Genomic DNA, 72,089 nt, shown 5'->3' on the forward strand with positions numbered 1-72,089 from the left:
TTTCTTCATCATGTCTAGTAGAGAAGCAATTTCAGACTTGATCTCTGCATATTGTTGCTTCACTGTGTTCTCCAGATCCTCTGTCCTTTTAACTTTAGCTTCTTGAATAGTTCTCTGGTGCTTCGTGTTACACCCTAATTTTGGACCTAAAAATACTAGCTCAATTCTTCTTTTCTTGCATTTCAAGTCATTTGAATATGTCTCTGATCAATTGCGTCTTTCTCTGCATTTTATTTCAATATTACTTGCAAAATTCATGAAAAAGGGTATTTTAGTCATTTCCTGTATCCAAATTCATTTTAGTCCTTTAAAGAATTGCTTGAGTCCTTTCAATTGTTTGAATAAGTTTTTATTTCCATTCTATGTCAAAATCCATTTCAAAAAATTGCAATTGAAGTCATTTTGAGTCAGTTTAGCCCCTAGGGGCATTTTAGTCTTTTCAAGTGTTAAAACCCTGTTTAAATTCTAAAAATTGTCTCTGAGTCTTTTAATTTTGCTTGTATAAGCTCTTGCCTTAATTTCCTGTTAAAAATCCATTTTAAAATTGCGTCTGAGTCATCTTGAGTCGTTTTAGTCCCCCAGGGGCATTTTAGTCATTTCACACGAAATTTCGGCAGAGAGAGGTTACTTTAAAGTACCTCATTTAGGTGGTTGGTTCATTTTAGTCCGTTTTGTCAATTTTAATCGTTTCACTTTACGTTATTTTCCATTTTACCAATTTTAATTCAATTTTATTTTAATTTCATTTTAGACCTAAAAAATTCTAAAAATTGCATTTTGGCCCCTTTGTGTCATTTTATTTTAAGTCTTTTTTAATTTTAGGTCAATTTTCGTTTTAAGTCCTTTTTTGGGTCAATTGCAGTCCAGTCCTCTAATTTCCACAAATTGCAGATTAGTTCTTGGTAGTTTTTTTTTGCAGGGCAGTCCTTGAAACTTTCGAAATTGCAAAGAGACCCCTGAGTCTAAATTGGTCCGAGGCCGAATCAGTTAGGGTCCAGGACACATGTCACCATGCCATTTGATCTCAGGAACACATGTCAAGCTATAAAAGGGTCTAATCATTACAGAATCAACCACATTTTGCCAACTCAACAAACACGTTTCCACCAATTCTCTCTCCTCTAACAGAATCAAACACCATTTCTCATCAAGAATATGATGAAGCTCACGAAGAACTTCATCATCTAACAAACCCTAATCAACTCAAATCTTCACCAAATTCGTCACAAATTACACAAAATCAACACAAATTTCCAGAAGATCCAAACAAAAACCATCTCAATTCAACAAGTGTTCGTCAAAATTCAATTGAGTTCGTACCAAGTTCTCAGAGATTTTCCATGAAAATCTTCATCATCGAACCGTTATTTCATCTTCTTCTTGCAATTCAAGCATAGAGCGATCACAAGAAGAAGATTCAGAGAGAGAAGAAGAGGGAACGAAGTAGGGTTTTGAACCAGCAAGAAAGGAGAAGAAGATTTACCGATTTATTTTCGGTTTCAAAAGTTTCGAACAACTCACCAGAGGAATCGAAAGCCATAACGAAGCTCTCTGAAGAGTTATCTGTTCAAATCTCCAAATCAAAAGTCAGGTAAACACACGAACGTTTCTCATTTTGTTCCAACTCATCATCGAAAGCTCGTAACAAAAAATAAACGGTGAAACTGAATAGATCAGCAAGCGTTGAGGCTCATCCTTTCGAAAAAGTTTGAAAAGGATTGAAAAAGTTCAAAGTCGAAACCCTAAAATGTAGATCTAGGATGATTCACCGTTTATTTTGTAAAATCAAGTCCAAATTCATAATCAGCATGAAAAATAGAATAGATTAGGGTTTGGAGTCATGTGATTCGAGTATGAAGCTCGCCGGAATCTGGAATTCACGGCGGAGTTGATGAAGATTCCGATGAATCTTCATCTTCTCCAGCCGTTTCATTCCAGAAACCGGCAGGGAAGACGACGGAGAAGAAGAGAGAAGGAGGAGCCTCTCTCTCTAATTTTAAACCTAGAGAGAGTAAAAAGGAAGGAATGAGGTGAACCGGCCTCACTCTCCTTTTATAAACGTTTTTGAACCGGCCGGTTCACCCAAACCTTGCTGGTTCACTCTGGTTCAGTCCACTCTTGCAATCTCAGCCGTTAATTTTGTTTGATGATGAAGTGTATGGACGTGATTAGCCTTTCCTGTGTGTTCATTTCGTGTTATCATGCGCTGCATGTTCCTAGCCCTTGGATTTAGGGTTTTGATGAGATTGGATCAATCCAACGCCTCTGAGGCATTTGGATGATCCAGATCCATCAAGACCTTGGGCCTGGATCTCCTCTTTGCTGGATTTCGTTTGTTCCTTGGTTTTCTTGCTATATGCACCATGTGACATGCTTTTCATACCCCTATTCACTCAAAATTTCTTTTAAAAAAAATTCCTAAAAATTTCCTACGTATTTTTGATTGTTTTCTTGATATTTTTATGATGTTGTTATGTGTTAAATCTTGATTAAAAATATGTGTAGCATTTTTTTACTATTCTTGTTAAAATTAGTGATTTTCTTGCACATTTTAAGTCTAAAAGTCTTTTAAAAAATTCCTAAAAATTTCCTATGTGTTCTTGATCATTTTCTTGATATTTTCGTGATGTTGTTATGTGTTAAACCTTGATTAAAAGGTATGTGATATTTTCTAGTTAATTGTTTGCTATTTTTGTTAAGAAAATTGTGAAGTTTTATGTGTTCTTGTGTCTAAAAATTCTAAAAAAATTCATATAGGCTTCTTGATAGTTTTGTAGTATTTTGTGATAATTTTTACATATTAAAAATTGGTAAAAAATAATGTGGTAGTTTTCTTGCTATTTTGTGATGTTTTGTATTAAAAATTTGTAGAAATTTGCTTGAGTCTAGTTCCATTTTCTTGATGAATGTTTGTGACCTATACCACTTGATTTTGTGAATTTTTAGCTACTGTTTGTGTGTGTTTCTTGCTGCATATGAATATGTGTAATTAGTTTCTTGTGTTACAAGTCATGTAAATGTGTGTGAGTAAAAATAAAGTGCTAAAATGTACCTAAAATGTGTCATAATCCTTGACTTGAATATGCCCTATGATTCTCACACTCATAATACAATGAAGTCTTTGAACATTGCTCATGATAAGAGAATTATAGGTCATGTACTTATTGAGAGGTTATGATAAATTTCCACTACATTTTGACACTTTATTTTTGTCATTTTTACCATTCTTTGTTTTAGTATTGCCTTGCCTACCTTTTTATCATTTCATGCCTCATTGTCACTAACCACTCTACTTTATGTTTCATACATCATGAGCATTTCATCTTCCATCTCTTTCTCATCCTTTCATTTCTTTGCACTTTGATTCATAACAAGACTTAGTATGTAAAAAACCTAGGAATTCTTGTACTTTACTTTTATGCAATTTAATTTCTTGCAAGACCATAGAATGTAAACTAGGGCATGATGTAATAAGGACAATGGACTCTAATGATGTACACCGACACAAGCACCGACACATGCACACACCTCACTTTAGATGTATGGCTAGGATATGCATGTTTAGATGTATGTTTAGGATTGTATGTTTAGATGAATGCTTAGGCTTTACACTTTGAAAAATCATTTTCAAAAAAAACTTGAACAACATCACTTGAAAACCTTTTCCCGAAAAATATAGGAGTCAAAACTCCTTTGCATTTTCTCTTTATTTTCTTAATCAAATTTCAATGAAAATTAATCATACTTGATTTCTTTTTCCAAAATGACTAATCAAACCCCACTTTTTTCACAATCTCATGCCTTTAAGGCCTCTCAATCTCCATTCTTCAAAATTCCAAGTTTCAAACTTAAAATCAACCAACAAAAACAAAAACATTTTTGGAAGAGAACTACGGTGGATTTGATCCCTTAAAAGGGTACGTAGGCAAGGAACAAAATTCCTTCAATTCAAATAAAATAAAAACTCAAACACTTTCTTCTCCCTCCAATTCTTCACTTAGTAAATTCTTAGGTTTAAATAAACACCTTCGAAATAGCATTTAAAATAAAGCGCGCGCGTAGAAATTAAAGACGGTTCCTATAGGATACTATAGTCGTTATGGGTGCCTAACACCTTCCCGTAGCGAAAACAACTCCCGGACCTCGATTCTCAAAGGGTTTTGCTTACTTTTTCCCTTCCCAAGAAAAAAATAAGATATCACCGGTTAAAAAGGTTCAAACGTAATCAATGTTTGACACCCGAAAACCAAGATAAAACAGCTGGCGACTTCACTGGGGAGATTCGAGAGTTACGCCTAGTCTTTATTTCCACGCTTACGCTTCGTTTTTTACTTGTTTCTTTTACTTGCTTTCCTATGTGAATAAATGTTTAATTTCTTGCAAACGTGTGGGGTGAGAATATCAAAAGTCCTGCACCCGGGCTGAGTGAACTTAGGATTTAGGAGGGATATAATCGACAATTCATTCTGGGGGTTGCCTCGTGTTTTGGATTATGCGATCAATCCCACATAGCTAAGGCATTTTGGGGGTGATGTTGTCGGCGCGTGTTGTCGCGTTTAGGCACTTTACTTCTAATTGTTCTATGACGCTATGAACCGTAGATAACCAAACCCATCCATGGCCATTTTCTAGGACGTAGTGCGGAGGCTAAACCGAGTGTTGTCTCGAGTTTTAGTCGTCACGCGATACTACACTCAAGTTAGACCTTCCACGGATAATCATGGAGCGAGTGTTGTCTCGTGACACCGTGATATACGTCGGAGAGGTTGCAACTTGGGAACCCTTTTAGAACCCGGTTACTATTTCCTAAAGCCTTAGATTCACCGGACACCGTGTCCACCCATGACTCCTTGACTTTGAACTCTAAACCCACCATGTTTTCTCCGAACTTGAACATAATCATGCATTCATGCATTCATGCATACATGCACAAACTTTTTCCATGCATTGTTATCGAAGGTCTTAGACAAGTTGAATTTGTAAACATTGTAGGAATGAAGAAGACTAAGTCCTACAAGTTCAAGGAAGTGGATTTGGCTAGTTTGAGGGATTTGGCACTCAAGATTGAGGATCCCACTGGTTTCCGACATCGTTACGGGGCTTTACTTACTATTCTCCAGACTAATGTGGATGAGAAGCTTGTGCACACTCTAGTGCAATTCTATGATCGGGAGTATCGGTGCTTCACTTTTCCCGACTTTCAGTTGGTGCCTACTCTAGAGGCTTATTCTCACTTGATGGGTCTACCTATTGCTAAGGGGGTGCCTTTCGCGGGACTTGAGAATCCTCCTACTCCATTGGTTATTGCTAAAGATCTCTATCTCAAGACCACCGATGTCTCCAAGAATCTTGTCACTAAGGAACGCATCCGAGGGTTCACTTCAGAGTATCTTCTTGGGAAAGCCAACCTCAATACCACTTGTCAGGACACTCTTGAGGCTATTCTTGCACTTCTCATCTATGGGCTTATTCTCTTTCCGAATCTTGATGACTTCGTGGACATGAATGCTATTATGATCTTCCACTCCGAGAATCCGGTTCCTACTTTGCTAGCTGACACATACCACGCTATTCACGATCGTTCCAGCAAAGGTCGTGGATACATTCTTTGTTGTGTACCTCTCCTCTATAGGTGGTTTATTTCGCACCTTCCGAAGTCTTTCCACGACAATCCGGAGAATTGGTCTATTTCACAGAGGGTTATAGCTCTCACTCCTAATGAAGTGGTTTGGCTCACCCCAGCTTCTAGAGTCAAGGAATTATCTTTGGGGGTGGAAAGTTTCTTAATGTACCTCTTCTTGGTACCCAGGGTGGAATCAACTACAACCCGGAGCTCGCTTTGCGACAATTTGGTTTCCCGATGAAAGGAAAGCCCATCAATCTTGCTACAGCTCCTTACTTCTTTCACTACTCCAATGCTCCCATGGGAATTAGAGAGGATTTCATGGAAGCTTGGTCTAAACTTCGAAAGAAAGAGGTGAAGCATATGGGTGTAAGGTCCGGTGTTGCTCATGAAGCCTATACACAGTGGGTGATAAACCAAGCTGAGGAGATTGGTATGCCTTACCCCTCTATGAGATATGTGTCTGCATCTGTCCCTACCATGCCTTTGCCTCTACTCCCACCTACCCAGGAGATGTATCAGGAGCATCTAGCTATGGAGAGTCGGGAGAAGCATCAGTGGAGGGCTAGATACTATGAGGCTGAGAACTTGATCATGACTTTGGATGGAAAGGATGAGCAGCAGACTCATGAGGTTTTGACACTGAAAAAAGAGCTAGCTAAGGCTAAGAGAGAGATTGAAGAGAAAGATAGGTTGCTTATGAGAGACTCTAAGAGGGCTAGGGGTGCCCGTGACTTCTATGCACGATACTGCAGCTACGAGTCTGAGTCTAAGGATGATGCTTCCACTTCCTATGCTTGAGGATTTCTTTTTCCTGTTGTTATTTCCAGTTGTTTATGTTTTTTACATTTCAAAGTCTATCCCTTGGCTTAGCATTTCAAAGGGAATCGTCTTGTAAAACTGTATGTTGGTTGTTTGTTTCCCATTTATGTTAATTGTTGTTTAGTAATGTTTACAAACCTCTAATTTGTCTAAAACCCTTCGATAACACAAAAAGAGTCTTGTTTGCATATGCATTAACACATTTCATGCATCATATGCATTCATTGGTCACAAAAAAACTTCTCTCGTGCTCATTGCCTCCTGGTTTTGTCCGCCGCAGTCTGAAAAGTGGCTCGTGTTCGCAAAGTCTACCAACCAGATAGAGTTCATCAAACAATATTTCACAAGAGAAGAATCATGGCTAACTTTGAAGAAGAAAATGCTCAGCTCTGTGCCGAATTGGCTGCTATGAAAGAAGACTTGGCTAAGGCTCATGACGCTATGTCCACTATGATGGCTGCACAAGAACAACCAACCACATCTATTCCAGTTTCTACTGAAGCAATTCCATCTATCCCACTGTCTACTATGGCTACCGATGCTCGGTTTGTTATGCCCAATGGGCGTCCTTATGGGCTCTCAGCTTACTATTCTCCTAATACTGCTGCTGGTGTCTCTGGTTTTGTTGGTCAAGGACAGATTCCCGTATCCACTGCTATGCCTCAGGTGACTACTGTTGTTACCGATCCTATTGTCCACACTGTGCAACAGGTGATTGATGTCGATACGCCGCGTGGACAAGATCCTGCAATGGAAGCCATGAAAAGACAGTTAAGGGAGTTGGCTGGAGAACTCCGTGAAGTCAAGGCTAGCCGTGGGAACAATGTCTCTGCTAAGGCTCGTGATATGTGCTTGGTATCCCGATTTGAGATTCCTAAGAATTTTAAGGTGCCAGATTTTGACAAATACAATGGATCTTCCTGTCCACATAGCCACGTCATTCGGTACGTCCGAAAGATGGCCAATTATGCAGATAATGATGCACTGATGATACAGTGCTTCCAAGACAGCCTAGCAGAAGATGCGGCAGATTGGTACACTGGTTTGAGCAAAGACAACATCCATACTTTCGAGGATCTTGCTGCTGCCTTTGAAAGTCATTATGAGTTCAACACCCGTCTGAAGCCAAATAGGGACTCTCTTAAGTCTTTGTCTCAGAAATCAGATGAAACATTCCGTGAATATGCCCAGAGATGGAGAGGGGCAGCTGCCCGTGTTTCTCCTCGGCTTGATGAGGAAGAATTAACACAGACATTCCTGAAGACTCTGAAGAAGGAATATAAGGAAAGAATGATAGTCTCTGCTCCAAACAACTTCTCCGACATGGTCACTATGGGAACTCGTCTAGAGGAGGCTGTCAGAGAAGGTATCATTGTTCTTGAAAAGGGTGAATCTTCAGCCAGTGCACCAAAGAAGTATGGTAATGGCCATCACAAGAGTAAAGAATCTGAAGTAGGGATGGTATCTGGCAACCCATCTGCAGCTGCTACGCAATTACCTCTGCCCTATCAATATATGCAGTACTCTCAACATCCTTTTTTCCCGCCATTCTATCAGCAATATCCTCTGCCACTGGGTCAACCACCAGTGCACCAGCCTCTTGCTCAACAACAGCAGCAGCAACAACAGGGTCCCCGACCCAAACCTTCTTTTCCACCAATACCTATGCGGTATGCTGAACTGCTCCCAACTTTACTTGCTAAGGGACACTGTGTCACTAGGCCAGGCAAGCCTCCGCCTAATCCATTGCCTCCCAGGTTCCGACAGGATCTTACATGCGAATTCCATCAGGGTGCTCAAGGCCATGATGTTGAAGGTTGCTATGCTCTGAAATATATTGTGAAAGACCTGATAGAAAAGGGACGGTTGACTTTCGAAAATAGTGTTCCTCATGTTCTTGACAATCCACTTCCAAACCATGCCGCAGTTAACATGATCGAGGCTTTTGAAAGAGTTCCTGTTCCTCAAGAGGATCCCATGTTGGATGTCCGCAATGTTGTTACTCCCTTGGTGCCGCTACATGTCAAACTTTGCCAAGCTTCTTTGTTCAATCACGATCATGCTTCTTGTTCAGAATGTCTCCAAAATCCTATGGGTTGTTGTGTGGTGCAAGATGATATACAGAGCCTGATGGATGACAAGCACTTGATTGCCAGCGATGTTTGTGTGATTGTGCCAGTGTTTCATGATTCTCCCGCTGAAAGTGTATCTAAGAAAAGGAATGTTGAGCCCTTGGTGATCAGGTTACCTGGTCCAGTATCTTATGCCTCTACAAAAGCAATTCCTTACAAGTACAATGCAACCATGGTTGAGAATGGGGTGGAGGTGCCTCTGGTATCCCCAGCTACGATTGATAATGTTGCTAGTGAAATTACAGCTCTGAGAAGCGGGAAAGTCCGTCCACCCTTGTTCCAAAAGAAGGTGGTTACACCTATTGCCACAATAGCTCCACCAGTTGCTCCTCCTGTTGACAAGAACCCCGGCCCAACAGGCCAATCTATTGACGAGTCTAATCTGGATGCAATTCTGAGGCTTATTAAAAAGAGTGACTATAAGATTGTTGACCAGCTGCTGCAAACTCCGTCAAAGATATCCATCCTGTCTCTGCTCATGAGCTCAGAAGCTCACAGGAAAGTGTTGATGAAGGTACTGGAGCAAGCTTATGTTGATCATGAAGTCTCTGTGGATCAGTTTGATGGAATAGTGGGTAACATCACTGCTTGCAATAACTTGTGGTTTGGTGACGATGAACTCCCCGAAGCAGGGAAACACCACAACTTGGCTCTGCATATCTCAGTACACTGTAAGTCTGACATGATATCCAACGTGCTGGTGGACACTGGATCATCCTTGAATGTAATGCCTAAATCTACACTAAGACAGTTGAGCCATCATGGAATCTCTCTGAGGGGAAGCAGCTATTTGGTTAAGGCTTTCGACGGATCTCGCAAAGATGTTCTTGGGGAGGTAGACTTGCCAATTACCATTGGTCCGGAGACATTTCAGATTACTTTCCAGGTCATGGACATCAACGCTTCTTACAGTTGTCTCCTCGGAAGACCGTGGATTCATGACGCTGGAGCAGTCACTTCTACTTTGCATCAAAAGCTCAAGTTTGTGAAGAACGGTAAGATTGTCACTGTGCATGGTGAAGAAGCATATCTGGTTAGCCAAGTGTCATCTTTCTCTTGTGTTGAAGCAGGGTCCGCTGAAGGGACGTCATTTCAAGGCTTGACTGTTGAAGGTGCGGAGCCTCGAAGAGCTGGTACTGTTATGGCTTCATTGAAAGACGCCCAGAAAGCTGTTCAAGAAGGGCAAGCTGCTGGCTGGGGCAAAGTGATTCAGATTTTGGAAAACAAGCGTAAAGAGGGCCTTGGATTCTCCCCAACCTCTGGCGTTTCAACAGGAACTTTCTACAGTGCTGGGTTCATCAATGCTATTACTAAAGATGCTGCTGAAAATAGTTATGTGCCTACATTTGTTGTACCAGGAGGCACCGTGAGAAACTGGGAGCCCATTGATGTTCCTTTAGTCATGCATGCTTCCATGTAATGTGTCTTGTTGCTCATGCTTTTTTTCAAAATAACAATCCTTTCGCTCTGCCCAAGGCGAAAGTGATATCATTGTAAGGGCATGTCTGTTTCGGCATTGCCGTTATCAATAAAAGTTGTCGTCTTTTCCATGACTCTTTGTTTTTTACTTTTAGTGCCTTTTCCTTGGAAATAATGGTAATGCCAGAAAAAACCAAAACATCTGTATTTTCTTATTAATTTCAAAAATCTGCATAAAAAACATTTTTCTAAAAATCATCCCAATCATATTATGCAGATTGAACCATAATAAACCCGTTGAACACAGTGACCCTATGGTTCCTCCAAATTTTGAATTCCCTGTATATGAAGCTGAAGATGAGGAGGATGATGAAGAGATACCGTATGAGATCACTCGAATGCTTGAGCAAGAAAAAAGAGCCATTCAGCCTCACCAGGAAGAAATTGAGCTTATCAACCTGGGTACTGAAGAGAACAAACGAGAGATCAAGATCGGTGCTGCACTAGAGCCAGAGGTGAAAAAGAAGATTATTCAGCTTCTCCATGATTATCCAGACGTCTTTGCATGGTCCTATGAAGATATGTCGGGTCTAGATCCCAAGATTGTGGAACACCGGATACCGACAAGACCTGAATGTCCTCCTGTCAAGCAGAAATTGAGAAGGTCTCGTCCAGACATAGCTCTTAAGATCAAGGCTGAAGTACAAAAGCAAATTGATGCGGGTTTCCTCATGACAGCTGAATATCCTGAGTGGATTGCCAACATTGTACCAGTACCAAAGAAGGATGGGAAAGTTCGAATGTGTGTTGATTACAGAGACTTGAATAAAGCCAGTCCAAAAGATAACTTCCCATTACCTCATATTGATGTGCTTGTTGACAGTACCGCTCAGTCTAAAGTATTTTATTTTATGGATGGTTTCTCTGGCTACAACCAGATACGGACGTCTCCTGAGGATAGAGAAAAGACGTCCTTCATCACTCCGTGGGGAACGTTCTGTTATAAAGTGATGCCGTTTGGCTTGATAAATGCTGGTGCTACATATCAAAGGGGTATGACCACTCTGTTTCATGATATGATTCACAAAGAGATTGAAGTATATGTTGATGACATGATTGTGAAATCAAGTGATGAGGAGCAGCATGTTGTGTATTTGAAAAAAAATGTTTGAAAGATTAAGAAAGTACAAGCTGCGGTTGAATCCTAACAAGTGTACATTCGGTGTAAGATCTGGAAAGTTGCTAGGCTTCATTGTCAGTCAAAGAGGCATTGAAGTTGATCCTGACAAAGTCCGAGCCATCAGAGAGATGCCAGTCCCTCAAACTGAGAAGCAAGTCAGAGGTTTCCTCGGACGTCTGAATTATATTTCAAGATTCATATCTCACATGACTACTACCTGTGGACCAATTTTCAAATTACTCAGAAAGAATCAGCCTGTTGTATGGAATGATGAATGCCAGGAAGCTTTTGATAGGATTAAAGAATACCTGTTAGAACCACCTATCCTTGTCCCGCCAGTAGAAGGAAGGCCTTTGATTATGTATCTGTCAGTGTTAGATGATTCAGTGGGCTGTGTTCTCGGTCAGCAAGATGAGACCGGAAAGAAAGAGCATGTTATCTACTATCTGAGCAAGAAGTTCACCGACTGTGAGACTCGGTATACAATGCTTGAAAAGACAGGTTGTGCCTTAGCTTGGGCTGCCAAACGCCTGCGTCATTATATGGTGAATCATACAACTTGGTTGATATCCCGAATGGATCCAATCAAGTACATCTTTGAAAAGCCTGCAGTTACTGGAAAGATTGCACGTTGGCAAATGTTGTTATCTGAATATGATATTGTGTACAAAGCTCAGAAAGCAATCAAAGGAATTGTCCTTGCTGAACATCTTGCTTGTCAACCTCTTGATGATTACCAGCCAATTAAGTTTGATTTCCCTGATGAAGAGATTATGTATCTGAAAGCAAAAGACTGTGAGGAACCATTGATTAATGAGGGGCCAGATCCCAATAGCAAATGGGGATTGGTGTTCGATGGTGCTGTTAATGCTTATGGTAAAGGAATTGGAGCCATTATTGTAACTCCGCAGGGGCACCACATTCTTTCACTGCTCGAATAACTTTTGAGTGCACAAACAATATAGCTGAATATGAAGCATGCATCTTGGGCATTGAAGAAGCCCTTGATCTGAGAATTAAGCACCTTGACATCTATGGAGATTCTGCACTTGTTATTAATCAGATAAAGGGTGAATGGGAGACTCATCATGAGAAGCTGATCCCATACCGTGACTATGCAAGACGTCTGTTGACATACTTTACCAAGGTTGAGCTGCACCACATCCCCCGGGATGAAAACCAGATGGCTGACGCCCTTGCTACGTTGTCTTCTATGTTTCGTGTCAATTACTGGAATGATGTGCCTGTGATCAAGGTGCAGCGCCTTGATAGACCTGCTCATGTGTTTACTATTGAAAATATGCCAGATCAGGCTGATGAAGATGTGAATGATAAAAAGCCTTGGTATTACAACATCAAACAATTCTTGCAGAATCGTGAATATCCACCTGGTGCTTCCAACAGGGATAAAAAGACTTTGAGGAGGTGGGCTAGCAGATTCCTTCTGGACGGAGAAATCCTATACAAGAGGAACTATGACATGGTCTTGCTGAGATGTGTTGACAAACAAGAAGCTGAGAAGTTGATGCATGATGTACATGATGGTACTTTTGGGACCTATGCTTCGGGCCACACCATGTCAAGGAAACTGTTAAGAGCCGGCTATTACTGGATAACTATGGAACGTGATTGCCACAAACATGCTAAGAGATGTCACAAGTGTCAAATTTATGCTGATAAGATTCATGTGCCTCCACATGCTCTCAATGTTATCTCTTCCCCATGGCCTTTCTCTATGTGGGGCATTGACATGATCGGAAGAATTGAGCCAAAAGCTTCCAACGGACATCGTTTCATTCTAGTGGCAATTGACTACTTCACCAAGTGGGTTGAGGCTGCCTCCTATGCAAATGTGACCAAGCAAGTGGTAGTGAAGTTTATCAAGAATAACATCATCTGTCGATATGGTGTTCCCAACAAGATCATCACTGACAATGGTTCCAATCTGAACAATAGCATGATGTAAGCTTTATGTGAAGAATTCAAAATTGAACATCACAACTCCTCTCCTTATAGACCTCAGATGAATGGTGCAGTTGAGGCCGCTAACAAGAACATCAAGAAGATTGTTCAGAAGATGGTCACTACTTACAAAGACTGGCATGAGATGCTACCGTTTGCCTTGCATGGTTACCGTACTACGGTGCGCAGTTCAACCGGGGCAACTCCTTTCTCTTTGGTATATGGCATGGAAGCAGTTCTCCCTCTGGAAGTGGAGATTCCATCTCTTCGAGTGATCATGGAAGCAAAATTAATTGAGGCTGAATGGTGTCAAAGTCGGTACGATCAATTGAATCTGATTGAAGAGAAACGTATAGATGCTATGGCTCATGGACAGTTGTATCAAGTGCGAATGAAGAATGCTTTTGACAAGAAAGTCCGACCTCGAGAATTCAAGGAAGGCGAACTTGTATTGAAAAGAAGAATAAGTCAGCAACCCAACCCAAGGGGCAAGTGGACACCTAACTATGAAGGTCCTTATGTTGTCAAGAAGGCTTTCTCTGGTGGTGCCTTGATTCTTACACACATGGATGGTGTTGAGCTTCCAAATCCTGTTAATGCCGATATAGTCAAGAAATACTTTGTCTAAAAAGAAAAGAACAGCGTGGTAGGTCGAAAACCCGAAAGGGCGGCCTAGGCAAAAATGCGCTTCCCGGTGGGTCGAAAACCCAAAAGGGCGATCCAGGCAAAAGTTAGGGACAAAAAAAAATGAATATGAAAGAGCTCGCTGAGATTGTACGCAACTCAGGCAAGAATGAGCGCCTCGATGAGCCGAAAACCCGAAAGGGCGGTTCATGCAAAAATGAGGTTGACAATAAAAGACAAGTAACTATATCTGGCAAATCACCATCACCCTTGGGGCATCTGCAACTGTCAATGATTTTCTTCATCAGAGGCTTCTGTACTTGTGAATTCAAAATTTCTATGAAATGTAGCGGTCATCGTGTTCAATGTATCACCAACCAATGAAATTACCGTTTTCCAAGCTTTGTAAATCCGTGAAGTCATGCCTTTGGCTGACCCTCATTCTTCTACATCAATTTGAGCCTGTGCTATTTGTTTGAAACTCTATTTTTTCTTTCTGCTTTCAATGCTATGTACAAAATATTTTCTTTCTATATTGATAATGTCAATGTCTGAAACAAACATTTTTGAAAATTGAAGAATCTTTTTCTGTCTATTTTGAAAGCAAACCTGAGCAATAGGGTACATTTCAATGAAACATGCACGAATGAATGAGTGTCAATGTCTATTTCAATCCATGTTACAAGCAGGTTACTCCCCAGGATGATCTGTGGTCAATGGCAAGAATGAAAAAACAGAATGAAAATGAAAAAAATTTTGAAAAATGAAAATGAAAGACTCGCTAAGTCGAAAACCCGAAAGGGCGGCTTAGGCAAAAAATGAGCACCCCGCTGATTGACAACCTATGAAGGTAATTCAGGCAAAAATGGGGCAATGAAAAGAATTTATTCCCCGGTGAATCGAAAACCCGAAAGGGCGGTTCAGGCAAAAATGGGATTGAAAAATGGAAGATGAAAATAAAATAAAAGCATTGACCACAGGTACGAACATCCAATGTTTACCCAGCACTGACACGCCTAGCAACGGCGACCTGTATCCAAGAATCTCCCAAAGGTCCCTCCTTACAAGTTTTATTGCCCTCAGCCATGGTTTCAATACGTCTCAACGACGGTCTCTCCAAAGAGGATTTCTATGTGAATACGTTGCAGCACGAGCCACTACGGGCCCAATCTTCCAATGTTTCGTCCGCCTCTGTGAAATTTCTCTGTCAAAATACAAACCAATCATGCATTTCGAGCATTCATACATGCATAATCATGCATTTTATGTGCTCATACATTCAATGATCTTGTTATACCATACATACATGTTGCATTTCCAATTTCAACTTTCAATCCAATTCAGTTTCCACTTTCAATTCAGTTCAATCTCCGCTTTCAATTCAAATCAACATTCAATTTCCAATTCAACTCAATCTCAATTTTCAACTCAACTCAAATTCCAATTTCAATTCAATCTCAATTTCAATTCAATCCAAATTCCAACTGTCAAACTCAATTTCAATTTCCAATCTCAATCCAATCACAATTTCAATTTCAATTGTCAAATTCAATCCAATCTCAATGTCAATTTAACTCAATTTCAATCTCCAATTCAACTCAATTTCAATCTCCAATTCAACTGAATTTCAATCTCCAAATTTCAACTTTCCGACTCAATGTCTATGTCTATGTCTCTGATCAATCTCAACTTTCAATCTCTCTTTCAATCCCAAACTTTCAACTCAATGTCTCAATCAATGCTAATTCACCCTCAATCTGCTTTTGGGCCAACAATAATGGTCATGTCTATTTTCAAGTCGAATCAATATCAACCTACTCTCAATTTGTATCTTTCCAAATCAAACTTCCAATTCATATCTTGTTATCGGTCAAGTGACTAGTTCGATCCAAAGAACCACTTGTACCTACTTATATACCTATACTTCCGGACAAACGACAAGTTCGATCCAAAGAACAGTTTGTACCCAGCTTATGCTTTGTTATCAGACAAACGACAAGTTCGATCCAAAGAACAGTTTGCACCCACTTACATGATGTGGTGATGATCCAACGGCGAGTTCGATCCAAAGAACAATTTGTATCTACCCTCTTGTCTATATCTCCAGCCAAACAGCCAGTTCGATTCAAAGAACAGTTTGTACCTGTCTATCTGTTTATATCTTCAATCAAGTGTCAAGTTCGATCCAAAGAACAGCTTGTATCTGCCTATATGTCTATGTTTCCGGTCAAGTGCCAAGTTCAATCCCAAGAACAGCTTGTACCTATCTCTTGTTTTGTATTCCTTGGTCAAGTGGCTAGTTCGATCCAAAGAACAACTTGTACCCTATTTTCTATTCCCTGGTTTGTCTACCCTGTCAATGTCTACCTAAATCCCCAGTGTTGTGACATGCTCTGTAGACTCCAGTTGTTTGTCTTGCATTCATAATCAAAACATTGCATGACATTCATGATTCTGAAAATCTGAGAGCGTATTTTTATGTCCAAAAACAGTGCAAATGTTAATATTTAAGTATCTTCGTCCTGTCAACTCAAAGACTACGTCTCTTGACTCTCCGGACAAAGAAACTTAAATAGGGGCAGCTGTTACACCCTAATTTTGGACCTAAATATACTAGCTCAATTCTTCTTTTCTTGCATTTCAAGTCATTTGAATATGTCTATGATCAATTGCGTCTTTCTCTGCATTTTATTTCAATATTACTTGCAAAATTCATGAAAAAGGGTATTTTAGTCATTTCCTGTATCCAAATTCATTTTAGTCCTTTAAAGAATTGCTTGAGTCCTTTCAATTGTTTGAATAAGTTTTTATTTCCATTCTATGTCAAAATCCATTTCAAAAAATTGCATTTGAAGTCATTTTGAGTCAGTTTAGCCCCTACGGGCATTTTAGTCTTTTCATGTGTTAAAACCCTGTTTAAATTCTAAAAATTGTCTCTGAGTCTTTTAATTTTGCTTGTATAAGCTCTTGCCTTAATTTCCTGTTAAAAATCCATTTTAAAATTGCGTCTGAGTAATCTTGAGTCGTTTTAGTCCCCCAGGGGCATTTTAGTCATTTCACACGAAATTTCGGCAGAGAGAGGTTACTTTAAAGTACTTCATTTAGGTGGTTGGTTCATTTTAGTCCGTTTTGTCAATTTTAATCGTTTCACTTTACGTTATTTTCCATTTTACCAATTTTAATTCAATTTTATTTTAATTTCATTTTAGACCTAAAAAATTCTAAAAATTGCATTTTGGCCCCTTTGTGTCATTTTATTTTAAGTCTTTTTTAATTTTAGGTCAATTTTCGTTTTAAGTCCTTTTTTGGGTCAATTGCAGTCCAGTCCTCTAATTTCCACAAATTACAGATTAGTTCTTGGTAGTTTTTTTTGCAGGGCAGTCCTTGAAACTTTCGAAATTGCAAAGAGACCCCTGAGTCTAAATTGGTCCAAGGCCGAATCAGTTAGGGTCCAGGACACATGTCACCATGCCATTTGATCTCAGGAACACATGTCAAGCTATAAAAGGGTCTAATCATTACAGAATCAACCACATTTTGCCAACTCAACAAACACGTTTCCACCAATTCTCTCTCCTCTAACAGAATCAAACACCATTTCTCATCAAGAATATGATGAAGCTCACGAAGAACTTCATCATCTAACAAACCCTAACCAACTCAAATCTTCACCAAATTCGTCACAAATTACACAAAATCAACACAAATTTCCAGAAGATCCAAACAAAAACCATCTCAATTCAACAAGTGTTCGTCAAAATTCAATTGAGTTCGTACCAAGTTCTCAGAGATTTTCCATGAAAATCTTCATCATCGAACTGTTATTTCATCTTCTTCTTGCAATTCAAGCATAGAGCGATCACAAGAAGAAGATTCAGAGAGAGAAGAAGAGGGAACGAAGTAGGGTTTTGAACCAGCAAGAAAGGAGACGAAGATTTACCGATTTATTTTCGGTTTCAAAAGTTTCGAACAACTCACCAGAGGAATCGAAAGCCATAAAGAAGCTCTCTGAAGAGTTATCTGTTCAAATCTCCAAATCAAAAGTCAGGTAAACACACGAACGTTTCTCATTTTGTTCCAACTCATCATCGAAAGCTCGTAACAAAAAATAAACGGTGAAACTGAATAGATCAGCAAGCGTTGAGGCTCATCCTTTCGAAAAAGTTTGAAAAAGATTGAAAAAGTTCAAAGTCGAAACCCTAAAATGTAGATCTAGGATGATTCACCGTTTATTTTGTAAAATCAAGTCCAAATTCATAATCAGCATGAAAAATAGAATAGATTAGGGTTTGGAGTCATGTGATTCGAGTATGAAGCTCGCCAGAATCTGGAATTCACGGCGGAGTTGATGAAGATTCCGATGAATCTTCATCTTCTCCGGCCGTTTCATTCCAGAAACCGGCAGGGAAGACGACGGAGAAGAAGAGAGAAGGAGGAGCCTCTCTCTCTAAGTTTAAACCTAGAGAGAGAGTAAGAAGGAAGGAATGAGGTGAACCGGCCTCACTCTCCTTTTATAAACGTTTTTGAACCGACCGGTTCACCCAAACCTTGCTGGTTCACTCTGGTTCAGTCCACTCTTGCAATCTCAGCCATTAATTTTGTTTGATGATGAAGTGTATGGACGTGATTAGCCTTTCCTGTGTGTTCATTTCGTGTTATCATGCGTTGCATGTTCCTAGCCCTTGGATTTAGGGTTTTGATGAGATTGGATCAATCCAACGCCTCTGAGGCATTTGGATGATCCAGATCCATCAAGACCTTGGGCCTGGATCTCCTCTTTGCTGGATTTCGTTTGTTCCTTGGTTTTCTTGCTATATGCACCATGTGACATGCTTTTCATACCCCTGTTCACTCAAAATTTCTTTTAAAAAAAATTCCTAAAAATTTCCTACGTATTTTTTATTGTTTTCTTGATATTTTTATGATGTTGTTATGTGTTAAATCTTGATTAAAAATATGTGTAGCATTTTTGTACTATTCTTGTTAAAATTAGTGATTTTCTTGCACATTTTAAGTCTAAAAGTCTTTTAAAAAATTCCTAAAAATTTCCTATGTGTTCTTGATCATTTTCTTGATATTTTCGTGATGTTGTTATGTGTTAAACCTTGATTAAAAGGTATGTGATATTTTCTAGTTAATTGTTTGCTATTTTTGTTAAGAAAATTGTGAAGTTTTATGTGTTCTTGTGTCTAAAAATTCTTTAAAAAATTCTAAAAAAATTCATATAGGCTTCTTGATAGTTTTGTAGTATTTTGTGATAATTTTTACATATTAAAAATTGGTAAAAAATAATGTGGTAGTTTTCTTGCTATTTTGTGATGTTTTGTATTAAAAATTTGTAGAAATTTGCTTGAGTCTAGTTCCATTTTCTTGATGAATGTTTGTGACCTATACCACTTGATTTTGTGAATTTTTAGCTACTGTTTGTGTGTGTTTCTTGCTGCATATGAATATGTGTAATTAGTTTCTTGTGTTACAAGTCATGTAAATGTGTGTGAGTAAAAATAAAGTGCTAAAATGTACCTAAAATGTGTCATAATCCTTGACTTGAATATGCCCTATGATTCTCACACTCATAATACAATGAAGTCTTTGAACATTGCTCATGATAAGAGAATTATAGGTCATGTACTTATTGAGAGGTTATGATAAATTTCCACTACATTTTGACACTTTATTTTTGTCATTTTTACCATTCTTTGTTTTAGTATTGCCTTGCCTACCTTTTTATCATTTCATGCCTCATTGTCACTAACCACTCTACTTTATGTTTCATACATCATGAGCATTTCATCTTCCATCTCTTTCTCATCCTTTCATTTCTTTGCACTTTGATTCATAACAAGACTTAGTATGTAAAAAACCTAGGAATTCTTGTACTTTACTTTTATGCAATTTAATTTCTTGCAAGACCATAGAATGTAAACTAGGGCATGATGTAATAAGGACAATGGACTCTAATGATGTACACCGACACAAGCACCGACACATGCACACACCTCACTTTAGATGTATGGCTAGGATATGCATGTTTAGATGTATGTTTAGGATTGTATGTTTAGATGAATGCTTAGGCTTTACACTTTGAAAAATCATTTTCAAAAAAAACTTGAACAACATCACTTGAAAACCTTTTCCCGAAAAATATAGGAGTCAAAACTCCTTTGCATTTTCTCTTTATTTTCTTAATCAAATTTCAATGAAAATTAATCATACTTGATTTCTTTTTCCAAAATGACTAATCAAACCCCACTTTTTTCACAATCTCATGCCTTTAAGGCCTCTCAATCTCCATTCTTCAAAATTCCAAGTTTCAAACTTAAAATCAACCAACAAAAACAAAAACATTTTTGGAAGAGAACTACGGTGGATTTGATCCCTTAAAAGGGTACGTAGGCAAGGAACAAAATTCCTTCAATTCAAATAAAATAAAAACTCAAACACTTTCTTCTCCCTCCAATTCTTCACTTAGTAAATTCTTAGGTTTAAATAAACACCTTCGAAATAGCATTTAAAATAAAGCGCACGCGTAGAAATTAAAGACGGTTCCTATAGGATACTATAGTCGTTATGGGTGCCTAACACCTTCCCGTAGCGAAAACAACTCCCAGACCTCGATTCTCAAAGGGTTTTGCTTACTTTTTCCCTTCCCAAGAAAAAATAAGATATCACCGGTTAAAAAGGTTCAAACGTAATCAATGTTTGACACCCGAAAACCAAGATAAAACACTTCGTCTCTTCCTTCACTTCAATAAGTTGTCTCCTTAAGGTTTCAGACACCAATTTTTGCTCAAATAACTCTTCCTGAAGTTTCTCAACAAACTTTTAATCTTTAGGTTCTTTCATCTTCAAGACCTTTAACACTGGTTTCTCTGGCTTGACAAACATCTGAGTTATCCATGAGGTATCAAGACCTGGTCTGACAGCCTCAAGAATCTTCAAGTAACCCTTGAAATTATAGATTCTCTTAAGTCTTCGAAACTCAAATTCCTCCTTGGAATTCTTTCACCTTGAATTCTTCTTTGCTATGTTCGAAGCTTAGATTCCCTTGAACTTGAGAAGATTAGAAAGTCCCCCACACTTCACCTTGGAGGTGGAAAGAAAACACTTTTTTACCTTTGGACCCTTGATTCCTAATCAAGTTCCTTGAATGAAACCAGTATACAATATCTATAGCATTCTAGCAATCTATGACTCAAAATCCTCAAAGAATCTAAGAAAAAGTGTTTAATCTGAAGTGCAAGTAGAGAGAGGTTTGGATACTCTAAAATGTTACTTGCAATTAATTCAGTAGTTTGTGATTGGTATGGGTATAGCTATATATAAGAATGAATGGTAAGTGCAATATTTTAGGCAAAAACAACGTTGTGATTCGATTCAGGTGATGTGAGATTCGATTCAGACATGTGTAAATGGATTGTTAGTATTTTTCAAATGTTTTCGGATTTTAAAATCATGAATAGTATTTTAGCAGAACTTTTGCAATTTTAAGCTTTACAGTTCGTAAAATAAAATGCGAATAAAAATAATAAACAGAAATAAAAAGACATAAAAATAAAAAGAAGTCATTTTATTAATATAAGAACAATATATTACAATAATTTTCAATCTTTTTAATCTTATTACATAAGATCCTAAAACTATTTCTATATCAGTGGCTCCAGCCACTGGTGGAGAGGAAAGAGGGTGGGAGGAAAGAAGATGGTAGGGAAGAAGAAACCACTGCTTCCTGATGGGACATACCAGTAGCATTGGTGTTGGTGGGGAGACAAAGGGGGCACAGGGGCCTCTAGGGAACAAGAGATGATGATGGTCAACATGACACCCAGGCAAACCAACCTCAGATTCAGACTGACCCCTACCCTATTGACCGATCATATGACCCCTGATGGATTTCCAAAGAGGCATCTTTCTATGAAAGGCCAACGATGGAAATACATCGTTGTAGAAGAGGAGAAGAGAAGAAAGAAGAAGATGTGAAAATTTTTGAGAAAATGTAGCCTATTTATAGGGGAGGGGGATGAAAAGAAGGTGGTAAAAATCGGTCAAAAAACGTGTAAAAACACGTTTTTACACGTTGACCACCGCCCAAAATGTTTGAAAAACGTTTTCTTTATGGTACAGACCACCGGCCAAAAGCTTCTGGTGCAATCCGGAATGTATAATCAGGAATGCACATATATTCCAGACTATATATTCCGGAAAAAGACGATAATGGGGTGTACCAAAGGGAAACTTCGGCCTTTGTGTATGGTGAGGGTTGGTTCGGATTTTAGAATCCGGATTGATTCAGCATTGGATTCTTCTATGTGGCTCACATTGCACCAACAGTTTTTGTGGTCCACAGCGCCCAAATACCTCTATAAATAGGGGTCCCTGATTTCATTACAAGTAAACTACACCAAAAAAAAAATATTATGGAATTCCCTGGCTTTGATCCGAACACCAAGCTAGCGGCAGTCTACTACAACGGTGGAACACCACCCCATCTGTTTAGGATTCGCGACGATGTCACGCTCTCCGGGTTGAAGGATGAGCTGGATCAAATCAACCGTCAACTCAACCACAGAGACACGAGGAGGGTGGTCGGTGTTGAATATCGATGTCTATTGTCCGACTCAGCCGGATCTCTTCGCTTCAGCCGGATGAAACTCACAAACGACGGCGAAGTTAGAACCATGTTCTTTGTCTTTGGTCAGCACAACGCTAGAGGACAGATCGAGTTGGACGCTTCGTTGGTTAGATCTGCTGAACAAATTCTGAAAAGTTTGCACCGACCCAGGAACTACGAAGAGATCAGGGCTCTTCTGGAGGGACCAGAGGAGGAAGAAGTTAGTTTAGATGATCCGTGATAATGTGTTATGTTTTATTTAATCACGTGTTTTATGTTGTTCTAATTGCGTGTTAGTTGTGTATTGTTGAATTAAGTTGTTGCATTATATTTTTAATAATATATATATATATATATATATTATTTAAATTTTCATTATGTTTTAATTTACGTCGAAGATGTTTATTTAATAGATAAAATAACCAAAGATATGCATTCTGGATTATGAAATCCGGATTCACATAGGGCGTAAGTGTATTCCGGAAAACGAAATCCGGAATGCCTCAGCATAGGATTCTTTTGTATGGACCACATTGCACCAAGAGTTTGTGTGGTCCACAACATCCAAGGACCTCTATAAATACATCCTCACCGGTTTTCACCTTCAATACCATCAAAACACACAAACACACCAAAGAAAACCATGCAAATTTTTGGCATTAAGCTGAGGATCTTTCTCATGCTGTCGCGAATGGATGAGTTAGCTCTCTATTTGACGGCATGATGAAGATCCTCAGCATGCTGTCAAAAATATATAGATAGTCCTTGATGCCTCTTTGATAGATAGATAACTCAAAAATATCAAGAGGTTTCTATGAGTTAGATCTTGCTGTCTGCCAGATGAATATGTCATTTGGCAAAGGCAACATGATCTAACTCAAAGAAATCCTCTTGAAAACACCTTGCCTTTCTTCATTGTGTTGCAGATCTAACTCCAGAGAAGAGGTTCTTATGAACTCGATCATGTCGGCCTGCCGATTTTAACATGTCAGTTGACAGGCCGGCAGGATCGAGTTCAAAAGCTCCTCTTCGAACACCTTCCCAAAAGATTCATCATTTATGTTATTATGGTTTTTTTTAACTGTTTATTTGTCTTATGTTGCTTTTATTTATGTTATGTATCTTTGATCTATTTTTTTCCAAGGCATTCACAACGAAAACGATCCAAATAAAGGGTCAGGTGCAATTCGGACTATGTAATCCGGAACAACTGCATGCATTTCAGATTTTATTTTCCGGAAACCCTCAGTAACATTTTGGCCGGTGACGTTTCACCAAAGGTTAGGCCGGTTAGTGGAGTTTGAATGCATTTTTTTACGGTTTTGAATGTGGAACACGTTTTATTTGACTGTAATTAAGACCTATGACTTATATAAGGCTATAAAAAGGCTTGAATCTTCAACATTTTTCTTCATTCTTCTTCACCTCCTTTCTTACATTTTCTTCAATTTTTTTAAGTTTTCTAGGTAGCCTTTAGGAGTGTTTGTGGTGTCATGGTCATTGTTGACCGCTCATACGACCCCTGCAATTGCATTGCAGCTTATGCGGGGGTCGTATAACGGTCAACAGAGACCGTTGACATCAAAGAAAGGCACAAAATATTTATATCGTATTTGTCCGGATTATGGTTTCCATAAACGCTAACAATCTGGTCCGGATTACGTAATCCGGACCAGGGGTATTTTTGGAATTTTTGCAGAGCGAGCGAGAAGGCAGTAGGGTAGAAAAAGTAAATCTTTAAACCAAGATCAAGTGCCCAAACTGCTTGACGATCCTCCATTTGTTACACCTTTGTAAGACCCACCATCTTCACTTCAGCCGAATCCGTTGCAACAATTTCTTATGAAAACCCCCCAAATTTCACTCCAAATTTGTGAGGAAAATTCTAGAGTTTTTTTTTTTTTTTTTTTTTTTTGAGAATTCCCCAAGTATCTTCAACCCAACTGAGAATTCCCCAAGTATCTTTAACCCAATCAACAAAATAAAAAAAATCCTAGAATGAACCTTATCTCCTAATCTAAATCTAACATCCAGTTATCAAATGAATATGTTTTTGAGAATTGAGAGGTTTGACAAGAATGGAGAAGTTGAAGAAGATTATGCTCGTATGTTATGAGTTCTCTTGGATGTGAAAAAGATACATGAATGAATTATATAAGGATTTGGAATATGATAGGAGGAAGAAAATTCACAACAATTTTTTTCCTAGTACTCAAAAATTTTAGTAGAAAAATCACAGCATGGGTCGATCCAAATGAGGCATATATCTTCCATGTATTGATCTGGTACTCACAAATTTTTGAGCCGTCAATTTATGGTTCGATCCTAACAGGGTACGTATCGATCCATAGAAAATCAGATTTTTCCATTTTCATCAGTATGTATCAATCTAAAGGAAGTACAGATTGATCCAAGTATCCTACTATAAAATTATTTTTAAATCATGAATGTATGTATCGATCTATAGGCAATTTTTTATTTTTTTACAAAAACTTAAAATTAATTAGCTTTCAACTTCAGTTGCATTTTTCCTCAAAAAAAAAAAACTTCAGTTGCATTTCAATCATTCCTAAGGGTGTTTTCACTTAAAAACAAGGAGATGGGTCCAATACACATCAAATTTAATTTAAATTATGTCTTAGTTTTGACATCATGCAAAACCTTGTAAACCGAAAATGCACTCACACCAAACTCAATAATGATGGGGTGAGGGGTGTATTGAAAAAAACTCAAGTCTAACATAGAAAAGATAAGACTCGAGTTTATAAAGGGTGTGTTTGATCTGTTAAAAAGTGAATAATATTACAAGATAACTTCAGTTGTACACTGTTTGATTTGTAAAACTGTTTGAGGGACAAGACAAACTAGAGGTAAGGGACAAGACAAAATATAAAATTCTTTGTCGCTCACTAACCACAACACAACTTTTTGTTCCGCGTACAAGTTTTCTAAAATACCAATATAGTCTTTTGTCCACCATAAATGTATAAGACTAAAAATTACTCAATACCATAAAATTTTGTCACGTGTTGTTCTACTTTATGTTGTGTTCTTGCGTTGTTTTATTTGATACTTCTTATTTAGCATATCAAATGCACCCGAAGAGTACAAGCTGGTTTTATGGAGTTGTGTTAGACCCAACGATAATTTCTAAGAATATATCATAGCCCCTCCTAGATCTGTTGGGCAACCTGTTGTATAGTTTTTGCTATCGGGTCATCCACGTTCATTTATATCCACACATCAAACCCAATAGTGATGAGCGTGAAAAAGTATGTTAAAGACTCTCACATTGAATAAAAGATGGTTTGAACAAGTGTTTAATAAACCTCAAGATATAGCAACCCTGTTACTTTCTTATTTCAATGAATTTATTTATTTATGTACCGTAAATATTTGGCCAGATCTTTTAAAAAATAATATTACAATCTCACATTGCAGTTAAATATGATTGATTTTTTTTTTTTGAAGGGATTGAATATTTGTAATTTTGTATAAATAAAATTGCACTGTCACATATACTCATATTTATTTTTTCAATATCATTAGTGTCGATATACACTCAATTATTTGAATTTGCTTAAGCTCTAAAATAAAGGAAGGATATGCCCTTTATTTTATTCCAAACAAGCTAGCGACCCTCCTATATTTTGGGTCAAAGCAAGAAATACTTTTTATTCAGTTAAGAAGCAAAGACCAGAAGCAGATCTGCATACCACCAATTTTGTTGGTAACTTAAGTCCGATTCAACACAAAAAATATATTAATAAATCTTATGATTTGAATTATTCAAGGGAAAGTGGTCCATGAACTATTTGTTAAACAAGTTGATTTAGCTTCAATCCGAAGTATCTTGACTAAAGCACATAAAAAAGTATCTGAAATCTGAAAAACAATACATCCACGGAAATCAAATAATTGAATAGTAGACATCCACATGGAGAAAACTTGAAACCGTCACTTTGATGCATGGAACTCTACAATGCCAACCCATGACTGCATGTATATTAATATTAATGCAAGTAAATAATTTAGTACTCCTCCCATCATTTTTTATATTAAAAATTATGAAGAAAGAAAATACTCGTACTAAGGTCTCTTAAGTGCACCTTTGATGATAAAGATGTTGTATGAACAATTGATATGTTGAGATCCGAGTTTGATCTTACCATGATCATCTTTTTTCACATTTAGTGTTTTAGTTTGAAAAAACATAACTACTTAAAAGTAACTGATGTTAATCTATCTTTCGAAAATAGATTTAACATTCATTAATATGAAAAAATAAAACTATAGGTAAAACATAAACGATATGTTTTAAAAAGTTCAAATATCTCTTATAAAAAAGACCAGCGGTAACTTTTTTTCTCCCTCTTTATCTAAAAATACCTTTAATATGTGATAATTGATTTATTTACACCAACATGTGTTACAATCAACACATAATCAAGTCTATTAAGCATGTGGTGGTCTTAGCTTCTCAACATGTTGTTTTAAGCTTATCAATATCGAGTCTATGCAATTTAGGTAAGCTTAAAACAAAAATTTGATCTCTCACTAAGACGCAGAAGAGAAACAGTTTGAAAGATGTCAATCTCTTAAATGGATGTCTGTATCCAAAAAATTAATCGGGCACCATATCTACTTATCTACTTTGCACCGTCACGTTTTGTATTAATTTCTGGATATTGTTCAACTTTATTGCTAACCTATAGATGGGGATCATAATGAGTACTATAAAATAAATATAATAATGTGAATGCATATCACTTGATGGTTATGATGATAACATTGTATTGAGCAGTTTCTTATAGACCTTAGATCTATAAAAATATAGATAGGACCATGTTACATTAAGAACTAAATTATTCTTCCCTACATCTAAACTTAACCTTAATGATACACATTCAATGGTAATTTCCAACTGTACAATAAAAGTTACTATACTGATGAATACCAAAAAGAAAATACGTAGAAGTGAAATCAATAAAAAGACGAAGTATAAAGTAAAATCCTTAACTCTAGTAGCATAATGAAGTGAAAGAATGTGCAAAATTCATCATCCTACTCTCTCTAGTAGAAAACAAGAAAATGAGCAGGTAAAAAAATTCATATTTGTTAATGAAAATCTCTGAAGAGAAATTGCAGCATACTTTCATGTGCTATCTTTAGAAGGAGGATTGTCGTGGTTTGTTCGAGTGAGTGTTAGGTTTCCTTCTCGTTCATTTGACTCAATGAGCATCAACACGACATCGCGCATTGATGGCCTCTTAGTAGGAGACATACTTGTGCACATTAGAGCAAGTTTCAAAACAGTCAGCATGTGATTTATAGTGATTTGGTCTTCAAGATCAAGACGAGTGTCGAGTATCTCTGAGCTCAGTGTATTGTTATTGTTCCGGATATGGTTTCTCGTCCATGTGACAAGATCTCCTCCTTGCTCCATTGGTTGAACCGGACTTTTTCCGGTTAGCAATTCCAAGAGTACAACGCCGTAACTGTATATGTCGCACTTCTCGGTAACCTTCATGGTATATGCATATTCTGCAAACAGTTTAATAGGATTTAAAGTCTATGGTCAGAAAAAGAAATTTCAAAACTGTTTATTGTATATAACTCAAATTCTTGAATAAAAAAAATTGTTTATAAGCATGAAGTGAAACTGCAGATTATAATGAGCTATACAACAGGACTCTCGATAATATGATATGCTAAGGTCATGTTTGGATAAACAGCATAATTAAGCGCTTATCTTATAAGCTGTAAGTTGTTTTCATTATCATGGAGAACTAATGGGAATAAACGAAAACAGCTTACGGAAATGTCATTTCCATAAGCTTTCCCAAACAATATCACAAGTGCTTATGACAAAATATATCAAGTAAAAATGAAATTCTATGGTTCATTAACTAATTATGTAAAATAGGAGCTTACCAGGAGCAATATATCCATAAGATCCAGCAACTGCGGACATCGATTTTGACTGCGGCATGTCAATCACTTTAGCCAATCCAAAATCACCAACATGGGCCTCGAAATTTTCATCAAGAAGAATGTTGTTAGATTTTATGTCTCGGTGAATGATCTTTGGTTTACAGTCATGATGCAAGTAAGAAAGTCCTTCAGCAGCTCCAAGAGCAATCATGAATCGAGTCGGCCACTCCAAATTACTTGCAGAACCATGCAATAATTCACCTAAGCTACCTCTTTCCATGTACTCATAAAGTAGGAGATTTGAACCTTGGTGATAGCAAAAGCCGTACAGCTTCACTATATTCCGATGCCTTATCCTTCCTAGAGTCGATATTTCAGCCCTGAAACTGTTATCGACATTGTTCCCTTCCCGGTTCGAGGCTAACTTCTTAACAGCAATCGTCTTACCAGATTTCATCACTGCCTTATAAACTGTGCCGCACGCTCCACTACCTATAACATAACTTTCATGAAATCTTTTTGTAGCTTCAACTAGGTCTTGAAATGTGAAACCTTCCTTTGGAGGCAAATAGATATCTGAATCTATTGATGGAGTTTCAGTTTCTGCAAAGGAATCAACAGCCTCACGAGGTGGTCTCATTAAATATAGAATCACTAAAATCAAAATGAGAGAAACACCACCAACAGTAGCTGCAATGATTATGACAATTTTAGCACGGGGAAGATTAGCATCTTTCACCGGATGAGTAGAGCGAGGAGCTGAAATTCTATTGCAGTCACCGAGAGGTGTACCGCAAAGACCTATGTTACCTCCAACAAAGCTGCTAACAGCCATACTTTCGAAAATTTTAGTGGAAGGAATTGGTCCAGAGAGGTTATTGTTTGAGAAATTACACCCCATCAAGCTAGAAAGTGCGCTAAAGGTACTCGGAATTTCACCATCCAATTGGTTGTTATTGAGAAAGAGATACTCAAGCATATTGAGATTGCCAAGCCGAGACGGTATTCTTCCAGAAAGATTATTGTAACTGAGATCCATTGCTATCTGTAAGCTCGAAAGAGATCCTAACTGAGAAGGTATTTCGCCGAAAAACAAATTGCCGTCCATCAGCAACCAGTTCAAATGAGACAGATTGCCTAAGGCTGCAGGAATATTTCCGGACAACTGATTGTCTGAGAGTTTTAGAATCTCCAAGTGCTGAAGTGTTCCGAGTTCATTTGGCAAAGAACCGGTAAAACGATTCCGGCTGAGATCTAGGCGCTGCAGTCTCTGGCACCAAACAATTTCAGTGGGGATTCTTCCGGTGAAAAGGTTTGACGAAACATTAAAAGTTACCAATTGAGATAGATTTCCTATTTCCTTAGGCAACTCCAATGTGAAGTAATTGTTTGCAATATGAAGCCTTTGCAAATTGCGGCAGTTTGTGATCTCACGAGGAAGTGGACCGCTAAACCTGTTATCATTCAAATCAATGGCAGTAAGGTTCTCAAGTTTACACAACTCGGAAGGGAAGCCACCGGTAAGCCTGTTACCAACCAACAGCAACTGTGCCAATGATTCACAGTTCAATATCCCTTTCGGTATGTTTCCGTAAAGCTGATTATCTGCTACATTCAACAGCATCAAATGAGAGTTTCGGCATAAATGAGGAGGTATTGTTCCGGTCAAGTTGTTGTCAGAAAAATCAACTACCCAAAGACGACTAAAAAGTCCAAGTCCCTGAGGAATAATACCAGTTAAGGAGTTGTCGAAAAGTTGCAACTGAATCATATTAGTCAAATATTGCAAGCGGTGCGGAATAGGACCAGTAAGATTATTTATTGACAGGTCCAGCTTCGTCAGGTTCTTCAAACTACCAAACTGATTCGGTATAACACCACTTAGATGGTTCTCAAAGAGAAAGAGCAAGCTTAGACCACGAATTTTGCCAAACTCCGAAGGGATATTGCCACCTAAAGAGTTCTCCGAGAAATCAATGTGTAAAGCTGAAGAAAGATTTCCAACTTCCCTTGGAATGGATCCATTCAAATTATTTCTATAAAGATACAACCACTTCAGCGATTTCAGGTTCCCGATCTCTCCAGGTAACGGTCCAATGAGATTATTCCCATATAACGCCAGGATCTCAAGCCTGCTACAATTCCCAAGCTCTTTAGGAACAACTCCTGAGAACTCATTTTCCCATAAAATCAACTCTTTTAAGTTTTCAAGCATCCCAATCTCGCTCGGTATCTCACCTACTATCTGATTTTGAGCAAGACCAAGACGTTCTAAGCTCTTACATCGGCTAATCTCCTTCGGCAAGCTACCAGTAATGTTATTCGCCCCAGCTCTAAAAGTCACAAGATTCTCAAGGTTTCCAACAGAACTCGGCAAAGGGCCAATGAGATAGTTGCTAAAAGCAACCAACTCAACCAATGAAGTCAACTTTCCAATCTCGTCCGGAAGAACACCAGAGAGTATATTGTTGCAAATATTCAAATATCCCAAAGCAGACAGTTTCCCTAATTCAACAGGAATTTGTCCTTCAAATTGATTATTGTTCAAGTAAAGATATTCCAAACTCGAACACTCACCAATCTCCTTAGGGATACTTCCATTCAAACCATTGAAAGCAAGATTGAGATAAGTTAAATTGGTTAGACCTCCAATACTAGCATTTAGGGTTCCAGAAAGATTCATCGAACTCAAATTAAGCGAAACCACCACTGGATCACTGCCATTTCCACTATAAGTGCAATTTACACCTATCCATCCACATGGATTTTCATCACTAGAATTCCAATTTGACAAATAATTATCTTTATCATGAAGTCCATTCTTAATATCCAAGAGGATTTGTCCCTCTAAATTCAACCCCTCTGTGCTAGAAAGGAATAAAATTAATAGCAATAAAATAACATAATACCCTTTTGCCAAAACTCTCCCCTCCTTGATGTTCCAAGACATCTTAATAATCAATACCTGCACAACCAAACAATCAATCACAATCAATCACCTACATGAACTAAGTGATTTATTTTCCAAGTCAAAAACCAAAAAATAATTTATTTTGATACCTTTTATATTTATTGAATCTTAAAATTCAATTTTTGTTATAGACAAATGTTAGTTGTTACTTTAGAAAGAGGGGGACTTGTTAGTAGCTTAGGTCGAACCCACGAATTTCTTTTTAATACTCTTGCTGTATCTCAACTCATATAATTGAACTACACATTTGGGACCTCAAAATCAATGAAGCACGAACACCAGACACAACACAACACTACTAACATGTCTACACCGATAATAATTTAAGACAATTCAATGTAATTGCATGTGTCGGTGTTGTGTGATGTTCCACTTTTAGACATTGGCATGTGTTGACATACCTTCGATCAAAAGTGTCAGGTGTTACACATCTCAAAATTAAAAGGTGCAATGAACTTAAAGTCATACACAAAAATTCAAAGTGTCATACTCAAAATCTAAATGAAAAATACACATACTATATTACACACAAAGTCATATAGGAGGAAAGAAAATAACATACCTTTCAAAGCACACCATCACTTTTGAAAATAGGAACCAGTTATTCAAGTGGGATCAATGAATCCTTATGAAGGAAACTTGATAAGAAACCCTTATGAAGGAATCAATAAAATTGAATCCAAATAAATAGAATATACCAACTTCACCTTTTGGCATAAAAAGTGGGGATCTTTGATCTAAATCAAAAAATTATGAAATTTTTAGAAGAAAAATAGAAACCCTTTATTCATTCAAGGACTAATAAGGATTGAATGAATCATAAAAATGAATATCCAAGGTAAGAAAAAAAGAGAGAAAAAAATAAAAGGATCTTTTTTGGGGTATGAAATTTAAATGGCCGACAAAGCATGGTTTCATCTTTCTCTCATCGGATCATTTTTGTATTGTCTCTTCATAACACTAAAAGGGTCTTTATTGGTTCTTTTTTATTATTTTTCACACTTTTTAAGTGATCAAAAAGCAAGAAAAAAAAAATGATGCAAAGGTGGAAGAAGAAGAAGAATAAGAAGAAAGAGTGAAATGAAAAAGTTTGAGAAAATTTTATATTATGAGTAGTAAATTTTGGAGGTATGAGATTGTGGAGGTGGGGTCCACTTTCCTTGGTAGGTAAGCTCTGAAATCGTTGTAGTTAAAGCTGTAGCTTCAAGTAGTTTCTGTACTTTGTACTGAGTCTTGTCTTGCGTTATTTTTTCTACGCGTCACTTGTTTTTGTAATGATTTGGTCGAAATTTTTGCTTCATACGTGTAACTGAATCATTCATTTACCATAACTGTATCCATAGATTTTGGACTTCATTAGTAAATATTCTTCTCTCTTTATTTTATTGACAAAAGTAAATATTCTTCTCTCTTTATATATAGTGGGTTTTTTGTTTAATGGTGTAATAATTATAATTATTTCTTATTAAAATGTTTTAATGAACTTTATTACTCCCGTCATTGTATGATAATGAATTTTAAATGTGCCCTTTTTTTTTATCTGAAGGAAAATGTTACTTTTTTCTTATGAAGTTGCAATCGCCACTTAAACTTGTTGTGTATTTGAACTTAATGAATGTGTCAGGATAAAATTAAAATCATTTGTTGATTGTGTTGTGTCTTATGAACAAATGTCACATTTATAATGTCAAACTTTATCATGTTAAGTTGTTTAGTGGCTAGAATTCACCTTTTTCAAGGTGAATAGGTAGGGTGTTCGGGGTTCAAACTCTGACCCCTGCATATAATAATGCATATCCCTGTCAACTAAGTTATGTTCACGGGGACATCATTTTTTATTTTTAATACATTATTAGTTATATTTTTTCTGTTTATAACTTCTTCTTTTTTTACAAAAAAACCTAAAAGAATATATTAATGAACCAAAAATAGTCCCTGTAACATAAGGTGTACCATAGAAAGTTAGTGATCCAAAGAGTATTACACAACAGCGTTGCCCAAGTAGTAGAAAAGTAAAAAAAAAAAAATGAGAAACAACCTTTAAACACGACAAAGGATGCGACCTCCAACTGAGGTAATCACAATCAAACAAAACATAATGTGCTTTTAACCACCGATACGTTTGAACTTTAACCTCTTCAACTATGGAAAGGACGAGATCATCCCTATGATTGAAATTTCTCGCATTCATCTCCTTCCATATGATGTACAATACTGAAATCCAAATTAAGTTGAAAGTGAGGCGAAATTTTTTGGAAAAACCTCTTATTCCACAAAACTGAAGAAGATGATCTTAAATGTTACCGTGATGAACTGTTCCAAATCCTAAGCCGTAAATAAGACTCCAAAGACATCCGAAGAAATCACATTGAAGAAATAAGTGGTCAATGTCTTCCAAACAGCCACAATCATTCGAACAAAGAATATTAGTAGCCATCAAAATATGTCGCCTAAACAAATTATCCTTTGTCGGAATCTCCTAAGCCATCTACAACCATTTACCAAGTAAAGATAAATTAAATTCCTTCAACCTCCTAAGCCCAAACCTCCATTCTCCCTCGATAAACATAAAGTATCCCATTGTATCCAAGAAAATTTCCTAAAATCCTCACATCCCCCAAAAAAAATACTAAAAATAGAATCAAAAGAAGAAATGATACTTTAGGGAGCCTTGAAGAAGGAAAGAAGATAAACTAGATTGCAGGACAGTACAAACTTAAGAAGAATCAGCCAACCTCCCAAAAGACATATTTTTACTTTTCCAACTAGACAATAATGCGATCAATCAAAGGATACCAAAAATGAAGTTTCTAGGGTCCCCACCAATGGACAACCTTAAGTACATGACAAGAATGTGGTGATGTTTACAATTCATTACTGAAGTCGCCTCATGCAACCACAATCAACCACATTTACTCCAAACATCATGCATTTGTGAAAATTAATTTTTAGGCCAGAAATCTCTTCAAACAAAAGTAACAGTGCCTTCAAGGATCTAATATTTTCCCAACTTTTAGCCCTTGTCAACAGAGTGTCATCAACGAACTATAAATGTGAAACTGACACACCTACTTGTGTATGACATTTAACCCTTCAGCAGCCAAAAGAAACAAAAAAGGAGAAAGAGGGCCCCCTTGACGAAGACCTCATTCCAGCTTAAATTCATCAATTGACCTCCCATTGACAAGAACCGATGTTGTTGCTGTTGCAACACATTTTAAAATTTACTTACGCCAAAGCGGGTGAAAATTCATTTTAACCATGACATCTTCCAAATACCTCAAATCAACTGAATCATATGCTTTCTCAAAATCAACTTTAAAAAGAATTAATTCTTTCTTTAGTCTCCGAGCATCCTCCACTGATCATTGACAATAAGAATACCATCAGGAATTTGTCTACCTTTAACAAAAGCAGAGTGAGACTCCGACACTACATTACCAACAGCTTTTCTCAATCTATAGCAAACACCTTAGACAAAATTTTATACAAACCACCAACCAAAGAGATATGATGAAAATCAACCAACGGTTGAGGGCTCTTAACTTTAGGAATCAAAGCAATAAAAGTACTATTGATACATTTGGTTAACTTCCCATTTATGTGAAATTCAGTAAAAAAAAATACAACAATTCAACCTTCAGCATATCCCAAAAATCTTTGATGAACCCCAGGTTAATCCATCCGGCCCAGGACTTTTGAAACTATCACAGTCCCAAACAGCCTCCTTTATCTCTTGTAACAAAAGAGGCTTAGTAAGATCAAACTTATCCTCCTCACTAATAGACTTAAACTCCAAATCCCCTAGGTCGGATCTCGCATCCGCCACCAATTTGAATTGATTATGAAAATGTTGGAAACTAACGCTTCTCACGACATCCACTCCCTCTACTTGACTTCCGTTAACATAAATAGAAATAATTGCATTCGACCTTTTCCGGAAGGACATCACCCCATCAAAAATTTAGAATTTGCTTCTTCCTCCTTCAACCAAATTATTCTTGAATTTTAGCACTGAATACTGGTACGTAATTTTGATAAAGCCACTACATCGATCAGCTGATAAAAAATGAAGCTCATCCACCTCCACATCCACTAAACCTTGAACCTCCTGTTTTACATCTAAAGAAGACATGTGCTCTTTGACACACCGAATTTTGCTTTCTAAATTTTAGGTATGATTCTGGTGCCAAATCTTCAAACAACTTTCAGCAGTTTAAATTTTTCTTTTAACACAACATTTCCACCCATGAACTGGAAAAGACTATGATTTTTCAGCACAAACTCCTTATAACCTGGCAAATCAGCCCAACATTTCACTAACCTTTGCGGCTTAGGATCCCAATTGTCTTCATCAATCATGAACATAATCGGGTAATGATCGGATAGCCCTCTAGGAAGAGAAGATTGAATACAATTTGGCCAACAAGAAACCCACTTTAGAGATAATAAGAACCGATCTAACCTAATCATAGACATATCATCCCCGCGGTACCAAGTAAAGTTACGGCCACATAACGGTAAATCAATCAAGAAGCTGCCTTCAATAAACTGATTAAAATGAGAGAAGTCTTCATAAATATCACCCCCCCCCCCCCCCCCGACCTATTACATATATCCTATATAGAACGGATAGCTTTGAAGTCGCCTAGAATACACCAAGAAGCCCCTGGATAATTATTAAGCAAACCATTCAGCTCATCTCATAACAATTGCCTACCCCCATTATCACACGAAGCATAAACATTGGCAATAGAAAACTCTTTATTGGTCTGAATAAATATTCCTTTGACCAGCAAACAATTCTCCACAATCAAATTCATCCAAACATCCACCACAAGAGAATTCCAAAACGTTAAAATACCCCAGACGCACCTACTGAAGGCTTGTAGGAAAAACTAACAGATGTTGTCCCCTACAAAAACCGACACACAAACTCCAACTTTGTCTCCTGGATACACACTAAGTTGGACACCTCTCCCTCACCAACCTCTGAACCTCCTTCCTCTTCTCCCACCCCCAAGCCCTCTCACATTATAAGAAAAAATCTTCATGACCCCACCCAACTCCCACCCAACCACCAACACACCCCTTATACACTGACACCCTCCATACTCACCTTTCCCCTCATACCCAGGGACGGATCTCTTTGGGGGCAGACAGGTGTCATGGCATCCCCCAAATTTTCCTTATATACTATATTAGATGCATCTTATTAACAAGATTTCAATTGTTGTGGTGGAAATGGGTACCATAAGTTGCTCTAGGTCACCGGTTCAACACCCACGCGTCTTCTATTTACATATTTATTCTTATTCTTCTACTTTTGCATGTTGTATTTAAAAAAAAAAACGTTTATGAGGGGATTCGAACCCACATCCATCCTCTTGCTCCTTTCCTTTAAAAACACTCTATACCACTTGGCCAATTATTAATTATTAATAATACTTGAAACCATTTAATATATATTCCATAAAAGGTTGGCACCCCAACAAATTAACTTAAGATCCACCATTGCTCATACCCTTCTCAAACACCATTGCACCCTCCTTCTCCCCACCACCACTGCCCCTATATGGAACTTGAAACATATTCTTACACTAAACTCCAATAATCTTTCCAATCTCGCAAACATCAGCCTTAACCTCCTTCTTGTTACCATGCACCGCTACCCAATTTTTCCAATCCACATTTGTTGCCGAGGAATCAGACCCTGCTGACAAAGAAACTCCTATTGATTTACCTAGGGATGGCAATGGGTACCCTATGGGTAGGGTACTATAGTGCCCATCCCCATACCCGCATTTGTAAAAAATACCCGTACCCATGTCCGTACCCTCGTGGGCAACAACTTTAGTGCCATTCCCCATACCCTATGGGTACCTAAGGGCCCATACCCGCATCCATTACCCGCACTTTAACTATGAAAAGACAATAAAAACATCATAATTGAAATAAAACTACAGTCTAAATTTTTTAAAATTTACTCAAAAAATAGTTCGAATCGTAGTATTTAGTGAAATAAAAAACATCCAAAATATCCCTAAAAAATTGTACACCTGCATGATGGAGTTGTTATTACATTAAGTAGTTTTTTTGTTTAAGTTTAGGTATAGACTTAAATAGCTAAATTAATTAATTAATTATACACAAAAAATAAATAAATTATTTATGATATTATATAAATATGTATATGCGGGGTTGCGGGCTTGGACAGTATAGTACCCTTACCCGTGCCCATACCCATTAAAATTTGTGGGTATTACCCGGACCCGTGCCCATATCCATGAAAGCGGGGTTTTACCCTACCCATCGTGGATATTTTTTGCGGGTATCCATTGGGTTTGGGTTCAATTGCCATCCCTAGATTTACCAACCATGTCCTTCGAAGACCTACTACTCACCTTAATTTTTTCTGCGTGCTTAAGAGAACGAATCAACGCACTCCTATCTTATTCAGACAATCGAGCCACCCTTTTCAAATCATTAATAGATGACACCATCGTTCTTCTTCGTTGTTTAGTTGCCTTTGAGTCCGTCTCACGACTACAAGACTTATTCGTTGTTCAATTGATTCACAAGCGTCTCCACAAGGGGTTAATCATCATGCATATAATTAGGTTCAGAATGCACCGACTTAATGTCATCCTCGTATTCTACCAGACACGCATAATCAGCTAAGTCAAATTCAAGATCCTCAACGAATGGTCTTTTTTAAAAAATAAAAGTTCAAGAGAGTTGCAGGTTCACGAAGGACAAAGCAAATCTCAAAGACAAGTGAACAACAAAAATATATTTATAAATCACTCATAAAAAGGACTTCACACATGTAGTGGAGGTTAAATTCATATATGCACGTTTTGTTTACCAGACAAACTGGTTTTACTAGACAAACAAACTGTTAGTGCATCGTTCTTCAAAAAAGAAAAACTACTTCACATAAACACGTTGCAACACATATAGACGTAAGTGCTTACGTAATAATTATGTAAAAATTAACCTTAACACCATATACATATAAACAACTCTTTTAAATTAAATGTGAACAAAATATAAATTATGTACAAAACACAGGAACTGGAAAAAGGCCCCCACCAAACATCCAACCAGTATTCCTAGTGGCCCTACTAATCTGTAGGATACTGACATAAAAGAAGTTGGGTGAAATATATAAAAGCTTTCCATCCAATGGTTTGTCTCTATCAAGGGTGGGTTTTTCCATCTCACTACTCATCATGCAATCTTGAAAAGGTTCATCTATGAGTCCCTACAAAGAGAAATTCCACAAGCAATTGGAGCACATGTGAGGCCATCACTTTCTCATCACTTTGTTGGATTTTTTAGTGCGGCTTAATAGGATGAATATGCATTTCAATTGTGCATGCTTCTCTTGATTTGGCTTGATTCCACTCACTTAATATCCTTCAAGTTTGGCTTGATTCCACTCAAAATCCTTCAAGATATGTGAATACCACTTTACCTGAATGGGTAGATTTAAAGAGGTTGTCCTTTTGAAATTTTATTAGGGTATAAACGCCAAAATATTAAACACTATTTACCAAATTGCTATCTTTTTTTAACCATTATCCTTTCCTTTTTGTTATCTCAAGAAGATTTAGATAATCACTCTAGGTGGAATGGTGGAATTAATTAATAATAAAAAAAATTATAAAAGAAAGTGTAAATGTGTTGGATCTTTGGAGCTCATGACCAAGATTAAGATAGACTTCAAAATTTAAAGAACGTCGATTGATGTACTTGAATATTGTCCATTAACAAAGTTCTTATGTTGATAAGGGATGTTAAACTCACACTCTTGTGAGATATGAGTCAACTCATTACTCATTGTAATGATAAACTTAAAAATAAATAAAAAACTAAAAAAATAAAGGTATATACGTCACTGAAAGATGCATTTAATGATATGCATCACGGGCATTATTAGATGAGTGCTTGTAATTTGGATAAAATATATGATTAAATTATTAAATAAATAAGAAAATATTTAAAATTTAAAATTTCCTTTTTATAGAAAAATTACAAAGTTTGATCTATATAATGGTTAGTCAATCTTCATTAATGGTATAGTCTTGTATCGTACTCTCTTTGTCTCACTTTAGATATCTGATTTGTGTTTTTCACACTTAAGATAATAAAACAAATCATTTAATAATGGAGTAGTTTTGATGATTTTAATGATAAAAAAGTTTCATTTCTTCAAAAAAAAAATGATAAAAAAGTTTCATTTACTAAAATGTTCTTATTAGGGGAGAAACATTATGAGCTAGCATAGGCAAACACCATTTAAGTCTTCATGAAATCAATCAACTCATTTCCATATCCCTAGCGTGACACGCAAAAGTACAAGGGTTGTGTCGCGAAGGTAAACATTGTCTAAAAGATATTGTTAATAGGGTCATGCTAACAAGTGTCCTAAGGAAATTCTTTATGGATTCTGAATTAAGAAACAATTTATTGAAAAAGTATAATGCTTCAATTTCCGATGCATTGAATGCAATTTCCATAAAAACCTATCATCTAAAGTCTTTAAAGAGTGCACTGGAGTGCCTTAAGGGCACTCGTTAACATTTCCCTTATTAACAGATTATTTTGGCAACATGTTTCAGTTTGTGTCATTTTACTAAGCGTGTGTTTGGTAGAGCGTATTTTGCTCCCCAAACCACGTTTTAGCATCCAAACGTGGTTTCCATTTTTCTGTCATGTTTAGGAAAGATTAAAACTGAATCTGAAACGTATGTTTTCTTTTCCAAACGCGGGTTGAACCGAAGCTGCAATTCCAAGCTTCTGCGTTTTTAGAATCAATTCTGCATAAGCCCCAAATTCTTTTCCAGTTTTACCCCTGTTTTTGTGATGCGTTTTCCCTGCTTGGGCTTCTCATTGCTTCAGACAACAAAGAATCCAAATAAGGCCCATTCTATTTTTTTTATTTTTTTTAAACGTTTGTTTTCTTTTGACACCCTTTATTCTTATACTATATTAAAAATAATAAAATTTATAAAACAAATTAAAAAAAAACTCTTATAAACTAATATCTTTTTAAAATGAATTTATGATCTTAGATAAGTTAAAATAATTATCTAAAATGAAAATGATATTTAATTTTAAATACAATTAAAAGGATAATTTGGTCATTATACATTCAAAATCAATTTTAATTCAAACTATTCAAACAACATCAACTCGAAAGAATCACTTTTAAATGAGTATATCCAAACTTAATCAATTCACATCAAACTCACTTTTAACCAAAATCAATTCTTTCAAACTCAATTCTATCAAAATCAATTTTCTCCGCCGCCAAACCAAACACATATAAAGCCTCAAATTTTGAGTCCAGATGGTATTGTTAAGTTGTTTTTCACGGTTGTTAACTTGACATTTTACAACTCATCATCTGGAGTTCTATATTATGGACTATTTGGATGAGTTGTAGCATTCATACGAGAATGGTGACTTCCTAGCACACTCTTTGACAATTATGGAGGTAGAAACTTTTAGCCTTTGCCAAGCTATTTATTGGATTGGTGGGTTTGTCATAACATGATTTTTGAGTTGGATTCTAAGACAGTGGTAAATAGTTTTCCATTAAATAATTCACTTGTGTTTAGATATACAATTCAAACTTTAAATTTATAGTTTTATTTCTCCGTAAACTTTCAATCATAAATATATGTTATGTCCTAATGAAAACTATATTTTTGAAGTTTGAAAATTAATATGTAAAATATGGGTGAAAAATCAAAATGAAATAAAAAAAATAGATATATGATTAATAGTTATCTAAAATTAAGTTAAGAGATAAAAGTAATTTTGACTTTAAAATTTACAAACTCCCTCGTATAAATTATGAACGGTTGAACTCAACTTTGATAAATCTATGCCTTCGAGCACCGGCAACCAATGCATATATAAATTCAACCGTTTGACTTAATAACATATGCCTTCTAGCACTGGTAATTATTCCATATGTAAACATCAACACTTCAAAGTTTGACTAACTCTGCAATTTGCTATATATATAAATTTAATTTATTTCAGATCTCATCTTGGTTAAGCGATAGCAGCAACGAAAGTCCACAGAAAAACTTTTTTTATTTTTTTAAAAGATTAAATAAAAGGATTGGCAAATAAAAGCGTAAAACTTCCACAAAAGCCAAATTAAGTAATAAAGTATCCCGGAGTGTGTTCCTCTCAAAGTCTCAGGTTCAATTCCCTCTAGTGTCAATTTCAGTGGGCAAGTCAAGCTGCAAAGCTCTGACTTAGAACAGGACCCCCACAAGTGGACGGTGTGACTGGTCTCCTCAGATTAGTCGGTCCTTGAATCGGATACCGAGTTTGAAAAAAAAATAACAAAGTATCCCTTATTTTGTCATCTGCTTCCGGTTATATAAATATAATGTTAATAAAAAAAAATTAGTATATTGCTCTAGATGGTACATTCTTTTGCTGCTAATTTTGGCTTTTTTTGGCATTTTATTTTGAAGAAATATTAGACAAATATATAGTACTTAATTGAACTATATAGAATCAACTAAAAAAATTTAATGAGATTAAGAACAATTACAAACAAATGTTACGTATGAAATCTTGTACAATTGATCGAACGAAAATAAACTAATGTAGGCAACTGAAGCCACGACATATCGACATAAAAATCATTAAAACAATAACAAAGATGATACCAAAGGCAATCAATTTGATCTTCATATTTTGAATCCACATCTTTCTTTTCATCTTTGTTCCCTGTGTTCTAAAATCTTGTGCCTGCAACATGTGACACAACTATGTCAAGTGCATGTACAAATGAAACATGATTAATGAAATATTTCATATTGGACCGTCAATTATCCTTAAGGGCACATATGCCCTCCAGAAAGGCTCAGGCGCCCTCTTGAAGGGCTTCTAAAGCCCTAGGCGCGTTCCCCTAAGGGCGCCGTCTTAACAAGCTTCTAGAAACATCTAGAATGCTCTAGAGTGACTTAGGGCCTAAGCTGCTTGGGGCTTAAGTCACCGAAATACAAGCCCACGAAGGGCTATAAATACCCTTCTTGAGAGCATTCTCAAGGCATCGGATAAACATTCTAAACCCTAGATTCTATTATTGTACTTTTGCAAGTACACATATGATACTAACCTGTGATCGAAGGTTGTCAGTCTTATCCACTAGCATCTCAATCTTTTCTCCACGGTCAAGAACCTGTAATAAATTTAATGAAAAATATTTAAATGTATGGTGATTAATTAAAGTAAATCTTTCAATTAGAACTCTATGCAATGGTAATTTTGAAGGTCTTGCCTTTTCAATGTTCTCCATCATAACACCCTTAACTTCAGAAACTTGAGCCTTCACTTTGGCAAGCTTGTTAATCTCTTCAGGATGATCAACACAATATTGCATTTGCTGCTTTAATTTTGGCCTATAGATTTTCATGCATAGTGCATTAGTAAATCATTATTTATTGCATAGTAAAATTATTTTTTGTATCAATCAAGGGAATTGTTAAAGTTTCTATATTTTTACTATTTAATCATGCATATATTTTTACTATTGCATAAATTTCTATGTTTGCTTACAAAATTTTGTAAGCAAAAATGCATAAATCATCAAAATTTCAATATAAAATTGAGGTACCCATATTCTTTGTTGAGGCTACGAGCTGAAGCAGTTGCAGCTTTGCCACCACCATATTTTTTGCTGAATTCTTCCTTGACACGCTCAAGAAAAGCAATAGGAATTTGTCTACCAGCAGATTCGACCGCCACCACGCAGTAGGCTACAAAATCCAGAACAAAGAAAAATCTTATGCCAAATTTCATACACTTTCTCGGTTAAATTTCAAAATCTTTAATTATCGCTTAAATAAAGATCGATAATCTCATTCTACCGTGACTATATCCTACCAAAATAGAATTTGATTACTCTTTCCCACACGCAAAGTGCAGCAAATTCGTTTTAGTGTTATCCTGGTTAAAAAAAAAAAACAAAAACCAAAGAATTTGTTGCACCGTTGCATTATGGGAGAGGATCGAAATCCTACGCATTATGTGAGTTAAAAACCAAAGCATTACATGTGAACCATATCTTGAATGTTAATGTCATATATACAAACACACAAAAACTTCATAACATGCTTTCATATGTATTATGTTGATTTTTAGATACAAGTCTCATATTGGTTTTATTAAAAAACAATTAAAATAAATAAAACTAGGAAAAAAAAAATTTAATTGTGATTTTTCAGCAACATTGCATAACAAAAATAGTAAACTACATTAGAGAGGAATGGATCAAGCAGCGGCGAAGCTAGCAATAATTCTATGAGGTGGCCACATATAATTTTTTTTTTAAACTAAACTAACCAAGTAGGCAACAAAAATTCACAATAACTATTACTTATATAAAATGTTCTTCATAAAATATACACTTGATTCAACAAGAACGGATTATACCAAAAAATGCGGCAATAAACTATTTTGTACCAAAAAAGCCATAGTAGAATAGCGGATTGTACCAAGAAAGCTACAACAAAAGAAATAAAAACTAATAGTAGCTATTTATAAAAATTGATGTTAATTGTTGCTAATTATGTTGTTTGATGTTAGTTGTTGCTGTTTAGGTCACCATGTCGTTGTGCTCTTCTCTTCTATTCCATCGTACTGTGTAATTGTATTGTGATTGTGAAAAGTTAAAAAGCCATCCTTGTTTTATTAATTGTGTGGTGCTGGTGGGCTGAGAGTGTGTGGGCCTACAATTGTATTACTTTATTTGTTAAATAAACCAAATATTGTTATTATTTATTATTTATCTCTTTTGGGTGTTAATTTTTTGGTTCCTATACGACATTATCAAATAATTTGAAGTTTGACCGGAAGCTAAATAAAGATAAAAAAAATTATTTCACTTAAAATTAAACTTGGGGTAGCTAAATATATATTATTAGGGGTAGCTAAATATAAAAATATACCTACTCACTCAGAAAAATATATTTTTTTGGGGTAGCAAGGGCTACCCCTCCCTTATACTACCATTCGCCCCCGAGTGTTAGTGCATGAATGAACTCTTTCACCCTTATAATTTATATTATAATTATCAAACATGAAATTGAAAAAACAAATGGAACAAAAAATAAAAAAAAATCCAAGATCTATATTAAAGAAAAAAACTACATAGAATATAATCATCAATCATCACAAAATTATATAAATTATGATAAAATAAATTATGCAAATTTCAAAGAAGCATTCATAACTCACTGAAGCCATTATCAACAAGGTAATTGAAAGTGTGGCCATCACAATTGTAGGTGAATCTGTTATTAGAAGAAGGAAGCTTTTGCAAACATTGAGAGGCAATGGTGGAAAAATTTCCAGAAAATTCTGTGTACTCAGCAAGAATCATGGTCCCACGAGCCACAAAGCTATAGATCAAAGTTTGTTGCCCCATCTCCAAACACAAAAACAAATTGCAAAATGTGCAAAGAATAAAGAGAAGGGGGTTGAAAGAGTAAGAGATGAAAATGCAAGTAATTAAGTATGAGGAGAGAAATAAATGATTGATTTGGGTTGAAGGAGTTTTTCTTGTCTTGAGTAACATGCGGGATTACCATTACATTGGTTTTGTCTTTAAATAGTATGTTTGATACTAATAAATAGGAAATTAATTTTTATAGCATGTTAAGAGTTTTTCAATTTTTATACACATTTTGTAATGTCTCCTAAATTTTATGAAGCAAAAATAATTTAGCATGTTATTAATACATCACACTTTGCTTAAAATGAAATGTGTATATATTTCAATGGTATATTTGGAGGTTGGATATTGGAGGGTTTTAAAGGAGAGGGTTATAGATGACTAAATTTATTTGTTGTCATACATTTGATATTTAAAAAATAAATAAAAAAATAGGCTCACAATTTTTTTATTAATTAGTGGTACAAATGAACATTTATAATCCTCTAGAGAGATTTTTAACTTAATACCTTGAGATTACGGTGTGAGCTATCATCTCAAGTGTAAATAGGCTCACATTAGTTCTTACAATAAAAAAGAACTAATTCTTTTTATGAAGTGTTCTACCTCCAAACAAAACTAAACCGAACCACCTTCCATGCGAGATGAATGATAAATCAAAATGAAGAAACATTATTCTATTGTGTCTTAATGCAAATAAAAGTTTCGGAAATGGAAAAACCAAACACGAGAACACTAAATTAATGTCAAGTCCTTCTATTCCTAAGAGTCTTGATCCTAATTTAGATGTTCCTGCAGCTATTAGAAAACTTATTATATCATTAACCAAATATCATATATCTAAGTTTGTGTCAAACTCAAATTAGTCTTCATCATTTGTTGTGTTTAGCACTCTATTGTCTACCGTAGAAAATTCCAAAAATGTACAAGAGTCTCTAAAATTCTAAAGTGGAAGGAAGTTGTTTTAGAGGAGATGAGAGCTCTTGAAAAGAATAAAACTTGGAGAGTCATGACTTTAATTACCTGCATGAAAAAATATTGTGGGATGTAAATGGGTCTTTACCGTAAAGTATAAATCTGACAACAAAGTTTAACGATACAAGGCACACTTGGTTAATAAAGTGTTTACTCAGACATATGACATAGATTACTCAGAGATTTTTGCTCATGATGCCAAATTAAACACTACTAGAGTTCTTTTGTCCTTGGCAGTGAATTTAGATTGTCCTCTTAACCAACTTGATGTAAAAAAAATGTTTTTCTCAATGGTGATTTGGAGGAATTGTATACATGGATAGTCCTCTAGGCTTTGAGGACAAGTTTGGTTCAAATGTTTGCAAATTGAAAAAATCTCTATATGGTATCAAGCAATCTCCAAGGGCTTGGTTCGAAAAATTAACTTGGACAATTAAAAGACAAGGATATATGCATCGTCAATCAATTCATACCTTATTCGTGAGATTTTTTAATTATGGAAATATCACCATTCTAGTTGTATATATTGATGATATCATTCTTACATGAGATGACATAGTTGATAAATTGAAGGAAAGCTTGGCAATAGAGTTAGTGATAAAGGATTTAGGTGCCCTTAAATACTTTCTTGGAGTTGACGTTACATGCTCAAAAAAGGGAATTGTAGTTTCTCAAACAAAGTACATCCTAGACCTCTCGGAGGAAACCGGAATGAGTGGGTCTAGACTCTAGACTATTAGATACCCTTTTGGAACACAAAACTCTGGTAGAAAGGTAATGTTCATGTTGATATTAGACGATACTAGAGGTTAGTTGGTAAGCTTATCTATGAGTGTTGGAAGCCAATTCATGCATTCTTCCTATGAAAAACACCTCGGCGCAATTTACCATATTTTAAGGTACCTAAAATCCTATCCTGGAAAAAGGTTTGTACTTCAATAAAATCAATGAGAGAGATGTCTCTATATTTACACATGTTGATTAGGTAGAATCAATTATTGACAAGAAAACTACTACTAGATATTGTGTCTATGTATCGGAAAATCTAGTTACTTGGAGATGTAAGAAACAACGTGTTGTTAATTGGAGTAGTGCAAAAGTTGAGTTTAGAGCCATGTCTCAAGGAATCTGTGAATAATTGTGGATTCATAAACACTTGGAAGAACTAAAGGAAAAATATGCAGCAAAATTATATATTTTTTACTCTCAAAAATAAAATAAATAAATAACATAGAAACAAGTCATGGCCACTGCCAGCCCTCACCAAATATTTTTCAATTGAAAGCAGTACTAAGATGGTTCTTGACAACATTTTCATTCAAGAGTTGCAAAACAATGTTGTGTGCAGGACCTACACATCTTGGTGTCTTATACTGACTAACAGATGTTCCTAATCCCAAGTAATGATCAAGAATCTTTTGAAATGTTCCTTTCCTAACAACTCGGAGTTCTAAAGCCCCGATAGTGTTGAATTTACGAGAACTAATGTATCCTGCATCGATGAAAGACTTATCCAAACAGTTGCAACACTCAATCAACACTTCTTCACTTGCTTCCCCATTGATTTCCCAGAATATTACATAGTGCCCTGGCTCATGAGATAAATCGACATGGCTTGTGAATTCAACGACTTCCAGTTTCTCTTCTGCTAATAATTTAGATGATGCTTCCACGGCTAATTGTAAATCTTTCTCGGTATTCTTGTCAATGTTAATGCTCAACAAAATACTACTCCTACGAATGAACTTGAGTTTTGGAGTTGAGTTATGGAATCCCATAACTTTTACCACGTCCCCTAGTCTATATCGGTATAAACCTGAAATTATATAGCCATGTTAGTTGCTTGGATCATATCATCACTTTATCGATATAGTAAACGATCAAATACAAATTATATTCCCAAGTTCACCTATTAGTTTTACTTTCAAACATTTCAAATTTTGATATCTATATTTAATGGAATGTGTTTCTTTACGCATTTTTCCAAAGTCACATTTCTCAAAACACGTAACGTTAAGCTTTAAAAATGCGAAAACAAAGTAAATCAATATGATAATATTCTACTACTTACCTGCTGAATTGGTCACAACAATTTCATATTCTTTACCAACCTTCACCTCAGTGAGTCCTACTGGCCGAGGATCAGTGCAAAGGAAAGTACCCTCATTGTTAAGCTGTGTGAGAGGAATGAACTCGAAGTATCCATTTTGAGGAAACACGGCATAAGTTGCCAATTCAGGGGGAAGTTTAGGGTTAACATTTGCAGCTATGAACCCTTCAGAAGCTCCGTAGATAGAGGTAACTAGAGGCAGTTCCCCTGCATAATGCCTCAGTTTTCCTATATACGGCTCCATTGACCCGCTCATGATTCCGAAAATGTATTTGGCATTAGGAAACAACTCTGGTATCAAACCATACCAGTTGTTCATTCCTATACATTTTTTGTGGATTATGTTAGCTAATTCTGGGTTTGGTTTGAGCAATTTAGACATAACCGTTCGAATAGATGGAACTGTGATTCTGCTAGTAAGAACCCCTTCTCGAATATCGTTACAAAGCTCTTCCCACACTTGTTCAAAGGTTCTGAAAGCTTGGACTATGTTGTGAGCAAATGGCGAAGACACAGATTGAACGTCCTCGCAGTAAATCAGTCCACTTAATAGATGACAATATAATGACTGAAAAAAATCCGAACAAAATACCACTTCATCTGGGCTGCAATATTGTATTTTAAGTTCCTTCACTGCGTGCTTATAACATGGATTACGAAACATGTTACCTGTAATAGTCGTAGCTACGAGACCCCCTCTTGTTTTGAACTGTTTGCTGCCATATATAAAGTGTAAAGCCTTCCCATTTTTCATCATAGGAAACTCTCTACACAATTTGAATTATATATGTCAGAAGAGAATATAAAAAAATAACGATTCAACTATCATTTTTTATAAATAAAGATAAGAAATGAAATTGAGAACCTGCTCATATAGGCAAAAGAGGTTTGATGTATTTGCACTGATGTTTCAAACAATTCATCATTCCATGGTACATATTTCGGCTTCCCTTGAGTAGTGCCAGAACTGCAAGAACATCGTTCAAAGACTTATAAAAGTTTTCCGGTGCGATTGTTCAACTTCAATAGATGTGTTCCAGATATATGCCATTCGATTTGATCCAATGATTTTCGCATAATAGAAATATATAGGCCTCTCAAAAAAACATCATGATTCGCGCAACGTTCTATATTTTTTATCGGTTTACTACTTTATTTAGAGGTAAATTCTCAACTACTAAGATGAAGAAACATAAACAAACGAGGGGAACAAAAGTGTACCTTAAAGACATAGCAGTGACAGGCTTTGTAGTGAGAATAGGAGAAGCATCACCATCAATAATTCTGTTGATATAAGGTTCCAAATCTTTGTGCGTAACGAGTGGAACACATGACTTGAAACTCTCAGGATCAATTCTTCCATTCAGTGGCGGAGCTACATGTGGACTGGGGCAGGCCATGGCCTACCCATTAATTGTGTGAAAATACTATAATACCCCTGAGGTAATTTTAATATTACCACCATGCCGCACCCAACTATCCCACTTTCATTCCATCTTTTCTCCAGAACCAGAACGTGAAACAAACAGGGAAAGAAAAGAATCGTTTTCTCTTCTCCCTTGGAAGCGCGACATCACCCACCGCCACTGCAATCCCGCAATCGGCGAACTTACCAACCGGCATCTCCTCTCTCTGCATCAATCTCCAGAAACAAAGTCAATTCCCCATTGGTCTCAATCTCTCTACAAACCCTAAAAATGTAAGTGTATTCTGAATCTATTCTTCATTTGTAATTGTTAGTAATGATAGTGCTTCAATTTCTTTTTGTTTGTTAATGAATTTGATTTGGTTTTCAATTTCAATTTTCTCATAACCCTAATCAAAACAAAAAGGGGGTTTTTTATTTTTGATTTGAAATATGTTTGTTCTTTATCAGTGATCACGCATTGGTTACAAATGGAACAGGTTCCAGAACTTTTTACCTATATTGAGCAGATAAATCTTCAAATTGAGGATTTGATAACAGGGAAATATTTTGAACAGTTTTTCTGTCTACTAATGTTTATACAGGTTAAATATTCATGAAATGAATTGGAGATAATAACATAGTGTGACATTGACTATCTTGTAAAAGTTTCATCATTGGAACTAAATATTGCATACTAAGGATTCATGTAATCCGTACAAAATTCTAATCTAAAATAAATTAACTTATTAAACTGGTTTTTCCATTAGAATGATTTTTAGAATGCTTACCACTCTTTGTATAGTTAATAAGCTGCACAGTAACTTCTGTTTGATTGTCAATAAGCTTACCACTCTTTGTATAGTTAATAAGCTGCACAGTAACTTCTGTTTGATTGATCAATTTGAATTACAATGGAACATATTTATACATATAAGTCCATTTGCTTATTGTATCATTTGCTAAAATTTTGTGCAAATCTTTCTCACTGGCATTGCTAATGAAAATATACTTATATGTTGTGTAGGAAGAACAAGATGAAGAGTCAAAAAATCTATTCATTTTACAAGAGGAAGGCCAATGATATTGCAACTAGACAAACCAAAGATTACTTCTTGATTGATAGATTGCTGCGCCTTGTTATGACTCTTCCGGTTTCTACAGCCACAACTGAAAGATCTTTTTCGGCAATGAAAATTATCAAGTCTAAGTTGAGAAACAAGATGGGACATGGGTTTCTTGCAAACAGCATGACAGTTTATATTGAAAGGGAGATTAGTGCATGCATTAGTTCCGAGTCAATTATTGATGATTTCAAGTCACTCGGGACACGTAAAGCATCACTATGAGGTATTTGTCATGTAGTTTGTTTTTTTGATAAGTTTAATATTTTTGATGAACGAAACTGACATGGGTCGTATTTTATATTATATGATTTATATATTTTAATTTATTTTGATTGCGGCCATCCCATTATTTTTTGCCTGGCTCCGCCACTGCTTCCATTAAGACTAAAATTTTGCAAATATTCTGCTAATGCATTATCCTCCAAAATTCGGTTCAGTGTTACTGTTTGAACCCTTGCTGCATCTGCACTCAGTTCCTCAAATTCTTCTATAAACTTGTCCATTTTCTTTAATATATCATCACGCCCCATCAACAACAGCACAAAATCCAAAATCCAAAATTTTAAGAAGTAATCCAAAATACATTCAACTGAGAGAGATGTCACACATAAAGCATACAATACTATATACATACGTTTCATCCATTCTATTATTTATTTATTTTCATAGCATTTTCCTTTTTTTTTATTCGCATACCATATGGGCAGGGTGTCTATTTTATTAACAATTCCTCTTGGTTTGTTGTATAGTTTAATCTGACCCAAAACAAGTTGCACATGATACATATGAATTTTATATTCAAATATTATTTGATATCATCATTTACTATACCATAGCTATATCTAACTCTTCTTTTTTTCTAATACAACTTTTAGGTGATATGAGCTCTAGGGTCCTTCAAAACTCAAAGAGCGCTTATAAAAATACATAAATATCACTCATCAAAGAGGTCTTTACATTAGGAGCGGAAGTTGAACTCACAACCATACGGATGAATTAACTCCTTATCAACTGAGTCAACCTTCATCAACATAATGAGATCTTTGTCAACCTTCATTAACATAATGAGATCCGTTTTATTATGCCAAATAGAAAAGTTGTTAGAATTCACTTTTTAAACTGAATAGATGGGGTGTCCGATATCCGCCCCATCTATTAGAACGCATTGTCTCTAATTGTGCGCTAAAAAGTAATATTTGCACCGGTTGACAAACTAATCAGCAAACATATGGAACGTAAATTTGTTACATATATTACAGAACTTGTAGTGGCCACCGGCCAAACATATTTTAGCTCCAAAATAGGCTCACATTTTTTTTATATTAATTAGTGGTACAATTGAACATTTTACAATCGTCTCATGAGGATTTGAACTTAATACCTTGAGGTTACAATACAAGCTCTTACCACTGAGCTAACGAGGATTTGAGCTTAATACCTTGAGGTTACAATGCAAACTCTTACCAGCTAACTCTTCTAGGGTAAATAGACTCACATTAGTTCCTACAATAGAAAAAAAAAACTAATTTTTTTTTATCAAAGTGTTACCTCCAAACTAGATTAAACCACCTTCGGTGCGAGATAAATGATAAATCAAAATGAATTATTACTAGTCCATTGTGTCTGAATGCAAATACAACTTTCGAAAATTGAAAAACTGAACACGGGAACACGAAATTAATGATCAAAGAGACGATAAAAGATAAAAGAAGACTTAGATGGATCTAATGTTCCACCTCCAAACTAAACTAAACAAAAGAAATAGATGATAAATCAAAATGAAGAATCATTATTCCATTGTGTCTAAGCGGGGTTGAAATTCGCAATCCTTGAAGCCAAAAGAGAGAAAAGCATTGAGTGAAGCTGCCTTGACACCAAATTAAGTGAGATGAAATGGAAACTTTCAATCATAAAGGCCACTAGCTCATCCTCTCGTCTGTCGTGTGTTATAGGAGTTGCAGTTGAGGCATTTTAGAGCCACAAAATGGAACCGAACATGACCGGTGTTTCCGCAGTCATTGCACAGGATCCAAACCTGTTACGGGTAACACAATCAGACCCCTTGAATTTAAGATGTCAATAAAACAAACCACAAATAACTGACTCTCAATGCATATTGAAGGAGAAGGAAAATCAGTCTATGACTCTATATACACCTCCAAAGCAACAATAAGACATGAATAATACAAACATCTAGCTATACTTGATATGAATGACAGGTAGGATTTGCCAAAAATTAATGAACCAACAGAACAAAAATAAATACCTAGTTCTTAGTGTTCTATCCAATACATACATGTGCATATCGCGCAAAATATAACAATTACTTATTCTGCGTACGAGTATTGAACATACTCATAGTATAAATAATAAACAGTAAGGAAAAGAGGAGAACTGACCATTTTATTTTGGTATTGCTCAGGCATTGGCGTAGCAGCAATCTCGATGTCCAATCTCTCCCAAACCCTTGACATATCACAGAACGACTTCGAACATAGAGGGCATGTATACCTGGTATACAATCAAATACAAGAATAAGAACAATATTCAGAAAGGGATGGAGAAGTAAAGAGACTAGGAGCTTTGTGAGCACTCACCGGTGATGTTCTCTCATTTCATCTATACAGCTTTTATGGATTGTATGTCCGCACGGCATAACAACAATTTCTTTTGTTGATTCAAATAAATACTGCAATCATCAATTTCGACATGCGTAAATCAGCCTCCAGAAATATAAAAAGCAGACTTAGTGATATATGAGATCCAATTTAAAATAACTCTAGCATATATAAACTTCTTAATTGAAATATTTATAATTCTTCACTGATACAATAATTTTTTACTGGATATAATAATTCTTATGAGCAGTAGAACCGTGAATTATATTCATAACTATTACGGGACTCTTAGCATTTCTTTTCTCATAAGTACTTGTTGAGAAGTTTACCTAAGCTGTTTTTAAACCATGAAAATTGTAAATGTTACCTCGAAACACACGGGGCAATCACGATGCATTGCTCCTTCCACACAGGTGTGACTGTTTTCCAGCAGAGTTGAGAAGCAACAACCTATAATCATGAATGTCAAACGAGTAGTAAATTTTAAATTTTGACATTTCTGCTTAGTAGTAGACTAATCAAAACGCATGAAAAAAAAAAATGATATCGCTTACCACACTTGTTACAATGGAAGAAAGTCTCATGTCCACCAGTTCTGTGCAAAAAATATCAAAATCAATCAGTTAAGGCAAGGCAAAAGGAAAAGCAGAGTAAAAATGAGATCAGAGTTAAATGCAATAGTGAAAAGATGTGTAAAAACAAAATAGCAAGTACAAATATGGCATTGCATTTTCATTTTTCCAAATAAATCCCTAAAAACAGGGTAAAGTTGAGTACTAGGCTAGTTTAGCTGACATGCAAATGATAAATATTTTATGGGATCGGAGGGAGGGTGGTGCTAAAGTGACATGTAAATTTCATAATTAATAGACTGAAAAACAAAATGAAACAAAGGGGGATCCGCATTAAAACATGTTACCATCCCTAATAATGATGCAATTTGTTATGTTCCTAACCAGATTTAGATTATCATTTCATACCTGCAAATTCCACAGCCATTACAATGGTACTGCTGCTTAGATATCTGCATCATATAAAAGGAAACGGATAGTACACTAGTTATAGACTCGCTGGTCTATGCTTACGACAAACAATCATTTAAATTTAAAATGCAGAATAAAATAAAAATATATATGCAACATTAGAACAAAAAGGAATCTCATTCCTAGGATTAATACTCACATCATCGTCAAAAAGCTTGCATGTCTCACAGAAGTACTTGCCCATACAAACACCACAGTTAATACAATTTGGCTGAACCTGAAAGTAGTAAAAAGCATCACAAGAAAATAGCTTAGCTTCATACGTTCAAAAAAGATTTGTTTGTATATGATAAAAATTTCAGATATCATACTAGATGATTCATTGAGAAAAACAAAGATTGGACTTATCAAACAGTTTCAGCCAGCATATGGTCTTGTGCTATGGTTAATATATTAGACAACATTCGTGAAACTACCATAGCGCAAAACATCTGGAATAACCTCCAGACAGTAATAAGCTTAACAGACGCACCAATTTATTTTCTTTATGCATGTGCTTACATGAATACAATCATAGGGAGCACTAGGCAAGGAATTAGAGTCTACAAAGGTGTGCCAACCTAGTGGGGATGTATTATATTCTCTTTGATGTTATTATGCTCTTAAATTACCAAAAAAAAAAAATAGTATATAATCACAGGCAGAGAAATTTTGTTTCTTAGTTACAGAAAATAAAGATTCAACTTATATCAAACTAATATTTACATCCTCCTTTATAAATTCAATATCAGTATATCACAACAACAAAATAACTAAGATATTGAAGAAATTCTAACTCACCTCTTGTTCAGTTGCACAAAGTGAACATATCACCTGAATAAAGTGCACAAAATTATTCTATTAGAATTAAGGAGTACCTTGTCCATGAAATAACAGGAAAAGGTGCAAAAATTTGTGGATATTTCAATTAAGGACGTCCCCAAGTTGATAAAAACACCTGTTTGACTTGGTGTCGGGGCATTTCGTGTCTATGTTTATAATCTACGTTGATATCATTCTGTAGAAAAGCATAATAATAAAAATAAGTTCCCCAAAAATTTAAAAATATCACAACACAAGAATTGATCGTCAAAGTAGATTCTGAAGTTATAAAAAATAAGTAATGAGACCGGCTGAATGATATGAAACAAATTACGCTTATGAAAAATAGGTAAGGCATTTACTCACTTTTGCCTCATTGTGACAATGGCGGCAATCAAAAATCTCATTGCAACAAGGAGCCCTGATTCGGCATCTTCTCCGGTAGTGTTGGCATCTGCAAATAAAGACTAATTTTATAAAAGGAGCAGGAAACGCAACAATTTGAAAACCAGAAAGAAGCATATGAACAAGAAATTACCCATATTCCATGTATCCTTTATCTTGCAAATCATTTGTGTTTATAGATTCACTTGATGCTTCTCCAGGCAAGGATTCCAGATTTGATTTTGGAGGATTAACGTCTTCTTGGGTCGTATGTTTCGTGTCATTGCATTCAGAGTGCAACGCTGCCACATCACCCATGATACAAGCTATCTTCAAATAAGATTATCAACTATATCTAGAAGCAGGGCAGTAAGCTTAAGGACCTGCATTTACGAACAAATTTAGAAATAATCCTAAAACTTCTACAAGGTATATTTAGTCACCCCATCAAGCCAGGTAAACACCAAATGCATTGTTGATTTCTTGTATACTGCCGCAGAGCAACTGTAACCAGCAACACAAAATGATATTATGAAGCTCCAATCACCATTACTCCAAGAGAGGAACACAACAAAACAAGTGTATACACAAGAACTCCATAAATTACAATAAGCATTGAACGATCACTTGATTCCTCGAAGAACTCCCGGAAACATGTCTACCAAAAGAAATTCCAACCTATTTTGAAAGCAATAAATCACTCAATCAAGTGCATCTCATATAATAAAATATAGTATTTGTGTTGATTTTATTGTCCACAAAGGGTGAACCTACCATAAAGTGTTGTTCAGCATTGACCCCTTCAGAAACCGAAACTTACCAAATCCATGTATATATATAATCACCCCAATATAGTCTTCACCATGATAGATTCCCTTGGGAGTAAACTAATGACACTTTTCTTACTAATAACTACGTCACCTGAAGGTGAACTATGTTCACTGCCAAATTGAGGTTAAACAAGAAGGTTTTCAGCAGGGTTGTCTTCCAACAAAGACAAAAAACGGTTGGAAGTTGGAAGGAAAAAACGGAGCTAATACAAGAGAGTGATTGTATGCGAGCCAAACTAGTATCAAATCCATTCTTCTTGCTGTCCGACAAAGAAACAAAAAGGACATTCCACCCATACGAAGCTCCAACAACATCAAAGTTGGCTCCAAATTCTTACAGTCCATGCTAGAAAAAATAAGACAGCATAGAAAAAAGATACAGCTAGCTTGATGCAACTGCAGAAATACAGATGGGCAAGGCATTAAAAGGAGGAAAAAATTGCTTCCTGCAGTTGGAGATGGCTCCAAATCTGAAAGAAAATTGCTGGTACTCGTTTGATTACTCCTCCCTCCATAAATTACAGAGTCACATCTTTGCAACGTAAGCATATGCAACTGGGTAGTTCCACTTCGGATGCCCTGCGAAAGACTTCTCTACCTAAAACCTAAACTGATATAATCATTCATCTGATCTCCCTCGACTTGAGTCTCCTAAAAGTTTCGCTCTCAAATATCAATCAATATTATTTCCCTAAGGTTATTCAGCTATGTAAGTGAAATAATTGTGTACAAATACGTAATTACTTCAAAACACAAACCATAATCAGGAACCGGATTGAATCATAGCTGGAAAGAAGTTTTGCGAAAACCATGGTGACTGCGAGACATGAAAGTTTTTGATGTCTCCTAATTACAATTATGAATACTCAACGGCAACAACTTAAAACCTCGAGTTTGATATAATTCAACAGGGGTTAAACCAGTCTAACCAGTAATCCTATTAAAGGGTTACAACCTAAGCAATGAACATTATTAAAGACAAAAACCTATGAAGCATGTACTCAGACACGATAATAATTTGAGAAGATGACATAACTCATCAATATAATCATATGTGTGGGTGTCGGACATGATAGGTATCTGACACCACAACACACCTAATCCGAGGAGTATTTGTGCCTCATTCATTGCCTTAAAACAAAAGGCCTTGGTACACACTCATATCAATGAACTATGCCTTGTACCACAAAATCAATTGCCACGTACCAAACACGAGCCAAACGAACAAACAAGAGCAATCCGGTGCACTAGAGCTCCCGCATATGCAGGGTCCGGGAAGGGGTACCACCATTTGGTGTATTGTACACAGCCTTTACCCTGTTTTACACAAGAGGCTGTTTCCAGGACTTGAACCTGCGACCTTTCAGTCACATGACAACAACTTTACCAGTTGCGCCAAGGTTACCCCTCGAGCCAAACGAACAAACAAAAACGAAAAAAACAAACAAACAAACAAACAAACAGTAAAAATAGAAAACAATTCACAAAGAACAACAACAGATGAGAATATGCAAAATTCAATCAAGGCACAGCAAAAACAACGTATAATCTAAATAATAATATAAACATCTAAAGAATAATTAATGAATGCAAAAGAAGAAGAAGAGAATCAATAAATAAATATAAAAACGATTTGACAAGGAAAATGGAGAAAGTGAAGATGAACAAACGGCGATTGAATTGATGTTGGGAGCTCCTCCGATCAATCTATCTTCAAGGACCGCGTTTGTGTGCTTTTGAAATTGTTGATCATCGATTTGGGAGTTATTTATAGGAGATATTTAATTGCCTGCTGTCAAAATCAAATTGCTTGCTGTTAAAATTAATTGCCACGCGTTAATCTCTAGGAAGTTGATTTTAATGCAAATATTCATTTTTATTAAATCACTTTTTTTTTTATGAGAAATATTATTAAATCACTTTGTTTAAGGTCCGTTTGGTTCGAGTGTTTTGGAGGGGAGGGGAGGGGAGGGGAGATTTTTAATTTGAAGTGTTTGGTTCAATTTTTAGAAGGGGAGGGGAGGGGAGGGGAGCAAATCTTTTTAAAATTTTATTGTATTGTCATAATTATCCTTAAATTAATTTCAAATCTCAATATTAACCTTGTAACAACTTTTATTATTATTAGATTAGATTATATTATTTTTTTAACAATCTTATTATTATTATTATTATTATTATTATTATTATTATTATTATTATTATTATTATTATTATTATTATTATTATTATTATTAGGTTATCTTATTCTTGTAACAATTATTATTATTATTTTGTTATATTTTCCTTGTAACAACTTTTATTATTATATAATCTACCACTCTTATTTGTTACATGTACAAACCGCTCTTACTACTACTTTGTTGTTGTCAACGACTGCTTGAGACTTCCTCCAAAGTGAATTGTGAGTAATTTCATCATCTCATTGTCTATATCGTAGTATTATTAATTACATCGTTATTGATTCGCTACTTTATTATCCTTGTTTAATCGTTATTGTTGTTGGAACTTTATTGTTTAAATTGTTGCTTTATCCTTTCAGTGGCTTGTTTGTTTCATAGTGTGTTTTTTCTTATAGTATTGATCCATTCATTTGAGAGTATTTTTTTTTTTCAGTTTTCAAATCGTTGAAGTCTTTTTTCTTTTTTTTTGTTAATGAAATCGTTGAAGTTTTATTATTATTATTATTATTATTTTATTTTATTTTAATTCAGCTTATTATTACTTGTTGTTGCTTGTTTTTTTCTTTCATGGTCAATTCACCTATCCATGTCTTGTTGTGTAAAATCTTGACCGGAATTTTTTTTCACTGCACAACCTTACTATTACCGAATTAGCTGAATATAACTCGTACTCATTGAATCAAATTGAAAATGAAATTCACTAAAAACGCACATAGTTTTAAAAAAATAAAATAATTTACCATGAGAACAGAAATATACAAATCAAAATTTGCATAAAATAGCTACAGCCTACAGGCAAACGAACAGTAAAAACTCGGGACATGTTTACACTTCACATGTTCCCACTTAAAACCTCTCTCAAGCATGCAGGCCATTTATTATTTTTTTTTTAAAGGCTGATGCTGGCTATTGAACTTGTTCCTGTTGGCACACTACATTATCCATCCTCAAAGCTGTGCATTATTTTTATTGATACTTATTGTTGTTGGAGTATCAGATACAGCTTACATAAAATGCAAATCTTCACTTCTAGCTAAAATAGGATAATCACAACCTAGTAGTGTTTTTTTCACTGTTAATTCACCGATCCTGCATGTCTTGCTGTGTAAAATCTTGGCTTTATTTTTCTGTACATTAATCTATATGCTTTGTTTCATTTTTTTTCTTCCATATATCTATACATTAATCATAATTTTTTTTCTTTCTTTTTTACGTTCTGCTTTTCTGTCTATATGCTTTGTTTCATTTTTTTTCTTCCATATATTGATCATGGCCTTGTTTTATATATAAATATGTTTGTTGTAGTTTATTACATGTCTACATGTAATTGTAGTATAAGAGTTATATAATCTAGAAATTAATTTTATGCGATTAGATGGATCATCAAGATCAGGAAATTGCTATCAATAGATGGTTTGATTTGCGCCGAAGAGCTATAGCTCAGCTTATGTGTGCTGTTGTCTTCTGTTATTTTCGAATCTCTCGTAAAAAAAAAAAAGCTATAGTATGAGCTCTCAGAGAGAAAGGGTGCGTGAAGAAGTAATGTATCGACTTAGAAATAGTGAAACTAGTAGAAATATAATAAGAATGGGTCCTCAAACTTTTTTAAAGTTATGCGATATGTTAGACAAAGAAGGGGGCTTACGACCTACAAGATGGTCAAGTGTGGAAGAACAAGTTGCAAAATCACTTTACATACTAACCCATAATGCTAAAAATCGTGAAGTCAACTTTTGGTTTCGTCGTTCGGGTGAGACAATTAGCCGTCATCTCCATCAAGTTTTGAAAGCTATTCTTGAATTGGAAGAAAAGTTTATTGTACAACCTGATGGATCAACGATCCCCTTGGAAATTTCTAGTAGCACTAGATTCTACCCATATTTTAAGGTACATTTTTATATTAATAAAATATTAGCAAGACTTGAATAAATTATATATATTGATAGAAAAATACTATATTGTGTCAGGATTGTGTTGGTGCTATAGATGGAACACATATACGAGTCAAGGTATCTGCAAAAGACGCCCCTCGTTATCGTGGTAGGAAAGAGTATCCAACACAAAATGTTTTAGCAGCGTGCACTTTTGATTTAAAGTTCACGTATGTGCTTGCGGGATGGGAAGGCTCCGCCTCTGACTCAAGAATAATAAAGAATGCATTAACACGAGAAGATAAACTTAAAATTCCTCAAGGTAATATAAGAATCAACATAAAGTTATAACTACTTATATTATATACTTCAAACTATCACATTTATTATTTACCTTTACTGTAGGAAAATATTATCTAGTTGATGCTGGCTTCATGTTGACAAGTGGACTTATTACGCCTTATAGAGGAGTTCGGTATCACTTGAAAGAATTTTCGGCAAGAAATCCACCCCTAAATTATAAAGAATTGTTTAATCTTCGGCATGCTTCTTTACGAAATGCAATTGAAAGAGCCTTTGGTGTATTAAAAAAAAGATTTGAGATTTTATCAAATTCAACAGAACCCGCTTATGGAGTCAAAGCTCAGAAATTAATCATTTTTGCATGTTGCATTCTTCACAATTATCTAATGAGCACAGAACCAAATGAAGACCTTATAGCTGAAGTAGATGTCGAACTTGCAAATCAAAATGCATCCCATGACAATCATGAGGCATCAAGAAGTGATATGGATGAATTTGCTCAAGGTGGAATTATAAAAAATGGTGCAGCGCATCAAATGTGGTCAAATTATAAAAATAATGGTCAAACCTAAATGGATTACATTGCAATTTATATTATTATTTTGATTTTGGTTGTTCTTTAATGAAGTAGTACTGAATTTATTGAATTATGGTGTTTATTATATATGTGTGTGTTTGGACTAAATGTATATTTGAAATTGATGTCAAGTGAATGATATTGGAACTTCATGTTAATTATATTTATTAATGTAGTTATGTTATAATTGACCATTTTCATAGATTATGACATCGAAAAAGCAATTGTCTACCAACAATGGTAATTCTGCGGCTTTGACCTGGAACCAAGCCATGGGATGCTCTTGTTGATGCTCTCATGGAAGAATTTGAAAAAGGTAACAAAGTTAACGGTACCTTTACGACAATAGCATATAACAATGTTACAGATGAACTCGTGAGATTGTTTGGTGACAAAATTGATAAGGTGAAGATACAAAATCGTTGGAAAACTTTGAAAAGAAACTACAGTGAGTATCACGAAATTTTAAAGGTGGTATGAGTGGGTTTTCTTGGAATTCAAATACACAGTTATGGGATGCGGAAGAACCAGTTTGGGCTGCTCTAATTGAGGTAAATTTTGTAAATCTTGTATTTTAAAATATTTTGATTGATCAAAAATTTTACAACTTGTGTCAAACTTACTTTTCAGTCGAAACCAAAAGCAGCACATTGGAGAGTTGATTCATTTCCAAAATATATAAAGATGACAATACTTCATGGGCCTAACCGAGCTGATGGAGATGAATCTGGAACTTTCAAAGAGACCAGAAAACGAGGGGCATCGATCACCGAGGAAGATTTTGTTGAAACTATTCAAGATATTGATGACCGTGTTGCTCAGAATGAGGTAACTTTGGAGAGCTTTGATGCTCCTGATTATGACTTTACTTTACCTGAAACACAATCATATGATCCTTCAACCATGGCAGGTGGTGGAAAAAGGAAGAAATTGAAAGCGGCTAAGAATAAAGAGACATACAATGATATTATTGAACTTAAAGAGTCAATGAAAGTGGTTGCAGAGGCACTCAGAGAAGGAAATGCTGCAATACGGGAAGGAAATGAAATAACGAGAGAACCATAAACATGAGTTGCCTCCAATTTCAGGAGAAGAAACTTGGAATTTATTAGAGGAGTGTGGATGTGACCCAAATTCATTGCCTAAGATATATCGTGTTGTCATGAAAGATGTAGACATACTTAGAATGATTCTTCAGTGTCCACCCAAAGCACGCAAAGCAGTGATAATGGAAACTGTCTTTGGCTCTTCTGATTAATCATACTATGATGGTGTTATGATGTTTATGAGTTTTTTTAGGGAATGTTTATGAGTATTTTATTTGCACTTTATAATGTTTCTGAATATTTGGAACACTGAATATTTTGTTTTTTATTATCATTATTTTTTTTAAGGAGAAATAGTTAATCGTATTCATAGTCACTTTCATGTGTCTTTTTTTTTTTTGAGTAAGTAGTCACTTTCATGTGTCTTATTTGTTCATATGCAACAAATTTCATTTATCTTACAATTGTTAATTAATAAGCACTATCCATGATTTTGAATATTCTTATGTCATATATTTAAGAGCTATGCTATTTTTTACGAAAGTAATTGGCAAAAAATGCAAGGATTACAAAGAATTACTCTTATAAAAAATTTTACAAAGAATTGCTCTTATAAAAAAAATACTACAAAGAATTGCTCCTATAAAAACGACAAAAAAAAAAACAATATGATGCATGGAGCAAAATACATGAGCCGTTTAAGATAAAATAGTAGCTTAGATGTGTGCTTGTCTTTTGTCGGTTTCTAAAATCGTAAAAACAGGCAGTTTCTTTTATTTAATTAAATTTAAGGGTGAAACGGTAAAATACTTTTAAAATCCCTCCCCTCCCCTCCCCTCCCCTTGTGAACCAAACACACTTTTAATTAAAAATATCTCCCCTCCCCTCCCCTCCGTTAAAATCCCTCCCCTCCCCTCCCCTCCTAATTCTCGAACCAAACGGACCCATCGTATCTGAATCCGATACCGTATTTGGAAAAGAATACGAAATTGATGAAAGCAATTTGTTATTAAATCAATTGCTCAATCGATTCAAGAGTTCATTCCTACTTCCAACAACTTTAGGTGAGAGGGTTCAAAAAATGTTGAATTCATTTTGGTGGGATTTGAATCGACAGAATAGGAATAGTATCAATCGGTTAAGGTGGAAGAGACCGACAATGAGGAAAAAAATATGGTGGTATTGGTTTTCGAAGTATGTATGGATTCAATTTGGCAATGCTAAGGAAGCAAGTTTGGAGATTAGAAACCAACCATAATACTGTAGTTGCGAAAGTGTTCAAAGCTAGTGTTACTAGGTCACAACCTGAGTTATGCTTGGCGTAGTATCCATGGTTCATAGATAGTAGTCAAAGGAGGTCTTGGATAGAGATTGGAAGATGGTTCGTAGATAAGAGCATGGTATGGTCCATGGATTAGGGACGACATGAGAGTCTATGCGACAAGTGTTGTACTGACAGGGATGAAAAACATTATGGTAAGCTATTTAATGGAGAAAAACAGCAGTGAGTAGAAAAAAGACGTTATCAATGAGTTGTTTAATGAGAAAGATGTCGAGAATACTCTTGTCATGTCAATGATGGATGAGATGGGAGAAGATAAACGGTGTTGAAATTTACAACATGTGGGGACTGCATGGTTAAATCGACATATCACTATACGATAGAAAGTCTGGTTGATAACAGTGAGCTAAGAGTAGAAGGTAATTGGATGAAAATTTGGAGACTTTTAATTGCGCAAAAAGTAAAGGTATTTTTATGGATGGCAGTTAAAGGATGCATACCCACGAGACATGTGCTTCAAAATCGTGGTGTCCATTGCAGCGATCGATGTGCACACTGTGATAGCTCATATGAGAACGATTGGCATGTCTTTTTTGCATGTGCAAAATTAGAGCAAGTTTGGAGTGCAATGGGTCTAATCTATGCCCTATGGCATATTATACAAGAGAAATTGGAAATCGTTGATGGTTTTTCACTTTGTAGCTTTATTCTTTCAATTATTAGAATACCTACATCACAGACAACTTCTTGATTTTGCAATGACTTATTGGTGTATCTGAAATAGGCAAAATGACAAATTGTAGAATGATGTCGAAAAAAATCCTTCAAAAAAAAAATATATAAAAAAGAAATCTACCCACGTTCAAGAGTCCATTTACGCACCTTCAATCTTAAATTCTTCTTATAGTTAGTTAGTTAGTTTCATTATTAATCTTTATTTTCAATTCATAGATACTCCCTCCTTCGGCCTTAAATTACATTTTGAATTTAACATGACTACTTCATATTAGGATTGTTGGAAACAAAACGAAAGCACTTGAAGCTATGTTAAAATAGACATAAAAGCACCTGCAAAATAAACATTACAATGTGAAGCTACAATCTCCACTTAAGGTGTTGCCCTTTGAAATTTTACTTTATTGTTGGTGGAATTGCCCTTTGGAATTTTATTTCAAAATTTACATTTTCGAAAATGTCTTATGACTCATTTTAATAGCTTCGCTTTGGGTTTACATTCACAACTGTTACTTAATTTACAACTGTGAAGAAGTGAGAAGAAGAAAACTGGAAAAGAAGAGACGATGGATGAATTTAGAATAATCAGGGATGTGAGTCACTATTATAAGATTTTTAATCAGGGCCATTGATTTTGATCCAATGGTTGATAAAAGATCCTCTCACCTCTCATTATAACTACTCCTCTCACTTGATATGCCATATATATATATATATATATATATATATATATATATATATATATATATATATATATATATATATATATATATATATTCCTCATATATATAAGGTGGTGGTGGTTGTTGTTTCAATCGTTATAATTATAGGTTGTTTTTCAAAGGTTGTTGGTTGTTGTGTTGGTTCTTGACGTTGTTGTGTGGGATTATGTGCGAGCAGTGGAATGTAGGCGGTGGAAGTTGTTGTGTGGCAGCTTGTGACTCTGGTTGAGGTTTTTTTTTTTTTTTTTATGTATGTTGGGTGAGGGTTTTGGTACAACTTTTGTTTTCCTTTGTACATTGCTACTTTACGACTCCTAGTCTAGCATTCCTTGTGTTAGTTAGTATTCATTGTGATTTAAATAAATTTCATTTTGACTTTTTCAAAATATATATATATATATATATATATATATATATATATATATATATATATATATATAAGGGTTTGCTAGAACACACCCACTAGTTTTTATGTGGGAGTGTTTTAGCAAGTAAATAACTAAAAAGTGGTTAAATACACCCTAAGGTGTATGTTGCTATAACACACCCACTAGTTTTTATGTGGGAGTGTCTTAGCAAGTAAGTAACTAAAAAGTGGTTAATTACACCCTAAGGTGTAGCTTTGCTAAAACACTCCCACATAAAAACTAGTGGGTGTGTTCTAGCAAACCCCATATATATATATATATATAGTTTTCTTTTATAAAACGATTCGCTAGCGTAGCTAGTGTGCTTAGCAAATTTTTCAGACTTTGTGAATATTTAGTTTTATCTTCTTTTCTTAGTTGTTGTTAGTTTTATTTTCTGAGAGTCGGGAAAAACATTTACTGAAGCTAACATAGACGTAGTCAAACAATGGCTTATAAAGGTGCTACATCAGGATCTGGTGGACCTCGGGTGTAATGTTCAAAGGCAAAGCTCTAACACCTAAGACAATTGTTGATGATCTTCATGAAATCTATGACTTCCCTCCTTTTATTGAAGAAGAACTTGTGAGTATTTCTCTTGAGCATCTAATACTCTGGAGTGTTGATCTGCTACCTTCCTCATCTTTTGTTGCTTCTACTTCTGAACTTGAAGCTTTTAAAGAAGAAATCATATATGAGATGGCTGCTCAGAGGGCAAAGCAATAGGCAATGTCAACTAAGCAAGAGAAAATGGACTTGAAGCTTGATGCTGAAATTTCTAAGCAAGATGCTATGGATGACAAGCCCTCAAAGATGTTGAACTTGCTGAGAAGAAACCCATAATTTTTTTTCTCCTCTTTTATTGATTTTTGCACAAGCTTTGTATTGTTAATCAACATTTTGACTTGTATTGAATGAATATTCTCAGTATCTTTTATGCAAGTTGTGTGCTTTGATTGCTTATATTTTTATTATGACAAAAAGGGGAGTAAGAAAATATAAATTTAACTCTCTGCTAATTAATTGCTTAACACTATGCAAAAAAAAATAGATTTTACAACGTCTGATGCTTTAACTTATTTGATTATGAATTAATTAACCTTACTTAGACTAAAGGAGAGCTTAGAAACCTCACATTTTTCTTCTTAGACTCAAAGGGAGTTTACAAACCTCATCCTCTGAAGTTACCAAGTTAATTAATGAAAATAATTGTTCATGAAAATACATAGGTTTGTCAAAAATGGGGTTTGAACAACGCCTCTAAAATTTTGATGATAACAATGTATACAACAAACAATTGGATATGCTAATGTGTGTTCAAGTATGCGGAACCATATAGTTAAATTCCGACTCTCAAAGTCAAGTTTTAGTTCCATAACATCAAGACACTAAACGCATAAGAAAGCATCTGAAGCAAAAGAGAAACATACATGACTTGGAACAAGATCCGGAGAAAGATCAACCAAAAAGTCAACACCCTGATCAGAAAGATGCTTTTCTCTAATAAGCATCTGAAGGAATGAATACTCTGAAGGTGACCTCAGCAGCTGAAGACTCTTATTCAGTTTAGAGGTGTTCAAAACCGAACCAATCAAATTGAAAAGCTGCAAAACGAACCAATTCAAACTGAAACCGCAATAAACCGCATTTGGTTTAGATGTATTCGGGTCAAATTTTTTCTCAATCGCTTAGTTTTGTTCAATTTGAGGTTTTTATTTTACCAACCTAACCAAATCAAAGAAAACTGCAACATAAGAAAAACATTAATTAAACTTATGTCACATAGACCAATACTCATAAAAACTTCATGAAAACTTTTATAAAATAACATATTTTTCTCTTGTTAAGTTTCTTCTTTACCTTTTATTTTAAAAATGTATTTATGTTCTATTTGAACATTTAGATAATGATAAAATCTTTGTCTTTTACATTTATTATGTCATAAGATTACTTTTTGTTCACGTTTTTAACTTGATGTATTTATGTTGTTGTGTAAAAATGAAAATGTAACGTTGGATGTAGTTTAAACAATGATGGAAACATTTTAGAAAATATGTTGTGTTTTAACTTTTTAACTTGATTTTAATGGTGGGCACACAAAAATTGTATTGTCTTAAAAAACCGTGTCAACTGATCCAACCCAAACCACATTGGTTTGCTTTGATTTGGATTTTATTTTAAAAGTCAACCAAACAAAACCAACCGCATGTGTTTTTATCTTACGGTTCGGATGACTTTTAGCCTCAAAACTGAACCAAACTGAACCGCTAACACCTCTAGTTCATTTTGTTGTCTTCTGAAGGAATGTCACTATCAGACTCAAGAGTAGTAAAGTTTGTCGTCTTTTGACCACATGCAAAAACAAAGAAGGACATTCATGGACAAGATAATGTAACAGATCATTCTTTTAGAAACAAATGAATTTTGAATAACTACCCAGCCACATTATCCATTTGAGCCAACATCTCAACGTCTCTAATTAAGCTTTTCAATGACTAATTTGATGCGCTGACACTTCTTCAACAACAGCTTTCTCATTCTCTCCTATATATGGACCTGAGCAGTTGAAGAAACATAACAAGACTTCTATCATTTTACAAGTGTCCTTACTTTGTCAAATGAGGTAGAGCACAAACACTTAGAGAAATTGTTACAAACTTTCAATCTTAGAATTTCTTAAGTATTCAGAAGTCATCTGAACTTTAATTTGTTTTCACCTGTATATCAAGTGTAAACACAACCTTATTTATGTGTAGAAGTCTCTTACTTGTGTGTTTGAGCAAATGAAGTCTCATATTGTGTGGTTGAACAAATAGTAAACTAGTGAGATTATAGTGAAATTCCTTGAAAGTGTAAGGGGACTTATTCTGGTCAAACTATGAACTGTTTTTCATGAACATTTAATTTTAAAAAAAAAAAAAAATCAACACAATTCAACCTCCCTCTTTTTATTTTTCCATTTACACATCCTTATTTATTGCATTTCAATCTTTTGTAATCAATAAACACGTAAAACTCGAATAAGACACCTAATATGAGATAGAATGAGTATCATACAACTAGGAAAATGCTGACAATGAGAGTGTAGCAATCGAGTTGCATCTATACATTGATTGCAATTATTCTCCTATTAATTCCCACGATGATTAACAGTTTTGTATGGCATGTGTACATTGATTGCAAATATTCTCCAATTAACTCCTAGGATAATTATCCCATAATAATGTGAGTGAACTCACAAAGACCAAGACTAGTACTATAAATTTTACAGTATAAAAGAAACTAGTCACTCTTGTGTTTTATGCAACAAACTCAAAAATCACTAAGATGGCTTCCTTTCGCTTTCTTGTATTACTTCTGATTAGTTTGATGGCTACCGCTCACGGTTGTATTGATTGTGAAAAGTATAAACCTCGAATTGGTGTTAAATGTTGTGATCCACACTATTATGAAATACCAACTGAGAGGTTATCCGCCGTGCACAACCCATCGGTGGAGAAGCCGCCGGTTGAAAATCTACCGGCGTTTAAACCATCAATTGAGAAGCCATCAGCAGAGAAATCACATGCATACAAACCACTAGTTGACAATCCTCCGGCTTACAAGACACCATTCGAGCCCCCATTTTACAAGCCATCTATAAAGAAACCTCAGGTGTAGATGCCTTTGTAAATTATGAATAAGAAAGTACTTCAAATTACATGAATAAGAATGAACTTTACGGTTCTCAAAAAAAAAAAAAAAAAAGAATGAACTTTACGGTTCAGATATTGTGTTGGTTGACCAAATCGTGATTTAACATTAATTTCTAGAGCAATGCTACCCACAGTCACTTCTACACTCTCGGTCAGACACTTGCTCTTGTATTGGGCCACGTCACTTGTCTTTTAATATTTTAAACAGGCAACCGGTTGAACAAGTCAAATGAGTCATTTGCCTTTTTTTTTTGTATTAATTCTTTTTTTTTTATTTAATCGCAGTTCAAGAACAATTTTTCAGAACACTGTGTATGAAAACACCCCCAATTCAACCTCTCCAATCTCCATTGGTGTTGTAGATGGAAAGACCCAAGCTGATCTTAAGCGATTTCTTGTTTTCACATAAAAAAATATCTCTTCTGTTACTGACCCATTTAATTTGCGATGTCAAATGCTCCCATTTCAACCTCTCCATCGTTGCTTCAATTAAAGAATGAGATGACAACAATAGAAAGAGGTCAACTGCCATTGCATATATTTTTTTTTTTTTTACGAATGGTCATTACATACTTGTAAGAGGGTGGCTCATTCATAGTTATGGGTGTGTTTTGAAATTTTGGGTTATATCGGGAAAGGAAATACTGGATCTTTGGTATTTCAAGCATATGACAGATTTGTTTTTTGTTGATGTTTAGTTGATTTAGGTGTAGAAATTCGAAGGTCAATTTTGGGGTGTTGGTGTGATATCTGTCCTGATAATAATAGCTAAAAAGTAAACTTTGAGAACAGGTAAACAAGTCATGGCATTTAAAAAAAGTACAACGTGGCCGTATCAACGCGAGAGTGTTTAACCGAGAGTGCAGGAGCAACTGTTCCTAGCATTGCTCTAATTTCTATATTGCCTTGACAAACTGTGCCCAAATAATTTAGTTGATTTCTTTTCATAACGTAATTAAGGACAAATGTGCGCATGCATGAATTGAAGTTCAGTATTAGAGCCGACATAAAATTAGAATAACTAATTTAGGTAAACTTAATATGAAAAATAAAGCGACTTATGATTTAAAACTGAAGGACTGAACTTATAGATTTTTTTTTCTTTTCATAACGTAATTAGGGACAAATGTGCGCATGCATGAATTGAAGTTCAGTATTAGAGCCGACATAAAATTAGAATAACTAATTTAGGTAAACTTAATATGAAAAATAAAGCGACTTATGATTTAAAACTGAAGCACTGCACTTATAGATTTTTTTTTTAAGAAGCTAAACTAGCCTATCTAAATTACCACATGAGAGAATCGAACTTGAGACCTCGAGGATGAGCACACTCCCATATCACAAGGCAATACCATCAGGCCAACCCAAGTGGGTTAACTACACTTATAGATCTAACTACAATCTTTCAAATCTTGTGAAAATTTTGTAATTTAATGAATAACTTTAGAATATTACTAATTTTGTGGTCAAATTAGGTGCCCTTTGTATTTGAAAATTGATGTTGACACATTACATAAGGTTGTGCCACACGAGTAATTTACCTAAATACCCCTCGGCAGTTAACTGCTGAATTTTGAAGAAACCGGCTGCAGTTAACTGCCGAAGTTTTCCTCGGTAGTTAACTGCCGAGGATCTTCTGCTACAAGTCTGGCAGAAGTTCTCTCATCCATTATTCATCTCATCTTCCAATTTTTTTTTTTCAAATCTCTCTCACAAATCTCTCTAAAAAACCCAACCAAATCCAACCAAATTTATTCAACAAAATCACAAGTAATTAAAATGCTATTAACTTTAAATTTTACTTGTTATAAATGTTTTTATTTTTTAGTTTTTGAGTAGATTTATTTTATTTTAGGTTTTGAGTAGATTTACATAGTATAATTCATTTTTAGAGTAAATGTTAGTTGATTAATTTAGTTAAAATGTTTGTATGATGTTTACGTTATAGTTTAAAATTTATTGGTTATATTTTAATTTGGTGTTTTAAATTAATTTTTTTATTTTAGTTTTTAATTAGATTTACATGTTATAAATCATTTTTAGATTAGATGTTAGTTGATTAATTTAGTTAAAATGTTTGCATGATGATTATGTTATAGTTTAAAATTTTAGGGTTATTTTTTAATTTGGTGTTTTATATTTATTTTTTTATTTTAGTAAGACTATATGATTTATTTTAAGAGTAAATATAAGTTAAATAATTTTGTTATATTTTACGTAATTTTTTTTTAGACAATTACATTTTAGGGTTATTTTTATGATTTTACATCAAGTGTTTGATGAAATGTTTGAATGAGTTTTTCATTGATTATTTTAAATTTCTATGTGTGTAGATTTGAAACAATGGTCGGGTGGATCGACGTTCATGCAGAATTCAACGGCGGAGAACCTCAGAGGTCGAAGGTTCGGTGCCTTCATGTAACGTTAGAGGTCTCAAGGATCAACTGAATGAATTTAACCAAGGAGTCAACCCCAGAGACACAAGGAGGGTGGAACACATTCGGTATAAACGTCCAACGCTCGACGAGGGGAGGGTATCATTCACTTGGGTGGAGTTAAAGAACGACGAAAACGTGACGAGCATGTTTTGGGAGCACAGCATGTTCCAGTGAATCGATATGCGGGTGACGTTGCTGAGATCAACTGAAGATATCATCAACAGCTTAATTTCGCCAGAAGATCGTCATTAGTTAGGGTAAGGTGCATTCCAACTACAACAATTGTCTTACTCTGAAATGGGGTAATTCAAACTTGCCAAATGGAGAGGACTCAAGCATTTCGCTCTGCATTCATGTTTTTCCTTTGAAAAGATTAAATTCTTGTTAGGTTGGTGTCATACCCCAATTTTTGACCTAAGGTCCCACATTCACATGTCCTCTGACCCGGATTAGTCTTTGACTTTTCAGAGAAAAATTCGACAGAGAGATATTTTAAAATACCTCATGTTTGGTTCCGAGTCGGACTCTCTTCTCTCTTTATTTTTAGTTTTCATTTCCATCTTTTATTTAGGTTTTTTTAATTTAATTTTCTTTTTAATTTTTTTAATTTATTTATTTTGTTTTTTATTATTATTATTATTTTTTCATTTCTTTTTTTAATTAATTAGTATAAAAAAACCAAAGTGTCAATAGGTCCAAAATTGTCCTTGGGGTCCAAGAATTTTTCAGTCCAAACACGCCAATTTCAAAGGCACAATCACAGG

The 72,089-nt window shown here is 35.4% G+C and overlaps 4 protein-coding genes and 2 pseudogenes across 8 annotated transcripts; 2 read left to right on the plus strand and 4 right to left on the minus strand.

Annotated features, from left to right (window-relative positions):
* The first annotated feature begins 22,179 nt into the window (after positions 1–22,179).
* Positions 22,180–23,305, plus strand: LOC146954464 (uncharacterized). Its single transcript, XM_085744727.1, has 2 exons — positions 22,180–22,593; positions 23,300–23,305. The coding sequence occupies exons 1-2, from the start codon at positions 22,180–22,182 to the stop codon at positions 23,303–23,305; spliced, it is 420 nt and encodes a 139-aa protein (XP_085600853.1).
* Positions 23,306–27,143: 3,838 nt separating this feature from the next.
* Positions 27,144–32,355, minus strand: LOC146954465 (uncharacterized). Its single transcript, XM_085716562.1, has 3 exons — positions 31,841–32,355; positions 28,308–31,272; positions 27,144–27,917 (listed from the first exon to the last, which is right to left on the minus strand). Exons 2-3 carry the CDS (start codon positions 31,255–31,257, stop codon positions 27,529–27,531), a joined length of 3,339 nt encoding a protein of 1,112 aa, XP_085572688.1. The 5' UTR covers positions 31,258–31,272; positions 31,841–32,355; the 3' UTR covers positions 27,144–27,528.
* A 9,484-nt stretch (positions 32,356–41,839) lies between these two features.
* On the minus strand, positions 41,840–44,832 carry LOC146954466 (putative vesicle-associated membrane protein 726; annotated as a pseudogene). The gene is made up of 5 exons (XR_015013481.1): positions 44,554–44,832; positions 42,932–43,073; positions 42,596–42,716; positions 42,434–42,496; positions 41,840–42,063 (listed from the first exon to the last, which is right to left on the minus strand). The product of XR_015013481.1 is annotated as a putative vesicle-associated membrane protein 726 (transcript).
* Positions 44,833–46,911: 2,079 nt separating this feature from the next.
* LOC146954467 (jasmonoyl--L-amino acid synthetase JAR4-like) lies at positions 46,912–50,955 on the minus strand. The gene is made up of 5 exons (XM_085716598.1): positions 50,773–50,955; positions 49,077–49,230; positions 48,721–48,822; positions 47,817–48,622; positions 46,912–47,561 (listed from the first exon to the last, which is right to left on the minus strand). The coding sequence occupies exons 1-5, from the start codon at positions 50,915–50,917 to the stop codon at positions 47,020–47,022; spliced, it is 1,749 nt and encodes a 582-aa protein (XP_085572724.1). The 5' UTR covers positions 50,918–50,955; the 3' UTR covers positions 46,912–47,019.
* Positions 50,956–51,973: 1,018 nt separating this feature from the next.
* On the minus strand, positions 51,974–57,806 carry LOC146954468 (putative E3 ubiquitin-protein ligase RZFP34). 4 transcript variants are annotated; one of them, XM_085716571.1, is made up of 12 exons: positions 57,734–57,806; positions 55,388–55,616; positions 55,216–55,303; positions 54,986–55,045; positions 54,829–54,861; positions 54,188–54,265; positions 53,986–54,029; positions 53,560–53,600; positions 53,373–53,455; positions 52,985–53,076; positions 52,787–52,898; positions 51,974–52,422 (listed from the first exon to the last, which is right to left on the minus strand). In XM_085716571.1, exons 2-12 carry the CDS (start codon positions 55,549–55,551, stop codon positions 52,312–52,314), a joined length of 906 nt encoding a protein of 301 aa, XP_085572697.1. In that variant the 5' UTR covers positions 55,552–55,616; positions 57,734–57,806; the 3' UTR covers positions 51,974–52,311. The 4 variants fall into 4 exon arrangements, with proteins under 4 accessions (XP_085572697.1, XP_085572693.1, XP_085572701.1 ...); XM_085716567.1 differs by having other exon boundaries at positions 55,388–55,911; positions 56,008–57,806; XM_085716575.1 differs by lacking the exon at positions 54,986–55,045 and having other exon boundaries at positions 55,388–55,911; positions 56,008–57,806.
* A 3,397-nt stretch (positions 57,807–61,203) lies between these two features.
* On the plus strand, positions 61,204–62,451 carry LOC146954469 (uncharacterized; annotated as a pseudogene).
* The last annotated feature ends 9,638 nt before the right edge of the window (positions 62,452–72,089 follow it).

The sequence above is a fragment of the Medicago sativa genome, chromosome 1 (assembly GCF_051527215.1).
Source record: "Medicago sativa cultivar Bolivia chromosome 1, Bolivia_mono, whole genome shotgun sequence".
In the NCBI taxonomy this organism is placed as follows: domain Eukaryota; kingdom Viridiplantae; phylum Streptophyta; class Magnoliopsida; order Fabales; family Fabaceae; genus Medicago; species Medicago sativa.

Excerpts from the sequence above, each read along its gene's own strand:
- LOC146954464 (XM_085744727.1), top strand. The coding sequence starts at position 22,180 with ATGGAATTCCCTGGCTTTGATCCGAACACCAAGCTAGCGGCAGTCTAC.
- LOC146954465 (XM_085716562.1), bottom strand. The coding sequence starts at position 31,257 with ATGTCTTGGAACATCAAGGAGGGGAGAGTTTTGGCAAAAGGGTATTAT. Across the intron at positions 27,918-28,307 it reads TTATGGATATATTGCTCCTG|AATATGCATATACCATGAAG; the intron begins GTAAGCTCCTAT and ends AACTGTTTGCAG.
- LOC146954467 (XM_085716598.1), bottom strand. The coding sequence starts at position 50,917 with ATGGGGCGTGATGATATATTAAAGAAAATGGACAAGTTTATAGAAGAA. Across the intron at positions 48,623-48,720 it reads TCTTTTGCCTATATGAGCAG|AGAGTTTCCTATGATGAAAA; the intron begins GTTCTCAATTTC and ends CAAATTGTGTAG. Across the intron at positions 47,562-47,816 it reads TGTTGTGACCAATTCAGCAG|GTTTATACCGATATAGACTA; the intron begins GTAAGTAGTAGA and ends ATATAATTTCAG.
- LOC146954468 (XM_085716571.1), bottom strand. The coding sequence starts at position 55,551 with ATGGGTGATGTGGCAGCGTTGCACTCTGAATGCAATGACACGAAACAT. Across the intron at positions 53,601-53,985 it reads AATGGCTGTGGAATTTGCAG|AACTGGTGGACATGAGACTT; the intron begins GTATGAAATGAT and ends TTTTTTGCACAG. Across the intron at positions 52,899-52,984 it reads GAAATGAGAGAACATCACCG|GTATACATGCCCTCTATGTT; the intron begins GTGAGTGCTCAC and ends ATTGTATACCAG.